The sequence below is a fragment of the Vulpes lagopus genome, chromosome 24 (genome assembly GCF_018345385.1).
Source record: "Vulpes lagopus strain Blue_001 chromosome 24, ASM1834538v1, whole genome shotgun sequence".
NCBI classification, from domain to species: Eukaryota; Metazoa; Chordata; class Mammalia; order Carnivora; family Canidae; genus Vulpes; species Vulpes lagopus.
In genome coordinates, this window is record NC_054847.1 from 37,840,935 (window position 1) to 37,913,023 (window position 72,089).

Here is a 72,089-nt window from a genome sequence, read left to right on the forward strand (position 1 = left end):
TCTAGAAAAAGGAACAGGTTTGCCATCAAAGCAATTGGGTGCGAGGGTGTTGTAGGCAGAAGGTGTGACGCGCAGAGCCCAGAGTGGAGAATGGTGCGACTTGGGGTTCCCGGGCCAGGGCGGTCGTGTGTGTCACATCGTAGCAGGGGGAACCGCACCGCGAAACTGGGCCTTGCCTGAGTCGTCTTGGTTTTCCCGCCCATTTGTCGTTACAGCTATTGTGTGGTTTGAGGATGAAGAGGTCACATGCACGGCCACGAGACTCGGCGGCTCCTGGCCGTGTGTGGGGCATCTGGGGGGACGTGCCAGCGGGGGACGCACATGTGCTGCTCCCCTGGACTGCCCTATTCTATCCTGCAGACTCCTGCAAGACACGTCTGCGATGGGCCTGTCCTCAGAATTTCCGGGCTTCCCACCTCAGGGTCAGTGTGAGGCCTCGGCCGCAGCCCAGGGATCCTAGGTGGGTGCGACGCTTGTCCCTTCACCCCCAAACCAGAATCCAGCCCGTGCCCTCGCTGTTCTCCAACAACCACAGATCCGCCTCCGGCCCCAGGCTTTGACCTGTGTCCCTCATTGGCAACCCTTTCCTCAGGTAACCGGTGAGGAAACCGTTTCCTCCGGTGTCTGTCCAAACGTCCCTTCATCAGGAAGGCCTAACCCCCCCACCAGTCCCCACCTGGCGTTACTCCTACTTTATTTTTCTTCAAGTTGAGAGCAGAGACTTTTTTTTTTTTTAATTCACTCTTTTCTTCCCAACAACTAGAATTGTGCCTAGCATTAATTTGGAGTGAAACATAAATATGTGTTCTCTGAATGAATGAGGCGGAGAAAGCAGCCTGGGGGCCCATTTAAGACCCTTGAAAATCCAGCTAAGAATTCTGGATTTCATCCTGTAGGCAAAAGGAAGGGAACTGATGTTTCCGGTGCAGTCTACAGTGAATGTTAATCTTTTGTGTTAGTCCCTACATTAGTTGGTGGTTGCGGTCAAATTGAACTTTTTTCCAAATACTAAAACCAACCTTTTGCCTTCTTTCCAGTAGTTACTAGTCCTTAAAACCTGGTACCATGGCAAAAATGCATTGTGTTAGCAATGTCGTTAGGGAGTAAAATTAGAATGCAGGCTTTATTTAGTTTTTGTTCAGAGACACAGAGCTACTTTTACTGAGGCTCCTGTGGTGTTTTAGTGTAAAGTTCTCAGAATGTAAGTTTTATTTTTTATAATATTTGGAGGGCTGTTGACTTGTGTTAGCTTGCAGTAGTAGATGCTGTGTGATTTATTGAATAATTTACTTGGGTTTCTGGACAAGCGTATAAGATGGAAAGAGAAATGAGCATAAAGTGTTCTGGAAGGGAATTCAGAAGCTCTGGTGATAGAGGAGAGTATTGTGCAGAACTTGGCTCACCCAGGGGTTAGAAGGAACATGATGATGCCCCTGACAAACTAATGATTCAGCACCCCTCGTATCATTTAAATCTTTAATATTTTGAGAGAGACTTAGGGGAAATATGAAGAATTTTATTCATAAACACATTTGCTTATTTCATTATTGCAAGTTAGAACAGAATCAGTATGTATTAAAAATGAGCAAATTGTAGCAAAGTTTTTCCAAATTTCTGTATTCTTGGCCTTTAGTGTGTGAGCATTTCTTAGGACAGTTTCAAATTTAAAGATCATGGGCAGCCCTGGTGGCTCAGCGGTTTAGTGCCGCCTTCAGCCCAGGGCGTGATCCTGAGGTCCCGGGGTCCTGGGATCGAGTCCCGAATTGGGCTCCCTGCATGGGGCCTGCTCCTCCCTCTGCCTGTGCCTCTGCCTCTCTCTGTGTGTCTGTATCTCTCATGAATAAATAAAATCTTTAAAAAAAAATTTAAAGAGCATTTCCTTCCCCCTGCCCCCACCGCAGCCCTTACTAGCTGGGGAACTTGGGCAAATTGCAGCTCTAAGATCAATTTATAAAGCAGAGTTAATGGTACCTGCCTCACACGGTGTTAAACGAGATAGTACTCGTGAAAAGCTTGCTTAGCACAGTGCCTTGCACGTATTGAGTATCTGGCATCAGATATCGCCGGTAAATACAATTATTTCAGAATTTCAGCTGATCATAATTGCTCTGTAGCTGCCTATTTTGTAGAAATAGGGCTGTTGGTAAGGACTGCTTAAAACCTTTTTCTCACTAGAGGGCACTATCTTCTTTGAAAATAACAAAATTAAGACACTGCTTTGATTGGTTTATTGCCCCTAATCTGGCTCCCTCCCCCGCCCCCCCACAAGTCTGGTTTTGAGCTCAACCCCTGCCATTCATTCTCCAGTTACAACTCTTCAAGACTGTGCAGGAGTAGGTTAAGACAGGGTCTTTCTCCCTCTTCCTTCCCACTATAAGGTATAATTTTTTTTTTTTTTTTTTTTTTTTTTAGGAGAAGCATCCTTCTCCATTCTGTAAACTGGATCTATCTTTAGATGTAAGACTTTATGATTAAGACCCTGACTCTCTTCAGCACACTTGAGCCCCAGGATTCCTGTTGGAGCACCGTCGACGTGCGTCGTTCCAGGTCTCTGGCTCGCCAGCCACCCTAGAATTGCGTAACGGGGAAGTGTGTGAGCTTCGGCACATGCTTTGGCCTTTGGCCGTTGTAAAGGGTCGTCACAAGACATAGGCTTGCCGTCGTGCACTGGGAGGGGAGGTCCAAGGGAAGTGCCCTTGTTACTGATCATCCTTGCAGCCTCTTCCCCACTCAGAGGGTTAAAGCACATTCATCTGGTTCCCTGAGCCAGTGACCACAGCTTCCCCAATATCTCTTCATTCTAAGTCAGGGAGAAACGAGGTGGAAAGGGACGACAAAGTGTAATACAAAGTTTGGTAACATCACTATTTGGAACTAACAGATGCTGCTTAGGGTAGGCTTTTCAAGGATTAGTAGAAATTTTGGATTGCTACCTGGAGCCTGTGCACATGAAGTGACTTTGCAGGGGGGCGAAATGACATCCACATCCTAGCCTGCATGTGACTTAGTTCCTCCCTCGTTTTCATCTGTATACAGTGGGATGTCAATGTGAAGGGGCTCCACCTGGCGATGGCAATGAAAAGGAACCCCCAAACATGAAGGGGTGAGTTAGTTATAGAGATAAAGGACAAGAAGGAGAGGGGAGGATCTTTCAGGATGACTGGAATGCTAGGGATTTCTCTAATGCCCACTGGGAATAGTGCTGGGGAAGCTCCCCATTGAGCCATCTTTGTACAGTTCTGAAATATAAAACTAGGAGCTGGAATCCTTATAGCCCAGTTTTAGGTACTAGAAATGCTTAGATTTCGTAGCATATATTTTTCATAGCATTCTCTGTGACCCATAATGTCAGATTCAAATAAAAAAGTCCAAATTTAGCATTACCTGCATAACGGGGGCTTCTCAGGCTTTTGGAAGGCCTCACTGGTCAAGAATGACCCAAACCTGAACTTTGGTTCAATAATTCTAACAGTATCTCACCCAAGGGCCACACATTCTGTCCTCAACTGAAAAGGGCAAGTTGAAATAAGGGGTAAAATCAGACACAACGATGGAGTTTCCTGAAAGCTACGGACTCACTTAAAACTGAGCAGCCAGTAGTTATGCAGGATCTAGATTATAAACAATCTAGTAGAAATAATTATCCTTTTAATGAACCAGGATCTACCCTTCTTGGAGAAGAAACCAATAAATGGTGACTTTTTTTTTTTTTTTTTAAGAAAGGGAGAGATTGTTTCTTTTTAGTTTTTAGGGGTTTTCTTTCTTTTTTTATTTTTTTAAAATTTTTTTGAGAGAGAGTACGGGGAGGGGGAGAGAGAGGAGAATCTTAAGCAGGCTCCATGCCCAGCACACCTGTGGTAGCCTCAGTCTCACAACCCTGAGATCATGACCTGAGCTGAAATCAAGAGTCAATGCTTAACTGACTGAGCCACCCCAGCGCCCCCAATAAATGGTAGTTAACGGATTCTTATCACATACCTTTCTAGACCATGGGGAGAAATAATTGTGTTCTAGAGCAGAAGTAGGCAAACCTTGACTCACAGGTCAAACTTTAGCCTGCTGCTAGCCTTTGTACAGTCCACAAGCTAAGAATGTTTGGGGGCTTTTTTTTTTTTTTACATTTTTAAATGATTGAATAAAATCTAAAAGAATATTTTATGACACAGAAGTAAGATAATACAATCTACATCAACATTACTAGACTAAGTACTCTTCGCAGTATTTCTAATTCACAGAAAAGCAACAGTCAAATTAGAAAAAAAAATTGTGATAATCACAGCAGTATTCACAAAAAAAAAAATAAAAATGAGGTTGAAGCTGCACTGTTTTGAGTGGCTTTGTTAGCCAAATAAAGAAAACTTATTTATTGATGGTGGGTTAATTAAATTGTAATTGATTCCAACAACTGAAGGGATGTGTCTGGAGATAATAAGCTTTTTTTTTTTTTTTTTAAGATTTTATTTATTTATTCATGAGAGACGCAGGGAGAGAGGCAGAGACACAGGCAGAGGGGGAAGCGGGCTCCATGCAGGGAGCCCGATGTAGGGACTCGATCTTGGGTCTGCCAGGGTCACATCCTGGGCCAAAGGCAGATGCTCAACCGCTGAGCCACCCAGGGATCCCAATAAACTTGTTTAAGACGATTAGCTTTTTGGGGAGAATAGTTGACCAAAGAGTTGATGACTTTAGAAGCAATATCAATAGTAAATTAAAAATCAGGGCAAATGAGGGGCACCTGGGCAGCTCAGTCGGTTAAGCATCTGATTCTTGGTTTCTGCTCAGGTCATGAGCTCAGGGTCATGAAATGGAGCCCGTGTTGGCTCCAGTGTGGGCGTGGAGCCTGCTGAAGATTCTCTCTCTCCCTTGTGCCCCCACCCTGTGCCCCCCCCTTGGTTCTTTTTTTTTTTTTTTTTTTTTTTTTTTTTTAATTTTTTTCCCCCCTTGGTTCTTGATGAGTACAAAAGACGTAACATACTAACTTGCTTTTTTTTTTTATTTATTTTTATTTATTTTTTTTTATTTTTATTTTTTTTAGTTTTTTATTATTTTTTATTTATTTTTTTTTAACTAACTTGCTTTTTATTCCAGAAGTCAGTGCTGTGTTTGAAGTGACAAAAGAATTAGCCTCTATGCATAGTCTTCGTGTGTTACATAAAGGAGGACTATTTCAGAGAATTAGAATAATCAGTCATGAAAGTTAAACATGAAGTGGAATCTGCTAAGATGTATAACAACTTCCAGTAATTGAAAGATGCATGAAGCAGGAAGAAAAAGCTTAATAGTACAAGTCTTGTGAAAATGTAAGATACCTGAAGCTTATTTTTGGTTATTATTCATTAGCAGGTGCTTTGCAGAAAGTATTTGGGTCTACGCGTGTTGCTGGACAAGTAATGTTAATGGTGCCCTTCACTTGCTCTTGTGGACTTAACCTTCAGCAGTTCTGTGAATTTTTGTAAATCGAAGCTAGGGCAGCCTGGGTGGCTCAGCGGTTTAGTGCTGCCTTCAGCCAGGGTCGTGATCCTGGGGTCACAGGATCGAGTCCTACATTGGGCTCCCCGCACGGAACCTGCTTCTCCCTCTGCCTGTGTCTCTGTACCTCTCTGTGTTCTCATGAATAAATAAAATCTTAAAAAAAAAGAGAGAGAGAGAGAAATCTAAATCTCTCTTGCTCCATCACACATGAGTTTGATGGCTCTGCAGTAGTAAAGTTTTCTTACGATTTTTTTTTTTTGCCTTAGGGCCAAAATTGTAATTTTTCTTAATGAGAAGAACCAGCCTCAAACATAATGGAGCACCAAATGGCTTTGGAAGTTAGCTTTTAAAGCAGATTTCATAGTGTTTCTTAATGAATTCCACCTAAAACTGCACGGTGAAACATCAGTTATGTGCACATCTTATACCATGGTGAAGGAATTTTGATTAACTCATGTTTGAATCTTGTAATGTCAAACACTTCCTGTACTTTCAAATGTTAAAATAAGAAGCAAGATCTCAACTCCTACACACGTTTTCAGGGGATGTATTTTGGAGCTCAAACTAAACTAGTTTCAGCAACGTTCTTTCTTTTTCTTTTCTTCTTTTCTTTTCTTTTCTTTTCTTTCTTTTCTTTTTTTTTCGTCCTAGCAAATGCTAAAGAGATTTCCATATTTTAAAAAAATCTATTCACCTTACTTTCAGTTGGAGGTAATAAATGTAATGGCAAGCTAAAAAGGGCAAATATCAAGTGAAGACTCTAATGGAACTCCATAAATGCTTCCCAAATGATATATGCTCAACTAAAATAATATCCTTGTGGATTGGTATCAGTGTTTGTTAGTAACTATCTGTGTGAAAAGATGTTTTCAAAGATGAAATATGTAAAATTTCATATGGGTCAGCATTAATAGATGAACATGTATAATTTTTTCGATGATGAGGGGCATTAATTTTGAATCCCAATAAACAAAATGTTATCTCCCTCCAAAGAATCCAGTTTTCTTCATTGATTGATTTGATCATAAAAAATTGTACTCATTATATTTTGAATTTCAACAAAAAATTGTTTGAAATTTATTTTCTTTCTTGGCATACAGGCACTTACACAATATCTTTGATTTTGCTTCTTGGACCACAAGGACTAAAATATTTACTATCTGGCCCCTTACAGAAGAGTTAGGAATGTTTCTGGAATATAGGTTGAGGAGTAACCCTCTGTGTGTATGGAATACCTATAGCCCTGTGGGACTCAGTTGCAGCCTAAGGCCTGGAGTGCCTGAGCCATTGTCCTGTTATTATACTTGATTGACCTAGTGTGTTGGCATTTTTCAAAATGTACCCATTCTGTGGTGTCTAAATGGGGTGTCTGCTCAGAGGGGGGCCCCCAAGTGCGGAGCAACAGTCGGGTGGAGGCCTGTGGTGCTGCAGTGAAAGGATTCACCTGAGGCAGAGCAAAGGGGATAGAAGTTTCCTGAATAAGGGAGCAGTGGGCAGGATGGCAGAGGAGAGGCTGTTTTCAAGGCAGTGGATGGGGGCTGTTCTTAAAGGAGGAAGATGAGGAGGTATGGTGACATATGGAATCCCCCCTTTTCTGGCAACACTTCCGGATTGTAAGAGGCCCATTGGTCAGTTAAGGCCTATGGATATTTTGGGATGGGTTGCCTGACGGGCCTGAGTGTGTTCCAGCCAAGCCTGTTTGCCTAAAAGCAGCTTCTACAGATTCCGTAAAGAATCTTATTATAATTAGTAGGACCATCTTAGAAGGTTTTTTTCCTCCTGGGAGATGAGGATTGGCTCTATAATTATGGCTTCTTCTTAGAAATGTATCCTTTTGGAAGACACAGGTGAACCCTTCTTTTACTGGGTAATTGTGTGTAAGCACAGGGGCTGAGTAGCTGTTGAGACGCTCTTCCTTCCAGTTTTACATGTGACCCCTGGTGCCCTCAGTCCTTCCTGGTTTGAGTATAGTATCTACTTTCCCTACTATCCCTCAGGTCACTCACTGTTCCCTTCCCTGTGTTTGCTGTGGTGTCTACATAGAAATACACATATGTCTGTAGTTTATGAATAGAAATATTATTAATAGAAGAACCAGTTCCCTGTATATTAATACTTTTCTACTAAAATATAGAATATATTCTATTAATCCTTTCATATTATAACTACTTTATCCACCCTTTTTACCTTTAATCCTTTGAGTATCATTGTGGACTTAGAGTATCATTGAACATTTTACAGGTACGCTATGTCCCAATTGGCCACGATAGAATTTACTCGACACCCAAATTATCACAATCTGGCTTGTGAAAGTCTCCTTTGTGTTGATATTATTGAAAACATCATTGCTTTCTGGAAACAAAGGGATATTTCAGATCCCTTTTTTTTTTCCTGCCATGAGACATAGTTATAGCCTCCTTTCAAGGAATGAGGGGTTCTTGTTCCTCGTAGCAGAGAATTGTATTACAGACTAAGGTCTGGACTGATGAAGTTCTGGAATATAGGTGAGGTCTGGAGCCAATGATCAAGAAAGAATTTTTGAGATGTCTTCAGTGCAAAATGCTGGTTTTATTAAAGCCCAGGGACAGGACCCGTGGGCAGGAAGAGCTGCTGCCCTGGGCCTGTGAGGGGCGGCTGATTATACACCTGGGAGTTGGGAGGGGTTTGGGGATAGCGAACCCTCTGAGGAATTTTGGGAGCAAGGTTTCCAGGACCTTGAGGGGGCTGGTTATTATTGGGAAAAGGTCACTTATTATCGTCTAATAAAACCTGAGTCCTGAGACCCTTCAGATGTGTATCAGTGGGCCGTGTGCTTGGGGGGTGATCGCCAACATGTATCTTGGGGGGCTAGAGATAAAGGGAAATTTCTAGAGGAATTTTTATATGTTAAAGTAGACTCACAGGCTACTGGGGGTCGGACTAGGATTGCCTCCTGCCCTTAGCAAAGTGTGAACATCGAGGCAGTTGAGTCCGCAGAGGAAGTTCCCTCTGCCTGTTTCAAGGACTTGTCACTGTGCTACCCAGGCTCATGCCTTGTCCTCAGGTGGCCCTCTGTTCCCCATCATGGACTCTAGGAAAGAAAAGAGTGGATGGAGGGCAAAACTCCAGCTGCTGCAGATGCAATGGGCTGTTTTCAGTAGTGACAGAACTTGGACTGTATACACCAGTTTACACGAATGTTTCTTACTAAGCTCATCATATCACTAAGCCATACCTGTTTTGTTATGTTGTGTTTTTAAAAACTATTCTGTGTACAATTTCATTGACTACTTCGATTGTCTTCTATTTAACAGCATTCTAGAAGGGTAGGACAGGGAGACTGATGACGGCTGGGCACATTGGTTACTAGTAGATAATGGTTTTGGGGAAGAAGTATGATCGCATGGAATGTGAAGAGCATGTAAGAATGAATCATTTATTCACGCCTGCCTACTAAATGTCCCAGGTCTTATGCGAGGCTTGGGTGATGATGTCCCTGCTCTACGTGGTCTATAATCTGGCAGTGGAGGCATGGATGTAACAAACAATTTTACAATTAACTGAAATGGGAGCTTCAAATGAGACCCACGGAGTGTTCTGAGAATGCATTATAGGAGCACTTACCTAGTTCTAGGGGGGTTAGATTGGACAGAAGGGAGCAAGTAAATGGCACTTGGCAGGTGAGGGGTCAAGAACAGGGAACCACGCACGTTCAGACGGAGCTTGCTGTATTTAGGGGCATTATGGGCCCACACAGACGGGAGATGAAACTGTAGCTATTAAAAGCTTGTTGTTTTTAAAGAAATAATTTATACTTTTGCTTCCAAAGCCTTGTGAATTTAAAAAAAAAAAAAAAGTATCATAGGATCAAAGTTTACAGGCTGTGTTACAAAGGAAAACACAGGCCCAAAATGGTATCGCTTCCGTTAAGGCCCTAACTCAGTAAACCAAGACCTAGTACCTAACTTAACTGTAGTTTCAACCCCCCACCCCCACCCCAGGAATATAACCTATAACCAATCAATCACCATGGAATTACCTGGTCACTACTAGGAAATGTACTGATAGGCTCTTCAGCTCCCCGTAGGAGGGCAGCCCGGCCTAAACAATGTATTCCATGCTAATTCCTTCTTTTCTTATACCCTCTCTCTGCCTTTAAAAACCTTTCTTTTGTTTACCTCAGTGGAGCTCTCCTCTCCATTTGCCAGATGGGGTGCCGCCCATTCATAAATTATTTAATGAAGCCAATTAGATCTTCAAATGGACTCGGTTGAATGTTTTTTAACATTCATCTAGCCTAAGAGTTAGAAAGACGCAATTTATATTCCTTTCCTATAGGCACATAGCTTGTCACCAATAAAGCTGAGCCTTTCTTTTCTAGGAAATTTTGATCACTTTAAAGTTGCTCCCTTCCACACCACACACTTCTGCTTTGCCCCATAGGATGAAAACTACCACTTAAAAAAATAATAATAATAATCTATTGGTTCTGATTCTTCTACTAGAATGTAACCTGCATATGGGCAGGGAACTTTGGTCTTTTTCATTTACTGTTATATCCCAAGCAACTAGAATGACGCTTGGCACATATGGGGCATTAAGTTAATATTTTTGGGGGAGAAAAAATTTTCCTCTGCCCTTCAAGATTATTCTGGCTGTTCTAAGAAGTAATGAGATAGATTAACAAGAGAAAATCAAACAAAAGTTGATAATTACACGCATACCTCCAGCAAAGATGGGGAGAGACCCAGGAAAACTGAGTAGCTCCCCGTAATGACTGAAACCATTACCTTAAAGACCATCTTCTGCTAAAGAAAAAAGGTGTTGGTTGCGGGTGGGGAATCAGCGATGGGAGGTTACCGGGGGAAAAACCCGGTAAATAGAGTAAGATTGTTATGCAGATTAATTCTGCGCCTTCTTCTTGATAAGAGTTTCTAAAGCCTGAGTCACCTCCGCCCTACCTGGCCTAGCAAGGAGGAAACACCCTTACAAATGAGATTTGCCCTTACAAAGGCAAATCTCTTACAGAAAGGTAACTTCTCCTTGGTTTTCAGAGTTTCTCTCATTTCTGCTGTTTATGAAAAATAACTAGTTTAAAATAATCAATATGCCAAAGAGGCATATCTTAGGCTGGCAAAATCTGCTCCCCTTAAGCTATAACAAGAATTCTGGAGTTGGACTCAGCTGACTTTGTTGTTTATATAGCCACTCAGCGGCCTTCCTGGAGTTCTCTTTCTCTGCTAATATTCTGTTAGATTGACACTATAAATTATATATGAAGCAACTTATTTTGCAGAAAAATAATTGGAATGTTGAATATCTTGAATCATTATGTCAACAGAATCTTGAAAAACTAGGAGTGTTGGGAAGCTAGCAATTTAATGCTTTCTTAAAATAACTACATCCTTAACCCAAGTGAGTAGAGCTAGACTGTCATACAGCCATTTAATCCAGCTTTACTTTTATACACACGAGGAAACTGATTTATAGCAAGGTTAGTCCAAGATCAGACTGTCTCGTGGACTTGAACGAATAGAATATTTTCATTTTCTTAACTTCGTGAGTTTGAGCTCATTCCTACTGTTGTCTAACCTAAGCTCCTAACCACATAACACCTGTAATGTTAGAGTTCTTCCTGAGAACATTCTGGAACGGATAATGGTGTAGGAGCAGGGAGGGTCTGTATTGAGCCTTTTTCCACTAAGACCTGGAATTTAAATATATGGCATTGATTTTGAAGATATAAAATACTTAAATTGTTTAGGTTTTATCTGTGGGGCTAGTAAGGTGATTCCCTCATCTTATCAGGGTGCCATAAAACAGCACATTTTCTCTGTTCGATTTTCCTTGTGCATCTGCTGGCTGGAATGAGTCATTACGTTGTAGAGTCTTTGAGGCAAGGGTCTGTGGCATCTAGGATTTTGGCCATGTCCATAGTGTCTGGTCCATCCTCATGTATCTCATATCCAGTGGTCATCTGGAAGTTGCAAAGCAGATAAGAAACATTTGCATAATGAGAGCATTGACCTATCTTGTTGTTTTTTTTTTTTTTTTTTGACCTATCTTGTTACTGGTAGAGATTTCAAAGGAAGTAATCAGAAAGAATTGCCCAACACTGGCTTATCAGCCTTTCCCACCTGAATTATTATAGGAGGCAGATAACTTAGAGCTGGGGGAATCTGGGGAAATGTTCCTATTGGAACATGAAGCACTGCCTTTTCCTCCTCATCGGCCTGGCATACAAGATCGTGTAGGCCCCATTTATCCAAGGAAAACAGTATTTTTTTGTGACTGGATGTGTTCCAGCAAAATAAACTCCAGTCGTTTAATGAAGAGTTCTATCTTAATTACATTCAGTTAGCCCCTTTGTAGATTTTTTGAGAGAGAGAGAGAGAGAGAGAGAGAGAGGAGAGGGGCCGAGGGGAGGGAGAGAGAGAGGCTCCCAGGCTTACTCCTACCCAGCATAGAGCCTGACGCAGGGCAAGGTCTCACGGCAGAGAAACCATGACCTGATCTGAAGTCAAGAGTTGAACACCCAACTGACTGAGCCACCCAGGCACCCCTGTTTGATAGATATTGCAATCAGCATCACTTAGCACTTTTGCCAGATTTATTGTTAGTATGCTCCTAGTGCTTGTGATGGAGAGAAACGTCAAAAAAAAAAAAAAAATCTGGCAGCAAACCTTAGTAAAAAATAAGGGCTTGAGAGGGTATAAATGTATTTGTCTTCGTTTGTGGTAAAAAATAAACTGCCCAGATGTATCCTGGTATAACAGAAAAAAACTTGATCTTTTGTTTATGCAGGAGTTTAAAATGGGAGTTCTTGGTTGGCAGCTGGTTTTGTCTACCCAGTGAACTGGGGACTTAGACTCCTTTCGTCTGGTGGCTGTGCCATCCCACGGGGCATCTCTGCATCTGGCTGTGAAAGGCAGAGGGGCAAGGTGGGGGCTCACCCTCTTTTTTTTTTAAGTCTTAGCTCGGAAATGGCACAGAGCACTTCTGCTCGTAGGTCATTGACTACAACTCAGTTATGTGGCCACATCTAGCTGTTAAGGATGTTGGGACATAGAAATTATTCATGTGCCCCAGAAGGGGGTAATGGTTATTGATGAAGTTTTGGAATATAGGTGAGGTCTGGAGCTGACGACCAAGAAGTCCTAGAGATGGCTTTGGTGCAAAATGGTGGTTTTATTAAAGCAGGGGGACAGGACCTGTGGGCAGGAAGAGCCCACAGGTCCCAGGGTCCGGGTGGGGGGTGGGGGGGATGGCTATATGCCCAGGAGTTGAGGGAGGTGAGCAAAAGGAATATTTCTTTTTTTTTTTTTTTTTAAGATTTCATTTATTTATTCATGAGAGATGGGGGGGGGGGCGGGAGGCAAAGAGGAAAAGGAAGATTTCAAAAGGATTTTAATATGCTAAGGAGGACCTACAAGATACTGGAGGCCTTGCCCGTTGTCAAGGTAAAGATTGCTTTTCCCTCTAGGCCCCAACATTAAGACAATTGGAAACTTCCTGAAGAATGTCACACCTATCCCACCCTGGGGGGGAACAGGGTTGTCTGTGGGATATCAGCTGTGCTTTTCCCTCAGCTAGCCCTGTTCCCCCATCAGTTATTTTTCAGGATTTTCCTTCTTTCCCTCTCTCTTCCTTCTTCCCTCCTCCTTCTTCTTTCCCCTCTTCTGCTCACCCTCCCTCTTTTCTTCCTTCCTTCCTTCATTTCTGCTCTTCTTTTTTACTTTTTATTTTAAGATAATCATAGACTTTAGACCTCGGAGTTGCAGATACTCCGGGTGGCTTTCTCCCAGCTTCTTCTTATATTAACGTCTATATAACCATAGAACAATTTTCAAAATCTGGCACAATACGAGTAACTAAACTACAGATCTTATTCAGATTTCACTTGTTTCTCCCCATAGTGTCATTTTTCTGTTCCAGGATCCAACCCCTTTAGTTGTCATGTTTCCTTAGTCTCTTGTAATTTGTGACAGTTCTTGTCTTTTCATTGCCTTTTATGACCTTCCCACTTTTGAAAGTGTTACTCAGTCTGGGTTTATTTCATGTTTTGTCATGATTAGACGGAGAGTCCTGCCTTGTTGGAAGGCTCCAGAGACAGAGGTCATCTGCCCTCTGTACATCATAGCAGAGGTCGCGTGATGTCAGGATGTGTCACACGTGATGCTGACTCTATTCACTTGGCTAGGATGGCACTTTCCAGGATCCTGCACTTGGAACCACCCCCCCTTGACCTTTGTGTAATTATCAAATGTTTGAGAGTGACCTTTTAAGAATATACATGCTGTTTTCAGCGTTTTTGACCCATAATTTTAGTACTTTTGAGGGATCTTGCCTGCAGCAGTTATTACTGTGGTATTCTAATGATGATTTCTATTTCTTACATTTAAAAAATAGATTTTGGGGGATCCCTGCGTGGCTTAGTGATTTAGCGTCTGCCTTCAGCTCAGGGCGTGATCCTGGGGTCCCAGGGTCGAGTCCCACGTCAGGCTCCCTGCATGGAGCCTGCTTCTCCCTCTGCCTGTGTGTCTCTGCCTCTCTCTCTCTCTCTGTGTCTCTCATGAATGGATGAATAAAATCTTAAAAAAACAAAACAAAACAGATTTTTGTCAGATATCTGATGGTTACTGATAGATATTAAAGATTCCCACTCTCTTCCCAGCACTTTGTATTTTGGGGATTAAAGCGACCATGGTTTAAATAATATTAAAAAATAATAATAATATCAAATGTGGGAAGGTAGATTAGAAGAAGATGAAGGGATTAAAAGAGAAAGATTAGGGGATCCCTGGGTGGCTCAGTGGTTTAGCACCGCCTTCAGCCCAGGGTGTGATGATGGAGTCCTGGGATCGAGTCCCATATTGGGCTCCCTGCATGGGGCCTGCTTTTCCCTCGGCCTGTGTCTCTCTGCCTCTCTCTCTCTCTCTCTGTGTGACTCTCATGAATAAATAAATAAAATCTTAAAAAAAAAAAAAGGTAACAGATAAGGATGTAGTACTTTGAATTATTGTGGAAGGTCATAGAGGGTTCATGAACTCAAGGGTCCTTATACTGTATTAAAATAAAGGTATTATGTTTGAAACTAATGATATAATGTATGTTGGCTAATTGAATTTTTTTTAAAAAGCTAAAAACAATATGTAGATATTATAGCAAGTCTACTTGCATTTATTAAAAAGGAGCCAGAGGGGGAGACTTGATGGGATGAACACTGGGTGTTGTACTGTATGTTGGCAAATCGAACTCTGATAAAAACATATATATATATATATATATATATATATATATATATATATATACACACACACACAAAATAAATAAATAAATAAATAAATAAATAAATAAATAAATAAATAATAGTAACAATAATAAACAAATAAAAAGGAGCCAGGCAAACATTAATTGGGCATTTACTGTGTACAGGCACTATGCTAAATGCCTTATTTATTTGATTTTTTTATGTATTTATTCATGAGAGACCCAGAGAGAGAGAGAGAGACACAGGCAGAGGGAGAAGCAGGCTCCCTGCAGGGAAGCCTGACGTGGGACTCGAACCCGGAACCCCAGGATCACACCCCGGGCGGAAGGTGGCGGTAAACTGCTTGGCCACCTGGTCTGCCCAGCTACATGCGTTATATATGTTAACTAGTTCAATCCTGTCAGGCTTCTATGAAGGCAACTGCGTTAGTCCCATCGTATAATTAAAGAACTTGAAGCCAAGGGAGGGTGGATAGCTTGCCCCTAGTCACACAGCTAATAAGTGCAGAGTTAGGGTTCAAACCTCTGTGGTCTGGCTCCAGAATTTGCACCTTAACCACTTGACTCTAAAATGGTGCCCTGGTTGTACTCTGGGCAGGACTGATGTTCATCTAGTTCGCGTTCATCTAGCGGCCACGCCAACTAGCTACTTCTGTTCTGACTACTCAGTGTTGTGCCCTATGGCGGTTGAATATTTTGGGGTCACTGGTGAATAACAAATGTTCGTATCTCCTAATTATGTTTCAATTGTGCAGTTATTCCATTTGACAGTGTAAGTGAACTTTAGGGGATATTTTCAGGTGTTTCTGTTTGAAGGTGCAGTAGCTTGAACATTCTGACATCCAAACCAAAGTGTTTGGCATGCATTTGTTAATTGTTCTTCCCAATTTTGTGGCATTAACCCATGTTTGTCTCTGGCCGCAAAGTAGAAGTAGTATGGCTCTTGTTTAAAAGTGATAATTAGGGGCCCCTGGGTGGCTCAGGGGTTGAGCGTCTGCCTTCAGCCCAGGGTGTGACCCTGGAGACCCAGGATCGAGTCCCATGTCAGGCTCCCTGCTTCTCCCTCTGCCTGTGTCTCTACCTCGCTCTCTGTGTCTCTCACGAATAAATAAATAAACTCTTTAAAAAGAGTGATTAAAAAGTGTGATTAGGGGATCCCTGGGTGGCGCAGCGGTTTGGCGCCTGCCTTTGGCCCAGGGCGCGATCCTGGAGACCCGGGATCGAATCCCACGTCAGGCTCCCGGTGCATGGAGCCTGCTTCTCTCTCTGCCTGTGTCTCTGCCCCTCTCTCTCTCTCTCTCTCTCTCTCTCTGTGACTATCATAAATAAAATAAAAAAAAAAAAAATTTAAAAAAAAAAAAGTGTGATTAGGTGTGTTACGAAAATGGGGTGCTTGAAAAATGGGGTTACCAGTGTTCTACTCTCTATATGTGCCTGGCACTGACTTGGTGATTTGGCTACTGCTTGTAGACTCTGGTTCAGTGAGCAGCCCCACCTACTTCCTTCCCAGCCTGCCACGCATTTCTGGTCTAGTAGAAACTACTGGACTCCTGAGGGTGATGGGAATGGCTAGCTACCCCCTACTGAGTGGCCATTGGGCTGCACCTCAGTTACATTCATATGTCTTAAAATTATTTTGATAATATTCCTTTCAGCTGTTTTTGCTTCAATTCACCTTGAACTATTTACACGTACATCAGAGACATGAAGTTTTCTGGCAGCTAATGGAAATGGGAAAATCTCTGGCAGAAAGTGAAAGAGCTGGACATTTGTTTGGCTCTGCCAGGGACTTACTGTGTTACTTTGGGAAAAATACTTAGCCTCTTTGGGCTCTGTTTTCTTTCTTTTTTTTTTTTTCCTGTTTTCTTTCTTTTTTCTTTTCTTTTCTTTTTCTTTCTTTCTTTCTTTCTTTCTTTCTTTCTTTCTTTCTTTCTTTCTTTCTTTCTTTCTTTTCTTTTCTTTTTCTTTCTTGATGTATTCATTTATTTTAGAGAGACTGCAAGCATGAGCAGGAAGGAGAGGGGGAGAGAACCCCAAGCCAGCCTGACGCAAGGCTTGATCCCATGACCCTGAGATTATAACTCTGAGATCACAACCTGAGTCAAAACCCAGAGTCTGACGCTTAACTGACTATACCACCCAGGGCCCGCCCTCTGTTTTCTTATCCACAAAGGTCGAAAGGACCTCATCTGGCTGCAGCATGCTTTGATTTAGTGCTGAAGTGAGTTTTCATATAGTCTGGATGATGATTTGCTTGTCTTGCCATTTAAATAAATGCTAAATGTAGCTCCCAGATAATGCTGGTGACAGGATTACGTTTCGTACTTCTGAGAAAGAAAAATGGCAAAATACAAAATTGTGTAAAACTTGCGTTGGAGATTCATATAGCACCATTAGCTGATAAGACCAAGGAAAAATAGCATGCTTTCATTCAGTCTTAGAGACCCTTCATTATAAAACATGTCCCATTTTCAGAAATGTTAAGGTGTGGAATTCATTCCAGTTAACAAATGCACAGGGAAAATCAAACAGGAAAAACATCGTATTTTATGGTACCCTGATAACAAGATGATGTCACTTTACTGGCCCCACAGATAAACAATTTAAATATTTTATGACCTCAAAATCAGTAACATTAATTGAAATTCCAGGTCTTGGTGAGAAAGGCTACACTGGTGTGACACACTGCTGCATCTTAGACTTGATGAAATATGATAGGAAGGCCACAGTGTCAGCTCTTCCTCACTTCAGCATAGTGATAACCTGCATCTTTGTTGGCACCTGAGCTGCCCAACCCAGATAGGGTGTACATCTCTATCATTATGTTCCGGAACTGCTTATAGACAAGCCAGAGATGGGAAATAGAACGCAACTGACTAACCGTGCCTACCTCCTGAAGCTGTGTTGGGACTCAAAGACTCAGCTCAAAAAAATGATTTCAGAGAAGTCTCATCTCCGACGCAATCCCTGTCTTCTCTGTCCTCACAGGGCACCATGCATGCTTGTGTCATTACACAGCACAGTCTTTGATAGTGGTTTCCTTTCCATTTCTCCTACTAGAAGCTATTCAGAGGCCTCATGAGATTGCACAGGAGTAGCAGACAGTCTGGAGTATAGTTCGCATTCACCTATGTTCACTGAAGGAAGACAGATAAGAAGATAGAAAGCAGAGAAGGATGGATGACTGCTTTATAGATTATAGGAGTGGTTTTTAGATGACTCAGGCCACCATATGTCACCAAGAAATATGATGGAAGGGAATTTTGAATGAAGATTTAAATTTCAGGGAACATAATTGTTCAAGAAAGCACATGGAAAATCAGTCCATTGTTTAGCGGCAGGACCGATTTGGTGAAAATAGATTGTACTAGACTAAGCACCCACCATGAAACTCTGCAGAGAACCAGTGTCATGAAAAATCTTCTGATAGGCAGCACTTTGCTCTGATGCTAATATCAGCTGGGCAGCTACTGTACCTCCGTCTCGGTTTCCTCATCCACAAAATGGCAAGACTCAGGGTACGTGATAGGATTGCTGTAAGCAATCAGTCACATATGTATGTGATTAGTACCATGCCTGGCATACAGTGGAGAAGGAAATCAGTATCAGTTATTATCTGTGTATTCGTCATCAGTTGGCAAAGAGTTGAGGACCAACAGAAGTGTTTTATTGGCTTCTAATTTGGCAATTCTTTCTAGGGGTTTTTTTTTTTTTAAACCAAGGTTGTAGCTTCCTTATTTTGTTTCCTTAACTTTCAGCTCTATATAAGTACTCCGTTACTTAGGGGTTATCATTCTTCACTTCTCCAGGGATCTCCTCATCAGCTAAAGCTACGCTTTCCCCCCTTTTTTATTTTCAGTGAATTGATTGCTTCTTTTTGCAAATGGACAACTCAGCATTTGAAATGCAAGAAGATTCTGCCCAGAATGCTTCATCTATGGGGAAGGTGAACACCACCTACAGAATGGTAAGGTGGAGGTTTACTTCTTGAGATGAGCTCCCCCTAACCCTTTATGCAGAGCTCAGGGAAGGAGCCCTTTTAGACCAGCTTTCCATAGGTGATTCTCTTTAGAAAGGTAGCATCTCCTGCTCTGAGCATTTCTTTTTATTTTTTTAAGTTTTTAATTTTTTTTATTTATTTATGATAGTCACAGAGAGAGAGAGAGAGAGAGAGGCAGAGACATAGGCAGAGGGAGAAGCAGGCTCCATGCACCGGGAGCCCGACGTGGGATTCGATCCTGGGTCTCCGGGATTGCGTCCTGAGCCAAAGGCAGGTGCCAAACCGCTGCGCCACCCAGGGATCCCCGCTCTGAGCATTTCTTGATTTGCTTTCTGTCTCATAAACTCTTAGCTCATGTATTTGTAATGTGAAACCAAGAAATAGTAACAAAAAAATACGTGGACCTGTCATGCTAGTTACGTTACTTTCCCCATGCTTATTACCTATATATGTAAGTGCTTATGTACATTCTGGAACTAAGAAGTTCTTAGAATATAGTCTTTATAACTTCTTTAATTTTCAGGCGAAGAGGTTGGTAAATAGGGACTAATTAGCTGCACTGGAATGTATTTTATAATCAAACTGAACTGGCTACATCATTTTCTAGTAATTTATTCTGTGCTTCAGCGTTTCATAGGTTCATTTTTTTCCTTATTTATTTGGGTGTCAGCGAAGTGTATGGGATATGTTTGTGTGTATGTTTGTATTTATTATACTCATACTTACACATGTATTATCTTACTGAGTATATTTATTCGACAAATGCATTTTTTAAGTAAAAGAAAATATAAGCCAAATTGAGAAAGGAGGCCATATTTTTTAACGCATCAAGAATAGAAAATAATGGTTTCATAATTTCTCTTAGGAGAAGAAGAGGCAGTGGTCACTCATGCGCATTTTCCTGGTGTGTCTCTTGGCGTGCACCGTCACCACAGCAGTAGGAGTGCTGATACTTTCCTTGGTTTATCTTCAGAACTCTCAGCCACATTCACAAGTCCATCTAGAACTCCAAGCCGGGCCTCTGCAAACAACGGTTCCCCTAGTGCAAAAGGCTGTTGATCCAAAATTCCAGTTTCTTAATCATTTGCCTAAATCCAAGGTATGAATCACACATTTAGGAAAAAGAATCATCTATTGTAAGAGTGATTTCAAAACAAAGTTTCCATCGCGTGTGTACTAAGCTTTGTTCTCTCCTCATGACAAGGAGCCAACTGTTGGCCATCTAGAGAAAGGGAGGTGAGCCATCGGGAGAAGGAAGGGCTGGATTCCTGTTGGCCCAGGCAGAGATTGTGTCTCATAGCCAGCTCTGTGTCCAGTTAAAGGGGAGGACTGTGGATAGACAAATGCAAAGCTCTCTATTCTCTTGTCAGGACAGGTGTTCCTTTCACATCTGTCATGGGCTGGACTGAAAGCCCGGGGGCTACTACTACTGTCATTCCTGGAGTCTCACAGACCCATCCTTCCTCTTCTGGGATGCTAGTCTTCACTCCTCACCACAGCCTTTTCTGTCTTGCCTCCCACTTACTCTGCAGGCCCCAGTGGCCTCATGTCCTTCAGGTGGCTTGCATATGTTGATGGTTGCTTGCCTGTGACTTTTCAGGTGTTTGAATTCCCCGGTGGTGCAATCCAGTGGGCCCGGTACAGGAATGACGTCAAAGAGTATCTCAGCGTTGAAGAAGAGGCCTTTGGCAGCAGCTTGAACAGTCAGAGATCACAGATGACTCTGGGGACCCTGAGAATAAAAAGCAATGGCCTCCGGGCCCCTCACTGGCACTTCAATGCTAATGAGCATGGCTACCTTGTACAGGTATAACCAGTTGGCCTGTGTTCTGCGCCTCAGTGTTTATGCTGTGTGTCCTCCAGCTATTATTTTAGTTGTTGCAAAACCTACTCAAATAAGTGACGGGCAACACCCAGGCTTTGGCGGTGTGTTCAATTAGATTAGTTAGCAGTGCCCTGAAGCGGTAACCTATTTGTTGTAATTAATCTTGGCATCACTTTGAACTTCTTTCTTCAGTATGAAATCATTTTTCACTCGCTATTGTTAAAATAAGATTAATGTTCCATCCTTTGAGCCAAAGCTGAAACTCGTAGCTCTGATCCAGTGATCAAAGAAATGGCAGCTTTCTTCTAAGGAAAAAAAGCAATTTGCTGGTGTTCAGCCTGTGGAGTCCCTAAGATCAGGGCAATTGGATGCCCTTTTGTGGTTCAGACTTTTTAGAATTTCTGGGAGTCACGTGAAAGAGAGCTGGAGGTGATATGAGCATTTTCCACTTGAATTTCAAATAATTCATTAATTCTAAAAAGTATTTGTTGTTACCTTCTGTATTCCACATACTGGGGGAGGAGCAGTGACTAAGCGCTCATGGCACTTTCAGAGTTTGGTCTTGCCCCCGTGATCTTGTTAAGAGATCAGTCAGTGTCATGTGACATATTTCTGTTGTGTTATTAAAACTCCTTTTTTTAAAGCAATTCATTCAGTTTTAGAATTTTCAATAGGAAGAGAGATTAGTTTCATCTATCTGAGACCAAAAACTTCTTATTCTTAGGAGAGAATGGAGGCTCAGAAAGATTCACTTTTCTAAAGGTAAACTGTAGTTGTTGGCTGGACTGGGACAAAGTCAATGTTTTCTGACATTTTGTCTTTTACCACGTATATAAAATATGTAAAAGAGGATAGTCTCAGGGCATCTGGGTGGCACAGTCGTTTAAGTCTCTGACTCTTGGTTTCAGCTGACATCATGATCTCGGGGTTGTGAGATTGAGGCCTGTGTCAGACTCCACGCTCAGTGTCTGCTTGAGATTCTTTGTCTCTCTTCCTGGGCCCCTCCCCGTCTCCTAAAATAAATAAATAAATAAATCTTTTTTTGGGGAAAAAAAAAAGTCTCTAAAAGGTTAATTTCCATGGCTCTGGATGAGTAGTGGCAGGGTAGTAGGAGGAAAGAAAGGCAGGTAAGGAGAAGGGGACCCTTAAAAACAGACCCCAAGGTTGGGAAATTAGTCTGGAGCGTGTTCCAGTAGATAAAAGGCCAGGAATACAGCTCAGTCTGGGGAGCTGTTCTGGATGTCCAGTTTATAATCTGAACTTCAAAGTGTGGGCTAGAAGATGGTCAAAAGTTACGACTTCCAGTTCCAAACTCATATTCCAAAATGAATATATCATGCAATATAATATACAGCATGGTGACTTTAGTTAATAATACTGTATTATAAATTTGAAAATTGCTAAGAGAGTAGATCTTAAAAGTTCCCGTCATAAGACAAAATTCTAATGAGGCAAGTGGATGTTAAAACTAGACTGGTGGTGATCATTTCATGATATGTACAAGGATCATATCTCTATGTTGTACACCTGAAACTAATGTGAGTCAATTATATCTTAATTACAAAAATATAAAAAAATTCAACTGTAAAGGAAATACATGTGGGCTAGAATATTGTTTAGATCCCAGGAAAATTGTAGGATCTCTCACTCACATGGTAAGGAACCAGCCAATAGAATGTGAAGAAAGCCCCTCTCCTGCATATTCACCCATGGAGGGCGCTTTTGTTTCTGAGTGTCTTCAGGAAAGCCTTGGAAGGAGTGGCCTCAAGAGGAGTGGGCATCTGGGGTGGCCAGTGTGCATGGCCCTGCAGTGCCTACCCCACTGGCTACTGTGCTGTCTCTGCTGGGCATTTGGGAGTAGTTGGTCCCCTGAGATGAATAGATACACACTTTATTGCTGTTCTCTGCCTGTGGACTTGGAGAGAGCTCTTTAGAAGTTTACCTTTCCCTGGATTTTTTTTTTTTTAGATTTTATTTATTTATTCATGAGAGACACACACACACACACACACACAGAGAGAGAGAGAGAGAGAGAGAGAGAGATGCAGAGACACAGGCAGAGGGAGAAGCAGGCTCCACTCAGGGAGCCCGATGTGGGACTCGATCCCAGGACTCCAGGATCAGGCCCTGGGCTGAAAGTGGCGCTAAACCACTAAGCCACCAGGGCTGCCCTTCCCTGGATCTTTAATACCCATCTGGAACTGAGTTGTACATGCCTGTGTAGACACAACAAAGACTTCTTTTTTTAAAAATATTTTATGTATTTATTCATGAGAGAGAGAGAGAGAGAGGCAGAGACACAGGCAGAGGGAGAAGCAGGCTCCATGCAGGGAGCCCGATGCAGGATTCAATCCCAGGACTCCGGAATCACGCCCCAGGGGGAAAGCAGACGCTTAAACTGCTGAGCCACCCAGGGATCCCCACATTGTAGTGTTAAAATTTCATAGGGTGGTGATTAGTGAAAAAAAAAAAAAAAGACTAAAATGGTACCTTATAAGAGAAGTAGTGAAAAAAGTTTGAGAAACGTTAAAGTGGCGTAAAATATGTTTTCTGTTTATGTTTCAGGGCACAGCATGGATTGGGGTGGTGGCTAATGGTGGTGAAGTTACCACGTACAATGTAACAGCCGGCCAAGTGATCTTCTTCCCTAAAAATACTCTACACTGGATAAAGAATGTGGGAAATGAAGACTGCTTTTTCTTGCTCTTCTTTTCCACACATGATGAACTTCAGACCCTGGACGTTGATGATGTATTTTTTTCTGTACCTGAAGACATTGCTTCCAGGTCACTTAAGGTCTGTACCACTGCTGAAAACAAATCCCTCCTTGAGGGTGTGCATTACATAGGCACAAAGAAAGCATGAGTATTTGTGTTTCTAGGGTAGCAATTAGTAGGGTAAGAGTTGGGTAATGAACTCAAGAACATAACCTGTATTCCTGCTAAAGATATAAAACTTGTTGAAATTGACTTAGCTTTTACTTTCCTTTATGAAGGATTTCCACAGGAAACTATAGTGAATTGGTCAAAAAGTTTTGATAGAGTTAATAACAATTACTATAATTTACGTCTCTGAAAAGCCTTAAGCTCATTCAGGGAGAAGGTTGCTACAGATGATGTAATTCTGTTTCCCTAATCTAATGTAGAGAAGCTCATTGTTTTCCTGAAGGAAAGCTACTCTTGTTCTCTAAATACTTCTGTTATCTTGGAGGGACTGACTGCTCATAGGGCCGGGCGCGATCGGAGAGGGCCAGATACGGATGCTGACAATACAAATGGGTGATCAGAAGAATTGGTGATGGCCCGTGTGTGGCAACTGGAAGGAGTTCTGTGATAAATTTAGAAACTTATTTGGGGGGGGGGGGGTGAGATTTATGTTGCAGCAGATCCTGGTCTAATGTTAAAGGGAGAAGAGGAAAAAAATGAGTCATTAGGAGAATATTGGTAAATATGAGAACCAGTGTATCCTTTTGTAGGAGTTATGATGATTATAAAACATCAACATATTTATTTATTTTTTTTTAAAGATTTTTTTGTATTTTTTTTTAATTTTATTTATTTATGATAGTCATACAGAGAGAAAGAGAGAGGCAGAGACACAGGCAGAGGGAGAAGCAGGCTCCATGCGCCAGGAGCCTGATGTGGGATTCGATCCCGGGTCTCCAGGATCGCGCCCTGGGCCAAAGGCAGGCGCCAAACCCCTGCGCCACCCAGGGATCCCGACATCAACATATTTAAAGCCAAAATGCACTGAGAACTTGGAGGATTGTCATAAATATCACAAGCCTTAGGCTGATTGAGGTCAGTCAGCCCTTTGACTAGACCACTGAAAAGCACACTGGTTCAACACTATCCTGTCCTCAGCCACCTATCCTTCTATTACGAAAATTTGCAGAATGTCTCACAAACACTTTATACAATGTTTTTAAAAAGATTTATTTATTCATGAGAATACACAGAGAGGAGAGAGAGAGCCAGAGGCACAGGTAGAGGGAGAAGCAGGCCCCATGCAGGGAGCCCGATGTGGGACTCAATCCAGGGTCTCCAGGATCATGCCCTGGGCTGTAGGCGGCGCTAAACCGCTGAGCCACCGGGGTGCCCCTACATTATACAATTTCTTCTGTGTTTCAGCCTGAAGGTGGAATTAATTTCATTAGAACGTTCCAGAAGCAACAAGAGGATCAGGGGGTCAACCTTCCTCCCAACTTGGCAGAACTGGTTATAAATCCCAGTTATGTACAGTCTCCAGACAGTCTTGTGTGGAGATATTTTTATGACCTTAAAGGTATAGTATGTTATTCTATGAAACCTTTTTAGTTAAGTGTTTATATATATGATTATATAGGTGTATTGGATTGGGATGTAAGTTTTTTTAATTTTTGATTTTAAAAATTTTATTTATTTATTCATGAGAGACAGAGAGAGAGGCAGAGATGCAGGCAGAGGGAGAAGCAGGCTCCATGCAGGGAGCCTGATGTGGGACTTGATCCCAGGTTCCCAGGATCACACCCTGGGCTGAAGGCAGGCACTAAACCGCTGAGCCACCGGGGCTGCCCTCTTTTTTTTTTTTTTTTTTTTTTGATAGCGGTCACAATCAGGAGGAGTTTGAAAAAATACATTTCTCTACAGAGTAGGAAATGAGAGGAAAGCAAGAGAAGCAAAAGAGAATGTTGCAGAGGATTTCAAAGGGTGACGGGTGTGCGTTGGGGCTAGAGGTGCCTTGGGAAAAAAGGCTGATGAGAGAGAGGGGTCTAGGAATGCAGGTATTGGAAGCTGTGCTAATGAATTTATACTTTACTTTGATGGGAAGGAAGAGCAATTAAGGGATTTTAAATCGATTTTAAATTAAGTTTGAAAAACTTTTTAAAAGATTTTATTTATTTATTCATGAGAAACACACACACATACAGAGAGAGAGAGAGAGAGAGAGAGGGAGAGGGAGAGACACAGCAGAAGGAGAAGCAGGCTCCATGCAGGGAGCCAGACGTGGACTCAATCCCGGGCCTGGCCTGAAGGTGGCGCTAAACCGCTGAGCTGCCCAAGTTTGAAATTTTAAATTAGGTTTTGTATTTATTTTTAAAAATTATTTTATTTTGAAGTTAATTGACAAGAAAACATTAATTTTAGGCGTTCAACATAATGATCCATTATTATTGTGAAATGATCCACTACACTAAGTCTAGTTAATGTCCATCGCCACACACAGTTACATAATTTTTTTTCTTGTAATGAGAACTTTTAAGATCTTAGCAACTTTCAACTATGCAATACAGTATTATTAACTATAACGGCCATATGAAGTACATCCCCATGACTTACCTATCTTATAACTAGAAGTTTGTACCTTTTGACTTCTTTCACCCACTCTGCAGCTACCTTACTCTCTCTCTGGCAGCCACCAATCTGTTGTATCTATGACCTTGTTTTTTGTTTGTAGATTCCACAAATAAGTGAGATCATATGGTATTTGACTTTCTCTGACTTATTTCCATTAGCATAATGCCTTAAGGTTCATCCGTGTTGTCCCAAATGGCAAGACCTCATTCTTTCCTCTGGCTAGATAATACTCCACTCTACGTATATGCCACATTCTCTTTATCCATTCATCCACTGATGGACGCTCAGGTTGTTTCCATATCTTGGCCGTTGTAAATAATGCTGTGGTGAATATGGGGGTGCAGATATCTTTTCGTGTTAGTGTTAGTTTTTTGAAGTGATGGCTAATCTAGCTGAATTGTGGATTGGAAGAGGACAGATGAGAGGCAAGGAGATGAGTTAGGGGCTCCTGAAGTCCCTCAAGTGAGTGATGGTGGTGGTGGCCTGCAACGTGGCAGTTTTGAGAGGGAGAGAATTATTATGAAGCAGGAGAATTTAAGAGGTAGGACTGATGGGACTTAGTGGACTGGCTTGAGGGTGAGGTACAGATTGGCCTGTAGGATGACTCTCAGGTCTGTCTGAAAGAGGTCACTCTATGTTAGAAATTGCAGGAGAGCTTGGAAGGTAGGACATTGATCTGACCGTCTCAGATCAGTGTCTTAGGGGCACATAGGATGTGGTGGCAGTGGTTCCTACACACGTTTCCTGTAACTGCAGAAGAGCTTATGTACCTTAGTGGGGCTACATTTGGCTCTCCTTTTGTACTACCATTTTGAAGTATTTTATCTTGTTTTTTAAACTTTCTCTGACTCAGGTTCAAAAGAATATCAATTTCCAGGAGGAGTAATACAACTGGCACAATATTGGAAAAATGCAAGTGAACTAAGCAACCTTGAAAAAATTTTTAGTGAATTCCTGAATCAGGTAATTAAGAAAAAAAATTTGTAAATATTTTATTTATTTGAGACAGAGTGCTCAAGAGAGTGCATGAGAGGAGGTGGGGGGGGCAGGGAGGGGCTAAAGGAGAGGGGGAAGCAGACTCCCCACTCAGCAGAGAGCCCACCTCGGGGCTCCATCCCAGGATCCCAGGATCATGACTTGACCCAAATACGGATGCTTAGCTGAGCCACCAGGAGCCCTGAGAAAAAAAATTAACAATTAAGATGGATGAAATATGAGATTTAGATCGGATTCAGCTTTCTTTTGGAAAAAAGGAAAAGGAAAAATCTAGTCAAATGTTACTTGATTAATGGAAACTATTGATTGAGGCCTCTGTGGATGTGGGAGCTTTACTTCTTGGCATGGGTAGTTACATTAATGAGAAGACTGGATGCTTGTGAGACTTCTCTTTCATTTGTTTTTAAATGTTCAACTGGCTGCATTGCAACAGAGTACAACGGTGGCATCAAAATCCCTGAGTCAAGTCCTAGGGCTACTACCACTGTCCGACCCTAAGTAAATCACTCAGCCAGTCTACATTTCAATTTCATCCCCTGCAAAAAAGAGAGGGAATAATAGTACCAACCCTACAAGATTGTTGTAAGGAAAAAGAGACATCATAAAAATAAGGGATATAAAAAATTACATGTTCTCAGTGAGGGCTGCAGAAAAGTTATAATTAGGATTATATAAATGGTTAAATTGCTGAGTCGAGTGTTTGCTGAATAACTGGATATACTTTTTCACCCCCTTTTCAAGCATCAAAATGCCCTCACTTTGAGTACACTCAGAATTTATAACAATGGACTACGACAGCCACATTTTCATTTTAATGCAAATGAAATGGGATACGTAATAAGTGGATGCGCAAAGGTAATTTCTCCAGGAACAGCTTTTTGAACTTTCCTTTTTATTGTTTTAAGGATTTATTTATTTCTGAGACACAGAGAGAGGCAGAGACACAGGCAGAGGGAGAGGCAGGCTCCCTGTGGTGAGCCCAATGTGGGACTAGACCCCAGGACCCGGGGATCACGCCCTGAGGCAAAGGCAGATGCTCAACCACAGAGCCACCCAGGTGTCCCTTGAATGTTCTTTTTTAATGTAGAAAGAAGGAAACAGGAGGTTTTTCTTTGTTTTGGTTCAGATGTTGGTAACATTTAAAGATTTGGTGCTAATGGCTTTGGGGGTACAGGATCCACAGAAGACAGGCCATGCTAGATAGCTTCTCACTTTGATGTTAGCATCAAAGAAGAGGCTAAGAACGCATCAGAAATGATAAAGAAGTGATCACTTACAGTGAAGGGTTTGAAACATTTTACAGTTTCAGAGTTTCACATGTTTAGGTATTGCAAGGTTTACTGTGCTGCCCTTTGGGGAATATGAAGTAGCCCTTTGCCTCTCAGAGTAATGTGAGTGGGATGGCTGGGGAAGTGTGGAGTGGCAGCAGTAGGAAGGCCACGTATCCCTGTTTCTGCAGGAACCTTCTGATGTACGCTGGTCTTGATAAAACTGGTGACTCTTCAGAGAGTCTTGGTTTGGATGATCAGTTATATGGTTACCATAAAAAAAGCCAAACTGAAGAAAAGCCATATTATGGTAGTGACTTGACCATAGTTCTTCTGGACTTTCCTGGGACTCCCTGGGGAACTCTCCAATGGCCTACACAGGTCAAATGGATGTCTAGCTTGTATTTGTACCTTTCCAACAGGAAGAACCAAACCAGACTGAATTGCGCTGGTTATGTCATACATAGCAAAAGTCTTGTTTTATGTTTTGAGAGGTGAAGGCTTTAATACAATGGAAAAGGGCATTATGATCTCTCACAAATTATATTTCAAGAATCAGATTTTATTTTTGGTTTGCTTGTGTGTTCATGAGTGTGCATTTGTGCACGTTTCATCTCTGAGCCTTTTAAGGAAGACTGTTAGGATGCTGCAGTCCTGGAAGGCTGAATTTTCCTGAGTAAGTAGAAAGGAGGGCACGAGGACAGTAAAACATCGAAATGTAGGCTTTCTGCCTAATTGTAGAATTTATAACCCTTAATTAGAACATAGTGATTGATGGTTTTTTTGCAATATATTTCACAGTATTGAACTCACTAATGCATTTTGAGGAATGTTTAGAGTATTTTTTGACTTCTGTGGGGCTATCTCACAGAAGGAGATTTTATATGAAAGATGGCCTCTTATTTCTGCTATTTACCCTCACTAAAAAAGTCCTTTTATAACTGTATGTTTTTATTCATCTGTTCTTCATTAATACTTCTCCTTAATGAATATTTGGTTTTATTTGCTTAACTTCACCATTGTTCCCCTCCCCCCCTTTAGGTGGGCATTATCAATACTCAGGGTACCATGGAGTTTAACGTTTACATTGGAGATGTGGTATTTTTCCCCGTCGGAACCCAACATTACATTAGGAGCGCATGTGATGAGGATTTGCTTTTCCTTCTTGCCTTCAGCACTGGAGACCAGGTGAATGAATATAAGCCAGTTGTAGAGGTTGCTGAGTGCCCATGGTGTATGGAATATCCTGTGAAGCAAACGTGCCTGGACCACAGGAGGCCCTAGAAAACATGAGCTGAATGAATGCATGAATGAACTAGCAGAACCTATGTGTGAAGAGAAGAATCAAATAATAATCTCATTTGGTTATAAAGGGATCTAATAGGTCACATTTTCTCCCGACTCCCGAGTTGCCAACCAGTTGGGAAAAACACACACGTAGACACAGAGACAGACAGAAACACACAGTGAGACGGATCCAGAGGGACCAATTGAGAGAGGCTGACTGAGAAAGAGAGGAAGGAGAGTGAGAGAGACAGGGAACAAGGACAGGGTCAGCCCCAGCCGCCTGGACGGCCAGTCAGACAAGCGGAGAGCGGCCTGTGTCTGGCTGTGGAGTAGGACGACGAGTTACCTGGCAGGCAACGAGGTTTGCTCTGCTGGGTATGGAGCTAGGAGAAGCCCTTTTGTTACTAGTCCCCACTCACAGGAAGACGGAGGGTCTTCCCTCATCAAAGAGAACTACCCTTCAGTAGGATAGATGCCCTTCCAAAGAGTTTCAGGTGCCTCAGCACCTCTAGTGGTCAATTGCATGAGAAGGTGAGCTTGAGGGAAGGCAGGCATACAAGGTGACCATTCACAGGAATTCAGAAGGCTGTCAAGTCACACAGACAAGTACCCTGCTGTCTGACAAGTGCCTTGACGGCTGTAGGATCTTTGTAGGGATCTGAGGACTTTGGTGCTGATACATCTTGTTTTCATTTCCCCTGCCAGTTGCAAACCCTTGACATGGATGATTATCTCCAGGCCACAGCCAACCACATCCTGGCCCAACTTTTCTTCAAGAAGCAAAGCGAGTTTAAGAAGATCCCCAAATTCAAGGAGGACCAGGCAATCAACCTGCCTTAGATTTGCCTGATGAGTTCACATTTACTCTTCCTTCCTCATCTGTTATTATTTTTAAAGAAGGATCACTTTGCTAATGAACCTGGAGCTCTTTACAGAGTAGAGGTGGGAAAGCAGGTACAAAAGAGCCGTGTGAGCTCATTTAGCTGATGGTGATTACAGGCAGTGCATGCTAAGGGAGCATTTCAATATATTCTGTGTCGATTAGTAAATCTATGGAGGAGACCCGATAAATCAATATGTTTTTGTATGGATTTTAGTGTATTTGTATATATTTATTTATTTTCCTTTTGTTACCTCAGATTTTATTACTTTCAGTGAAAAATAATTCCTTTTATGCAGATCAGTAAATCTTACTACTATGCATATATTTTTGTCGTCCTTCGCCGTGAAAGAAAGTCAGCCTATGTACGTACTTACTAAGGCGCCAGAACCCACAAACCTCAAATCTCGTCTGGAGAGTACAGTATAGAACCCTTTGGCTGCTGATTCCTGACGCTTTTGTTGGAATGGAGATACTTTATACAATGGCAGAATTTTCAAGGACTCCTCATTTAACTGGTTTTATATTTACTGTGTATTAGCTGAGAAAATATTCAGTGAAACTAATTATGAATTCAGTACCTTCTTTGAATGTATTGAATTTCGTTAATCACATCGGCAACTATTTACATTTGAGGAGTAGTCATCCCTGTATTTGAGAAGCATGTGGTTTACTTAGTCCATTGGCAATGCTGGCTCTTTATGTGGATGCACACACACCACTTGTTATCAGTTGAAAACTGGTAGGGGCTGGTGGTCTCCAAGTTGGGGGCATTATCTTAGTGGAAAAGTTTGTTCAGATCTACTCTTTGCTGGGTTTTGTTTACAATTCATTTTAACAAGTGTCTGGTACCCCTTCATTGTGCCTGGGTACTGCTGTTAGTTCTGGTTTATACAGGACCATTTATATAGGCCGTTAATCCTATATAAAATTCTCAAGTCGGATCCCTTCTAACATGAGGAAGTAGCCATCTCCCTTATATACCTAATCAGATAACAGAAGGCCTGTTATCGCTTGGAACTACTGTGTATTACCTTATTACCTTTTCTGGAAGAGCCAGTCAAGATGAGACATGATAGCAATGGGAGTTTTATGATGGCAGTGTTGTTTTGAAGAGACTTTATAGGGAATAGGTCACCATCCAGGAGGAGGAACATCATTGAGAAGATGTAGGGAACAGCACAAGGCAATAGGTATATGGAAAGAGGACGTCCAGATAGAGGGGAAAATAGTCATCAAAGGTAAAGGGCAATGTGTGTAGACAGAGTTTAAGTTTTGTTTTACTTTAGGAACTTTTTTGTGTACTATAAGCTAGTTCATAATCCATTTCCTTATATTAGCAAGTACTGTATCAGGTTTTATTTAGTAAAGATTTTAAGTATCTTTGTATATTATTTTGCCATTGTAATTTTCAATGAAATCTGTTCTTGTGGTTTTATGTATTTGAAGCATTATTGGTTTCCCTATATGCATCCGTGAAATATGACTTAGGAATCCAATCTACTATGTATTTAAAAAAGAAAAATCTTAAAAATAAAAATCTAATGAAGACAATTCAATTTGAATACTGTTGGTATGTTATTCTATGGCGGGATGTGTTCTACTTCGTTACTCTAATTTTAGTCCTTTCTTTATCCCTTTTTGGGATGCTGATTTCTAGTTTCATACCATTTTATTCTCAAGGGTCACTTAGTCCACTTATACTCAAGTGCTTTAAGCTTTTTGGTTTATCAACTTTATTAATTACCAAATCCACAGATTAAAGAGTGAATTGCTCAATCAGACTGATTATTTGGCATCATTCAAGCAAAACCCAGACATTTGAAAACCTCCTTTAAAACTGCACCCACCGGAACCATTTTATACACACAGTTTATAATACAGACACAGCTGATTCTTTTGAAATGGTGTGAATTGTTCTTAACTGTTTTAAGAAATCTTATAAAAGAACTCTTTAAACAGTGCTTTGAATAAATGAATGGAATGAATTAATTTGAATAGAGGAACTACAGGTTAGGTAAACAATCCTGAATGTTCCTTATTGCTTCTAAATAGTGGAGGTTGGTTATAAAACGTGTCTTGGTTCATAGCCTCATCCTTCCCTGTTGAGAAGTAATCAGGCTGCTTTTTATCACCCAACTGATTATGGAAAAGGAGAATAGTTAAATGTTACTATATAACTTGATTTCCAATGAGTGTATTTTTTCAACATTCAAAAATGACTCAGCAGTATAATTGCTTTAAAAAACTAAAAAAGATCTTTATATATTTTGGATACTCACCCTTTATCAATTGTGTCATTTGCAAATACCCTCTCCCATTCAGTTGCTTGACTTTTAGTTTTGTTGACTGTTTACTTCACTGTGCAGCAGCTTTTTATTTTGAGGTAGTCCTGATATTTTTGCTTTTATTTCCTTTGCCTTAGGAAACCTGTCTAGAAATACTGTATGTTGCTACAGATGGTGTCAGAGACAGGACTACCTGTGCTCTCCACTAAGATTTTTATTGTCTTTTCAGGTCTTATATTTAGGTCTTTAATCCATTTTGAATTTATTTTTTGGTATGGTGTTAAAAAGGAAGTAAGTGATGGGGACTAAGGAGTGTACTTGTGATGAGCAGTGGGGTTCTTATGGAATTCTTGAATCACTACACTGTACACCTGAAACTAATATAACACTGTATGTTAACTATACTGAAATTAAAACACTGAAAAAGAAAGCCCTTTCAAAAAAAAAGTCATAGTGATTCTGTGGTATAATTAGAAGTTGTAAGTGGTGTCTCCTCCACAGTCTACACTCACATTAGCTTTATGAAACTGGCATGTTCATCTTTGGAACAAGGAACAATGTTTCTTTGAAAAGACGACAACACTTAAATGTTCAGAACAGTGTTAGCTAACCAGTGTTTTCTTCATTGAACTTATGTTGGAACTGTTTGAGAAAAAGAAGTTAAAGGATAACTTAGAACTATGAAATCATATAGCTGGTAGAGGCCATGTGTCACTTAGTCTCATTACTTTAGTTTGCAGAAATGGACACTAAGTCCTGAGAAGGGTACTTTACCCAGATTGCAACATTACTCCACATGAAACAAGTCTATACTAGAAAATGCACCGTCTTCAAGTGGGAGAGGCGGCTGCTACCATCTACAGAGAGGCAGCTCCCCCCCCCCCCCCACCATGCCAGCACTTCTCCTTTGTGGGCCTCCCACACACCAGAGGCCCAGGATCCAGCTGCTTTTATAAAAAGGTGGCCACAAAGATCACAGCTGAGATCACAGCTCACAATCCTGAGATCACAGCTCACAATCCTTATCTAGCAAATTCTCACTGCTTGTGTTTTATTTTAAAATTTTTATTCATTTAAAAATTTTAAAAACTGTGATAGAATATATAAAATGTAAAATTTACCATTTAATCATTGTTTAAATGGTTTTTACGTGTTTAACCTTGTATAATTCAGTTGCATTAAGTACATTCACATTTTTGTGCAGCCATTATTACCATCCATCCCCAGAACTTTTTCATCATCCCAAACTGTTCCCCTTAAACCCTAACTCCCCATTCCTGTCTTCCTCCAGGTCCTGGTACTTTGTCTCCATGAATTTGTCTGGTCTCAGGCACCTCACATAGGTAGCATCATAAAATAGTGCTCATTTTGGTGACATTCTTACTCATTTTAAGAAATTGTGCCTTTACTACGTGGTTTGCATTGTGATAAGATAAGCAAGAGACCCAAGATGTGTAATTTAAGTGTTTCTTATTCAATTATGTGCTTCTCTTCCCTTCCCAACACTTCCCTGAATGAACTCAGTCCTTATCATGAATAACCAAAGAATGTTTATTTGTTCACTTATGTTAAGAAATCCATGGTAATAGATATGAAAAAAGTTAGAGAGGTGAGTCTATCTTAGCTCTCATATTTCCAGAGAAGGCAACATATAACTCCTTTGGTGATTTTCACGACTCTTATAAAGTTTCTTTTCCCCTACTTTTTTTTGGGGGGGGTGGGGGGTGGGGGAGGGAGGGTTGGAGGCTTCATTCTAGTCTTTGAAGTTTAAACATCCAGATAAGACTGTTTTGATTTTTTTAAATTAAATTTTAACAAGAAACCTTACGCGGCCTCAACAGGTGTCTTTCATATCTCTTATCTTGGCTCAGTAATGCTCAATTTCATCCTACTGGCAATAAATCTATCACTATTATTTTAGCCTGATGCATTCAGACTTTTCCTTGGTTCAGAGGGTGGAGTAGCTCACCATGAAAAGAAGCAAGCTGTGACGTGCAGGCTAACTGGGATGTTGTGTCACACTGGTAGTAGTGAGGGGCCCTGGACTCACTCAATGTCTGACAATGCCCTTAGCACACATCCAAAGCCCACGTTGGATATCAGGGCGATAAGAAGATTCAAAACATTTAAATTATCACCTGAAAAAATCTGGAAAGGATTAGTAATTATCGTTGTTTTGTTTTGTCTCTCTTTTCAAGAAACTGAGCAGCCAGGAGGCAAGGTTTCCTTCCTTCTTCCTTTCCTCTGTCTTTCTTTTATGTCTTTTTATTTTTTAAAAGGTATTCTATTTATTTATTGAGAGAGAGTGTGTTTGCGTGTGCAGGAGCAGTGGGGAGGGGGAAAGGGAGAGGGAGGAGGAGGAGCAGATTCCTTGCTCAGCAGGGAGACCAATGCGGGGCTTGATCCCAGGACCCTGAGATCCAGAGAGTTATCTGAGTTGGAAGCAGAGGCGCAACCAACTGAGCCACCGAGGAGCCCCAAGAGGCAGGGTTTTAAATTGTTTCTGTTTTGGTATTAAGAATGCAGTGTGCTACAGGTGTTAATACACTAAGGAATAAATTAAGTGAAAATAGACAATTATTAGTATCACTGAGTATTAGCACTGTTCAGATGATATTGTCCTTAGAGATGATTTCTCTCTGTTCATAAGGAGTTACAGATGGTAAAAGCTGAGAAGAAAAAAATCCCTGTTAGCCAAGAAGAATTGTCCTTTCAAATATACCTTCTATCTTTAAAGTGAGCCGTGGAGTTGGGTATACAGGTTTAGAGTACAGAGCTCCCACCTGGCCTAGGTGAGGGAAAAAATTCTTAACATACAGACAGCTATAGGACAGACAGAAGCAGGAATACACAAAAGGGAAAAGTTAGAGTTAAGTGTTTTTTAAAAAAATGTCCTGATTTGATCAAGGGCTGGAGCAAAAAGAAAGTCTTGAGCTTCCAATGAGCGTAAGTCTTGAATGTTCCACATAAAGTATTTGCTTTCAGATGGGATACTTTTCTAATCGGCCGCTTTACTTCACCTCATATTTTTAGCTGCCACCCGTTTAGGTTTTTAACTTTTAACTTCATAAGTTTACAGCTTGATGGGTTTCTGCAAACTGAGCATGCTCATCCAAACAGCAGCTCAGTCAGGTGCTCTAGTCGTGTCAACTCCTGTCATTGCTCCCAGTATGATAAAATTAGTCGTTCCTGTTTTTGAACTTTATGTAAATGGAATCATACCAAATGTGCCTTTGGTACCTGACTTCTTTTGTTCAATTTTGTATTTTGTGAAACTCACTCATGTTGTGGCTCCTTTCCTTAGTATTTATGCTTCTTAATTCTTTCTTTCCTTTCTCTTCAGATAAACCCTTGGCTTTTATGTGTCACCTTCTTGATTCAGTGTTGACAGCCATGGCACGTACATAGAGTGATCTAACTCTGATCCTCATGGCGGCTTTTGATGGCTGAGGCTGTCCCTGCTCTTTCAGCTCTACATGGTTATCTGGAAGGTAACTGTGTTCCAAGCAGTGGAAAGTCTGTATACTTCTAATTCATTAATCTGTGCCTGCTGGCTTATAGTTTAATTGTAGCCTCTTGGAAATTTCAAAAGAACACTGGCCCTGGGGAAACAAGGAACCAACTGTTCCCAGAAGATCAAACTTGACTAGCCAGAAAATAGCCAGCCCTGATATCAGCAAGTGTGCTTGAGATTATGTCGAGAATGCTTCCCATGCACACTGACCCTTACCACTTCCTGTGCCTCCCCCTGAAAAAACTCCTACTTGGTCCAGGACCTTGGAGATGACGTTTGGGCTGCAGTCTGCTATCTTCCCAGGTCACCTGCTTCCTGAATAAAGCAACCTTTCCTTTCCAACCAACACTTGTCTCTTGAGTATTGCCTTTTGAGCCAAGAGCAGAGGAACTTGGGCTTCAGAACTAAGAAGAAAGGAGGTCAAGGTCAGCTTGCCCTGCAGCATCTTTTCCTTTAACACTCTCCTCCTCTTTCCAATCCATTCCAGCCCAGTTCCCAGGTAGCGGGAGTGTGGTGCATTATACCAGCCAGGTTAGATAACATGGCAATGCTTTTCCAAACAGGATTCACTTTCCTCTGTAATTAGGGACGGAGCAGTGGAGGGATGTGGTCTAGGAAGAGATTATCAGCTTTCAAAAAGGGTTAGTCTGTTTGGCTGGTAATTTGTTCATGATTTCTTTCCCCCTCTTCTGGTCAGCTTGCACACGAGAAATGAAATAATACTTTATAAAATATATAAATAACTTTAACTTTTTTTTGGAGAGACATTTAAATTGTATAAGCACATAACTTAGATGAAACAATGCAAGGGCTTTGATCCATTCAACCTTGGGCAATTAATTTTTTAAAGATTTTTTCCATGTCCTTTTGCAACATGAAACTTATAATAGTAGCTCTGTAATTTTGTAGGTCATCTTTTTACTAAGTACTAGTCAAATTCATTCCTCTTCCTGTACAATACAGAGATAAAGCCAATAGTTGTCTGAATTTGTCAACTTCAAAAGCTTCTGCAGTATCAAGAAAATCAACAGGATGTCTCACCCCTCTTGCAACTTATTCTTCTGGCTTCAAAGATAGAGAAATTCCCTGGAATGAAGTCAACTCAAAATTTTAAGTTACAGCTGAAGAGTTTACAAAACAAGGTATTTACAAGATAATTTTGCATTTTTTCTGATACCTCTTTATATATTACAGTCACTATCTGCCACAGTGGGAGAAATTTAGGAGGAAGTAGGAGTGCCTGTGATTTTACATGCTAGGGGAGATACAGACCCTCTTGTAATTCTGCAGTGGCTGCAGGAAGGGGAGGAAGAGTGGTGTAATATGGTGCAAAGAGTAGTGAATCCTTTTGGCAGTTCCCCTCTTAATATTCAGTGACACTTGCTGACTGTTTGGAAAAACCACTCCCGAGATAACAGCTGATTCAGAAGGTCCCTTCCATTAGTCTCTTCTTGGGGCGTGAGAACCATTTTGACTCGCAATAGGGAAATGTTGAAAATTCTGTGTATGCAGACACTATAAATTCCCCAAGTACAACACATAAAGGTCAAATGGATTAGAAAACTCATCTTTTGAAGCTTTAAGAGGTGGAGGAGTATTGGTGGAAAATTTTAATTATTTTGGGACAGACGCTGGTAAGGACAGCTTAATTTGAATGATGGGGTAGACGAAGGGCTGGGGCTCCAACCATCAGTGATGCATCCACAATAGGAAATCCACATGAACTTGAATTACTATCTGAAGCCTTTCCCTAAAGCGTCTTTGTTTAAAGGAGAGAGAAACCTCATTCACTAAATGCCACAAGCCAGATTACTCTGTCACCAGCTATGGCACCTCCATAACAACCTGGAATGCCATATGACTTGTTACTGTGTTTTAGAGAATTCTTGCTTGTGGTGATCCCACATCCTTCACCAAAGGCCCTTTATGTGCTGCTGTACTCCTTGACTTCCAGATCCTCACCAGTGCTCCATCTCCCCTCCCCTGGTATTCAGGAAAGCTGTAGGAGGAAAAAAGACACCCTCAGAGCTGGGAAGGGACCATATCGACCAGTTCCATGAAGTCCAGACGATGCTCTTACAGTACTGTAAGCAGTCCATAAAGTTGGGGCTGGGAGAGGGGCAAGCCAAATTGGGGGTGCTTGGTGCCCCTACTAGCCTTCACACTGCTCCGCTTCAAACAAAAGGGTTTGAAACTCAATGACCTAGTCCAATCATTTTCCTTTCCAGATAAGGAAATTGAGGCCTGAAGAGCTGGTTTTATAGGTCCAAAGTCCGTGGAGATAAAATTGCTCTAGAAAAAGATGATTTCGGGGATCTCTGGGTGGCTCAGCGGTTTGGTGCCTGCCTGAGTCCCAGGATCGAGTCCCGCATCGGCTCCCTGCATGGAGCCTGCTTCTCCCTCTGCCTGTGTCTCTGCCTCTCTCTCTGTCTCTCATAAATAAAGAAAATCTTTAAAGAAAAAAAAAAAAAAGAAAGAAAAAGATTTCTGGGAACCAGGAGCCCAGCTCTCACTCATGGAGGAGAGTGTTGAAGGGAAACATTACTTTGTAAAGCGTTGGTTGCATCGAGAGGTTTTGAGCTTCCCAACGATGTGTTCAATACGTTCTTTTGATTCTCTATGTTTTTGGAAGACAGCTTTGGGGGGTTTCAACTAGTGCTTCTCCTGGCAACGTGGAGCCAAGTGTGGGGTACGATGGTGAGGACCACTCCTCGACTTCAGGCTCACCTTAGTGCAGAGCTGCTGAAGACCATTCCCCGACTTCAGGCTCACCCTTAGCACATAGCTGCCTTCCCATCTCAGAGGGGCCACGGTGAGGCGGTAAGCACGCCTGATTCAGGCCCGGTGGTTCCTGGACGTCCGCTCTCGGCGGACCGGCTGTGGATCATGCACCCCCGGCCCCAGCTGTGGCTGCCGCGGGCCCCTCTGCCTGGCAGTTCCCACGCGCTCGCCTACCCAACGCGGCAGCTCAACAGGACGCAAAGGGAGCTTCGGGTCTCCCCTCCCGACGGGTCACCTGCGTGCCCCGCATCCCGGCTCCGGGCGGCCGTGCCCCTTCACGTCCCCAAGCCCCGACTCTCGGAGCTGCCCCAGCCCTCTGCCCCGGGTGTCAGCACCGCCCCTGCTGACAGCCCGCTCCGAGCCCCCGCTTGGCTGCTCACCTGCTCCTTCTGCCTCCCCACCCGGTGCCCGGCTCGGTGGCGCGGCCGTACCTCCTCCAGCGCCCCGCCCCCCTCCGCAGGGGCCTCCCCGTGGCTCGGCCTCGCTCTGCACTGAGCACCTGGCCCGGCGGTGCGCCGCACACGGCAGCCCGACCGCGGAGCCTTCGGCCTTCCGGACCTTGCGGGTGTCCTCCCGGTACTCACCCCGGCAGACGCGGGACACCGCCGGCCGCTCCCGCTCCCGCCGCCGTAGCCGGAGGCGGCCCGAGCACATGCAGGCGGGAAAGCCGCGCAAGCCTCTGAGCTCTCGCGAGACCGGCGGCAGAAGGGGCCGAATGGGCCGCCGGGAAGGGCCGTGGCGGCCTGGCTTCCGGCGCGGAGGCCGCGCGCTTCCGGTCGGCGCAGGGACGCGAGGCACCTCCCTCGGAGAGTCGGGAGCCCGAGGCCCCCGAGCACAGGGCGCAAAGCGCGGGCTGCGTGACCCGAGGACTGCTAAGGGGTGCGGGCCGCGAGCCCACCCCTGGGGCCCGGCCCCTTGAGCCCCGGCGCCGCGCCCAGGAGACGCCGGAAGTGGGAAGGGACCGAGAGGAGGGCGGCGGACTGAGGCCCGGCGGCAGGGGGAGCCACACGGCGTGCGGGCCACGTGATAGCGACGTCAGAACCGATGACGCGGGTTGGGCATGGGGGGTGGGGGCATGGCTGGGGTCGAAGCGTTCATACTTCACTTTACGCCCGCTGTTGCCGACCCTGCCATCCAGATGGCTTCTGTTAATTTAGATTCTCGCCGCCGGTGTGTTCCTTTCTCCAAACTCTTGAAAACACTGTATGATCAATAATCATCAGCCCGGCGCAGTCCCACAGGCAGAAAATCATATATTGTTTTAGTTTATGTGTCCTTAGTTCCCCGTGAAGTATGAGCATGTTTTACATCTTTAGGGGCGACTTGCGGTCTTCTGTGAATTGTCTTTTGTGTTTTTTAATTGCCAGATTATAAAAAGTCTTTTTTGTTCCTTGGTATTTAACATTGCACCTTATTTACTTTTTGTTTTTGTTTTTGTTTTACGTAAGGTTTTATTTATTCATGAGAGAGACAGGCAGAGGGAGAAGCAGGCTCCCTGCAGGGAGCACAATGCGGGACTCGAGCCCAGGACCGCGGGGTCACCTGAGCCAAAGGCAGATCTTCAACCGGTGAGCCACCAGGGATCCCATCTTCCTATTTTTTTTTTCTTTTTAAAATATTTTATTTATTTATTTGAAAGACAGAGGGAGCAAACAGCAGGCGGGGTGAGGGCGGAGGGACAAGCAGCATCCTGCTGAGTGAGGAGCCTTAGGGCTCAGTCCCAGGACCTGATGACCCGAGCCAAAGTCAAAGTCAGGTAACGGACTGACTACCCAGGTGCCCCAAACTTTTATCTTACTTTGGGGTGTTTTGCTGGTCATGAAGTTTTACATGTTCAGATAGTCACCTGTGTTAGCCTTTTCTTTTTTTTTTTTTTTTTTAAACTTTTTAAAAAATTTTATTTATTTATGATAATCACAGAGAGAGAGAGAGGGAGAGAGAGAGGCAGAGACACAGGCAGAGGGAGAAGCAGGCTCCATGCACCGGGAGCCCGATGTGGGATTCGATCCCGGATCTCCAGGATCGTGCCCTGGGCCAAAGGCAGGCACCAAACTGCTGCGCCACCCAGGGATCCCGTTAGCCTTTTCTTTTATGGGATATAGTTTGTTGTCTTGCTTAGGAAAGTGTCTCTTACCCCTTCTCATATGAATAGTCATCCATAGTCTTAAGTTTTCTGTGGTTTAATCATTACCTTGAAATGCTTTAGGGGCCGGCTGGATGGCTCCATGGTCTTTCCTCCGCCTGGGGCATGACCCCCGGGGTCACAGGATCGAGTCCCCCATCGGGCTCCCTGCAGGGAGCCTGCTTCTCCCTCGGCCTATGTCTCTGTGTGTGTCTCTCTCTCTCTCTCTCTCTCTTTCTGCGTCTCAGGAATAAATAAATAAAATCTTTAAAACAAAACAAAACAAAACAAAACACTGTTTTAGTAACCTGGAGTCTATTCAGGTTGGTTGGTGCAGGAGCTTGGGAGCTGGCTAGTCCTCCCGGGTCTCAGAGCGCGCCCTCGCTGTGGCAGGTGTGCAGGTCATCACCCTGATGGGTGGCAGGGAGTGGCAGTGAGCCTGCCCCCCGGGCTGGGCCAGGAGAGGCCTCCGCCCCCGCCTGCTGCGGGCACCCTGGGAGGTGGGGGGGGGGGCGTGCGCCCCCTTGCTCTCCATCCAGCTCTCGAGGCACAGCCAGCCCCAGTCATGCGGGTGAGGTGGCCTTAGGCCCGCCCCCCCCCACGCCCCGCCGCGGCCCAAGGGCTGCCCTCGGAGTTGGGCGAGCAGCCCGCGGGCAGGCCCACTGCTCGTGCTGTTGTCCTTGTGGAGCCCCAGGGGTTTGGGGCAAAAAGTAAGCGGCCTGTGAAGCAGGGAATCCCATCTGATTTATCCAGGGGTTAGCCTGCCATCTAACTTCATCACCGAATAGTTCATCTTTGCGTCGCTGATTCAAAATGTCACTTTTATTACAAATATATTGTGTTGGTTCCACCTCCGGGTTCTCTGTTCTGCGCTGTCTGTCCTCTGCATAGTAGCCTTGTCGGCTGTTTCACTGTCTTCAAGGGTAGGTCTCCCTTGAATCACTCTTTTCCTGATTTCTAGCTCTTGTATTTTTATTCTTCCAGATGAACTTCATATTATTTTTCCATATTCCAAAAAATTTATATTGGGTTTTTGATTGGAGTAGAATTAAACACATAATTTGAAAGTATTGACAGAAAATGAACTGCTTAATGTAAAAACACAATATTTTGAATCACGTAAGTCATACTTTGTATATTTCAGAAGGGTTTTATAGTTTTTCTCATGTAGCTTTCTTGTTTCTCAGTAAGAGTGGGTCATACTCGATCCTGGGTCTCCAGGATCACCCCTGGGCTAAAGGCAGGCGCTAAACCGCTGAGCCACCCAGGGATCCCCTGAAGCCTATTTCAAATAGGGCCTGAGATACCCCTTTGGCAGGTAGCTAATGGAGTGTAATGACCAGTGAGAGCAGGAATCTCCCCACTTCATGGAATGCAACACTGAAGATCCCAAAGAATGCAGAGCATCTCTGGCTTTTCAAGGCCCCTAGAACATCAGCACAGTGGATGAAGGATTTATCAGCAGCACAGGCTGCAGCGCGTGGCAGTACGAGCAGCAGAATCATTGGTACCAGGCATAACCATGACACCTAGTGACAGTAGCAGTGGTTGGAGGATGCAGAGGTACCTGGAAGAAATGACAGGTGCTTTCCAGAGGAGGCATTTCCTCTTGGGGATGACATGAGCGAAGATGGTGGCTGGGGCTCCTGAGCTTGTTTGTTGGTATACTTGAGGCAGTCCTTGGGGATTCTCAGGAAATGCGCAAGGTAGCTTTGAGGGTTTCAGGGTCCTATCTCGCAGGTAACTGTAGGAGCCAGCAGAACATGGGTAATGAGTTTTCCTATGTTCCTTGGTGTACCTATGAGCTAGAATGTTCTCAAAGCAACACGGGTTGCCAGGTGAAGGAATTATTCTTAAATAGGCGATAGGAGTTCTAGCAGAGCAAGACAGTTTACTGCTGTCTCTGAGATTCTCTGTGCATTCCGTTTTAGTGACACACACATACTTCTAGGTTTAGAGAATCTGGGAAACAGTGGGTTAAACAACATTGAATGGGTGTTATTATTTTTAAAGATTTATTTATTAGAGTGTGTGTGTGTGTGAGAGAGAGAGAGAGAGAGAGAGAGAGAACAAGTGAATGCACGAGTAGGGGGAGGAGCAGAGAAAGAGAATCTCAAGCCAACTCCCCACTGATTGGGAAGCCCAGTGCAGGGCTCCATCTCATGACCCTGAGCTCATGACCTGAGCTGAAACCAAGAGGCGGGCACTCAACTGACTGAGCCACCCAAGGACCCCTGCATGGATGTTCTTAATCGACTCAGGGTCTCCGGTGTCCTGGTCTCTTCCAGTCCTGTTGAACACCTACCAGGTGGCTGGGGTGAGTACCACAGCCGTGATCCTGGCAGCGTAGACAGGGAGATGATGTTAACACAGACTGTGAGTCTGTAGGTAGAAGGGTGTTCAGCATTTCCCAAGTTTACCCCATGGATCTCTTCTAAAGGGATGCCAGTGAACAGCGCTCGTGTTCTGTGGAGTGCAGCTTGGGAGCACCTTGCTGGATCAAAGGAAGAACAGTGGGGAGGAGAGCTGCGTTGCCGTATGGCTGTCTGGTCTCTAAAGACAAAGAAACAGTATACACCATAGAAAGTGCTTATGTGTGTGTGTGTATATATATATATATATATGTATGTATATATATATATATGTATGTATATATATATGTATGTATATATATGTATATATATTTTAAGATTTATTCATGAGAGACACAGAGAGAAAGAGAGGCAGAGACACAGGCAGAGGGAGAAGCAGGCTCCATGCTGGGAGCCCGATGTGGGACTCAATCCCAGGACCCTGGGGTCGCGCCCTGAGCTGAAGTCAGATGCTCAACCACTGAGCCCCCAGGCGTCTCAGAAAGTGCTTATAAATGTAAAATCTCAAATTGGGATTAAGTGACAGGAAGGAGATTCTGAATTGCCCTCATCATCCAGAGTCCTAGGAAGGCCCTGTGTACAAGAGCTGGGTTGTTCACATTTGGTTAAAGACTGAGGGCCCTGTTAATGCATGAAAGTCACATAGTGGCTGGTCCAGGTTCCAGGACTGTGAAAAACGACAACCGGTACTTAGGTAATTTATTTTATTACTTTTTTCATTTTTAAAGATTCCATCCATTCATGAGAAATAGAGAGAGAGAGAAGCAGAGACCCAGGCAGAGGGAGAAGCAGGCTCCATGCAGGGAGCTCGATGTGGGACTCGATCCGGGGTCCTCAGGATCATGCCCTGGGCTGAAGGTGGCACTAACCCGCAGAGCCACCTGGGCTGCCCGACTTAGGTAATATTTACTTTGGTTTGTTAGCACAGTACTTCTTTTTCTCTCTCACTCTTGGTTTTTTGTTTGTTTTTTGCTTACATTATTTCCAAATAATTTGGAAACCTTTATCTCCCCTCTCACATTTATAGTTGATATTTAAAACTTTTTAAGCTTAGTTTTACAGTTATGATGCAGTTACCAGATTATTGCATCATATTTATGTGCTTCAAATATATTTTAGAAGTTGATTTAAATTATCTATTCATAAAATATGCCCATCATGTAATTAATTGAAAAAAATCATTTCTTATTGTCAATCCAAATAACCAAATCACAACTTCCTGACAAATATTTTCTTAAAGTTTTTCAATTCGATTTAACTGCATTCCTATGACAGCCAACCCACTTCTGAATTCTCATCCTAAAGTAGAGGGAGAAAGAGCAAGAGAGAGAAGACAGAAACTTGCCTTCAGTGTGATACTGGATGAATAAGGCCTTACCCTACGATTTCCTGCAGTACTTGCTTTGTCCTCACAGGATTCTGTTTCAGGGGCTGTACTCTCCTAAACTGTGGTTTTTGTGACCTGGCGGTGATTGAAACCCAGGACAGTGCTTCGGGGTAGGTTCGGGAAGGCTGTGTCTTTCCTTTCTGAGGAGGGAAAGGAGGATTGTTGAAGAGGAGGTAGCAGAAGGCCCCTGCCCCCATCAGTGGCCTGTTAGGGTTGTCACTTTTAGGAAACGATGTGGACATTTGGGATCTAGGGTCCATGCCCATGTGTTCCCTGAAAGCCTTTCTGTGCTCCAGCTTACTTGTACCAGTTAAAGGACCGCTGCTGAACTATGGCCCGTGACCAGAAAGCTGTGGAAAGAAGGCATCTCTAGGTTCACAGTCAGTGGAGAGGTAGGGGCCTCTGTTCTTCCTCAGTGAGGCACTCTGACATTCACATCCCAAGTTCACTGTTTGCAGCCCACATGTGGGGATGGATCTGCAGGCTGAGGAACCTAGAGCTGGAGCCCATAGATATTTGCATCATTTCTGGCTTGGGTTTGGAAGGAGGGGGCCCATCACCTGGGTGGGTATCCTGTTACAAAAGGGGGAACTTCTTACTGCGGCTGGGTTGCATTCTTCTGCCTTAGCCTTCTCCTGTGCCTGGGTCTCTCCTGCTTCCCCGGTGCCGGGTTTCAGAGTCGCAGGCCTATCCTTACCTATATAATCCTCCCGTTGCTGAGCCCACCAGTCTCGGGGGAGGACTGCTGTCTCCCTACCCTCAGTCAGGGCAGTAGTTGCCACCTGTGACCTAGTGCCCACATTTATAAAACCTCCATAGTCCTTGAGCTGTCAGAGTGGGCCTCTTTCTAGATAATCTTCTAGCTTCCTGCAGTCCTCTTATAATACTTGCAATGTTGACCTTTCTCCCCTAAGTTGTCAAGATGTTTTATTTCCACTGCCAGGGTGGGAACTCCTTGGGGGCAGGTTTTTGCTTTTTTTCCCCCCCTCCTTATTCATTTTTGTTTCCTCTGTAGTACAGGAAAGGGGTATCACACACAGTAGGTGCTCAACAAATACTGGTTGAATGAATGAAATTGGAGATGACATAATATTAAGTGTATGAGCTATGCCTTCATAAGACTCAGGTCACAACTATAAAATAAAATTCATATAAAGGAAAATATGGGCATCAGATATACATCTGAGGCTGTAATATCCACGTCTTGAGCATGGATATTATTGGCTTATATATTATTGACAAGGAAATTCATGGAATCTGAGCAGGTGGCTCTACATTTTTTTACCTACGTTTTTATTTTAATCCCAGTATAGTTAACACACAGTGTTATATTAGTTTCATTAGTACAATATAATGATTCAACAATATGGTGGCATTTTGTGGTTAGGATGTCAAGCCTGAAACCCCAAGTCTGAAGCTGGACCCACCTTGCCTCTGGGCACCAGATGGCGCTCACACACCATCAGAGAAGGTATTTGCACATTTACAAGTTCTTGTTTACCAAAGGAGATAGCTGTGCCTCTATGTGAAACTCTGCAACAAATTGATTTCTTACAGACTTCTGGGCCATTGTTTTAGTTTCCGAAGAAGGGTTTAATACATACACATGAAAACCTGGTTGTAAAGCACCCAGCTCAGGCTGTGGTGAAGGCCAAATCCTGTTTCTGTGAATGCGGTGACTTGTCTTCTTATGTGGTCTTTGTGCCTTTTAAACGGCTTTTTGGGGATCCCTGGGTGGTGCAGTGGTTTGGCTCCTGCCTTTGGCCCAGCGCGCGATCCTGGAGACCCGGGATTGAGTCCCACGTCGGGCTCCTGGTGCATGGAGCCTGCTTCTCCCTCTGCCTGTGTCTCTGCCTTTCTCTCTCTCTCTCTCTCTGTGTGACTATCATAAATAAACAAAAATTTAAAAAAATATATTAAAAAAAAAAAACGGCTTCTTACTCCTTATGGGGAAAAGGTAGATGCAAGGGGGAGGGTATTCTCAGGAACCACTGTGACCTGGGAAACCCGGGACCCAAGTACTTGGCAGATCACTTGCCCTGAGCGAGCAAACCTGGGTTTCTTCGTACAGGGAATGAGGACACTGCCTCAGTGCTCAGGCCTGTGGGGAGGTGAGTTTTTACTATGTCTTGTCCCCTCTCATCTCCTTAGTTTGCAAAACCCTGGGGCCATAATCTCTCTGCTGTTTTTGCTCCTCCATCATTAGTCGGCAGGGATGAAGTGGTAAAAACAACAAAACAGGCTCTGCCGCTTACCACCTGAGCTGGTGGTGTGGTCTTTGAGCCTCAGTTTACTTGTCTGTAACATGAGATTAACAGTACACACTTGAAAAGGTTGTTTTTATAAGAATCGAACAAAATAACAACTATATGGTCAGTCATGTGCTTTCTCATACCTCTGAATAAACAAATGCAGACTAACCCGAACCAAGAATTTGAGTGAATTTCTCCATTGATTCATTTTCTTTTTTCTTTTTTCTTTTTTTAAATTTTTCTTTATTTATGATAGTCACACAGAGAGAGAAGGAGAGAGGCAGAGACACAGGCAGAGGGAGAAGCAGGCTCCATGCACCGGGAACCCGACGTGGGATTCGATCCCGGGTCTCCAGGATCGCGCCCTGGGCCAAAGGCAGGCGCCAAACCGCTGCGCCACCCAGGGATCCCATTTTTTTTTTATTTTTTATTTTTTAAATTTTTCTTTTTCATTTTCCAATCTTACTACTTCTAAGCATCACGTTTGTTTCTCTTCATTTGGGCTGGCTCTTTATGACATGATGTTTCCCATTCATTCTTTTGTGGGACAGATATTTACTGAGTACCCAGTATGCTCCAGGCACTGTACTAAATACTGCTGAGACGATGACAACAAAAACAAAATCCCTGACCTCATGGAATGTGTGTTTTGTGGCAGAGAGAAATAATAAACAAATAAACACATGTAATTACAAATATGTATATGAAGGAAAAAAACAAGTGCCGTGGTTTTAAAAAAATAACAGTGAGAGGAGGGATGTGTTAGGTTAAGGAGGGAATGGAGACGAGGGGGGAATACTTTCCTGTGGAGTAGGCGAGGAAACAATCCATGAATGCCTGCTGAGGGATTTTTATTTTTATTATCCTTAAATAATAAATGCAGCTATGGTTATGATAATAAAATAATACTATCCTGTAATATGTTGCAATCTTATGTTAATATATTTCTTTGGGAGATTGGATCAGGAGATTGGATCATTGTTTTACCCGGAGCTTTACTGTCAGCCTGGTCTATATAGGTGCCTGCCAAAAGCTTGTTGAATGAATAAATGGTTACATCTGCCACTCAGGGTAGGCAAGGCAGGTATTATTGCTCCATTTCAGGAATGTTAGATGACTTGTCCCTGGCCTTATGGGTCACAAGGGAGTCACAAGAATTAGAATCTTTATCTATCTATCTATCTATCTATCTATCTATCTATCTATCTTTCTTTCTTTCTTTCTTTCTATCTATCTATCTATATATCTATCTAATCTATCTTTTTGACTTTTACTCCAGTGTTCTCAGATTTTCACTCTTTGGAATTAAAGTCTCATCTTTATGTTTATGGAAGATTTCCTCAATAGACCAGAGTGCTTAGGCAAGATACAGCTCATATATTTGACTAAAACCAGTATAATCTTGCAGGGAATGAGTTGTTTCTGGGTAACACGGGTGTTAATCCAAGTAGAATTAGCCATACTACCTACACTCCACCTATAAAATTCTGGACAGGTTTACACCTGCCAATTGCAGATTCTTGGGTGTGTTTCACAAACCAATGATTAGCTCTAAAATTCTAATGCTTCTGTGAGTTATTATTAAAGAAGGATTTCAAAGCTTCAGGAAAGATGGAGTGACACCATTGTATATATTGTAGAATATCAACCAGTATTTTAGGGATGGGAGATGGATTCTTTCACATTCCTGTCTATATTCACCTCTCTTTATAGGCAGTAAAGTTCATATGTATCTCATGTGTTGGTAGATTAAGTAGGTAGCTAAAGAGTTGCCTGAATAGAATGATTTGAAGATCAAATTAGATCGATGGTCCTAAATCTCTCATAGGGATCTGGAGTGCCATCCCAATGGCTTTGTTTCTTTGTTTCAGGTAAAATCCTTGCCTTGTAACCTTTCTTTAAATATAAATATGTTCATCCATCACTATGCTAGGTTAGTTCTGGGAGAGATGCAGAAAACACAAATCATTCCTCCCCCCGCCCCCAATAAATTCATTCATTCATCACTCTCTAAGTATTTCTTGGGCACACATTATATGCCAGATGCTCTGCTAGGCTCTGAAGGAATCAAATAGTTACCATATTTTGAATGTCACTATAGACAGGCATTGACTGTTCAAAGTACTTTTTATATATTAACTCATGGGTTCTGTTGATGAATCAGAAAGTCCAGAGAGGTTAGGTGAATTACTTACGATCATATGGCTAGGGTATAGGAGTGATAGGATTCAATCTTGGGCAGTTTGGCTCTAGAACCTGATCCTTAACAGAGTCCCTGGCCTTGAGGAGCTCACAGACTAGTTGGGGGACAGACATATAAAGAGATGAACTGCAGTCCAGCCGGGCTGTGATGGGAGGGGTAAGCAAGGAGGACTTCTGAAACTGACTCCTGGGAAGAGCTGAGAAACCATCACTAGACAGGAAATAGTAACCCTGGAACCATAGTTTAGTCACAGACAACACAAACATGAAAAAGCACCTCTTTTCTTCTTCATTGACTTTTTTTTTAAAGATTTTATTTATTTATTTATTCATGAGAGACAGAGAGAGAGAGGCAGAGACGCAGGCAGAGGGAGAAGTAGGCTCCATGCAGGGAGCCTAATGCAGGACTCCATCCTGGGATTCCAAGATCACGCCCTGAGCCAATGGCAGGCACTCAACCGCTGAGCCACCCAGGGATCCTCTCACTGACTTCTTCTGTTTAGGTGTATCATGCCTCTGAGCTCACTTTAGTAATGCAATTTAAAATTGAAATGGGAAATGTAAATGAATAAATTACAGATTGAGGCAATGACCAACATTTGAGTTTGTAAGATATGGCTAGAATGCCATACATAAAGAATTTCAGTTTATGTTCTTGCTTTTCTCTCTTAGCTTCTTTTGTGCTCTGGCTTGGGTGTGGGGCCTGACCCAGAGTGGCAATTGCAAGACACTGGTGGCTCTCCCAGGACCACATAGGCTCATTACAATACTAGTAACAACTTCAAGGGGAAAGTGGATGAGATTTTATCTCTTAATCCTCTACTTGCATATTGTTTGTCAAAATCTTTGTCTCCTTTCCCTAAAGTTCAGTGTCATTGCTTTTCCTGCCTAAAGGACATAGTTCATAGCCTGCCTCTTTAAGGAAGGCTTCCCAGGACCTCACCACTGATTCTTCCTTCATGCTAGACTCCGATGGTGCTGCACCATTCATCTTACTATTAAATAGGCAGGGCTTTGAAAAGCTGACATTTTTATATTATGACTACATATTTCATATCTTTTTCTCACATAGAAGCTTCTAGTTAGTTACACATACAGCATTGGGCTTCCTTTTAAAGCCAAGGAAATCTTTAATGTCCACCTTTAAGTTTCTCTCTCTTTAAGCTCATAAGTTAATTTTCCTAATTCTCTTTGGCTTAAAAATTAGTTCATCTTGTGATCGACTGCTAACACTTTTGTACGAACTTCATTTACACTGAAGTTTTAAAAAATTATAGGCATCATCAGTGGTTGTTGCACCTTTTCAGAATATTTGCATTGTTTTGTGTATCCTTAACAAACTTTTAAAATCATAAAATACTTTTAAATACAGTTTATTATCTTAACCATTTGTATATCCTTTTAAATTCTCCAGACTTTTGAGTTAAATAATCTAAATGCATTTCTTTATTTTTCTATTTCTAATGTTCATAAATGTATAGGGCTCCATATATCATTCATTACATGTATCCCGTTGGAGCATGATTGATACATCAGGAGTATATTTACTCAATAAATTATTGCACTTTAACTTTTGTATTCCTAATTAACTCTGGATTGTGAAAGGCTAACTGAGAATACCCAGTTATGGACAACTGCACCAAACTTATCACATTGTGCTTTTCACCTTCACCCCCTCCCTAGGTTTCAGTTGTTATTGAAACTCAGAGCAGAGGGTGGAATTATTTTTGGCATTACATTGAACATTATAACTTAAAATCTAACTAATACTAGTAATATGGGTACTACTAGTAGTAGCTAATCTTTGTCAAATACTTAACTATATCGCCAGGGACTGTTCTAAGTGATTTACATAGATTGACATATATGTGCCAAACAGTCATTCCAGTCCGTTCCTGTGGAGCGTAACAGTTAATAACATCCCATGAAGTTAGACCTACAATGGATGCAGGTGTTTCTTGTCCTTCTGAGTTTGTTCTTGGGATAATAAGGCACAGATATTTAAAACTCACCCAGAAGTAGGTGAGTAGTAAACTACACTAGATTGGAAGTCTCTCGAATTATGTATTTTTGATGCCCCAAGGGTTGCTTAGCACATAAATGTTTGAGAAATTAATGAATGTTACTTGGTTAGAGCCCAACAAAATATAGCACCATGATGGGCTTTGAAATGGCGGGGAAAACAGCTGTGCAGGGAGCTGACTTTGTAGCTAGAACTTACCTGCTGTTGGGGAAGGAACTATTCCTGTCAATGAAAAAATTTAAAGTACATAGCGTTGGCTTCGTTCATGATTGCAAATGTCACGATTCCATTAATTTGATTTTTAAAGTTTAAGGTATTCTTGCCATTTGGTTACTCAGTATATGAATAGAATGACATTTATTCTGCTTGGCTCTCTGTAAGCTACACATGCACATTTGTTTGAAGGGTATCATTTATTCCTTTAATGAGACTTCTGGGAGCACACCGTATTGGGCTAAACAGGATAAGTGATCTAAAGGAAGAGAACATAGTCTGAGGCTTAGACTCTGAAGGAAGACAGAGCTAATATACACGAAAAGTCTTAAGTTCTGTTGAAAAACTGAGGGATTAGGTGGCATCGAGCGATACAGACAAGACAGAGCGTCTATAGAGTTGGGAGAAGGGGAAGAATGAGGCACTAACATCTTTATGAGATGGTGAGATTCTGTTCAGACTTAGCCTGCGCACAAGGGAAGATAGAGGGTCCTTTAGCTGTGGTGGATTGGGACCTGGAGCAGGAATGAATAAGGACTGATTTTTGAGGAAAGGTAATGATTTTTTTCCTGGCTGGAGTAGAGAGTTTTTACATTGTCATTGCTGTTTAATAAAGTTACTTATTGAGCACTTACGTGTCAGGCATTGTGCCAAATGTCAAGGTACATCATTAACTTAATCCTTACTATAGCCCCATAACTAACTTCATTTCCAGATGAGGAAAGTCAGGCTAAAGGAGGCTGAGTCACTTGCTCAGGGTCATACAGCTCGTCAGCAATGGAGTAGACACAAGATCTCAGGTCTCTTCCTCATGAGAGTTTGTGCAGTAACCCATCTTCTCTCAGCCCCATTTGTCCAAACCTATAGGTAGAGCCCATGTTGTCAATTTCTCTCTCCAAGTCTCACCTGCTTTTAGTACAGTTAGGGGAAAGGTGGACTTATCTCATGTGCCCTCTGAGTTTTCCTGTAGCACATATTCTTGCTCACTTCTCTCAGGTTGGCCTTGTGGCTCTGCTTGTTGCATAGGCAGTCAGTGGCCTGGACACTACAGCTGTAGTCCTTGTGATATGATGCTGCTACCATAATACTGGCTGCAGCTGAATGGTGACGTGGAAAAGGACATGGTGTTTTTTATTGCTCTATTTTTTTTAAATTTTTATTTATTTATAATAGGCACACAGTGAGAGAGAGAGAGGCAGAGACACAGGCAGAGGGAGAAGCAGGCTCCATGCACCGGGAGCCCGACGTGGGATTCGATCCCGGGTCTCCAGGATCGCGCCCTGGGCCAAAGGCAGGCGCTAAACTGCTGCGCCACCCAGGGATCCCCTTTATTGCTCTATTACTTAATTTTTTACCATGTCACCAACACAAAAAATTACTGAAGGAATAACTGGAGTTTGGATGTAGGTTTAGTTGTGGAAACAGAGTCCCAACAATAATGGCTTAACTATGATGGTTTGTTTTCCTGCCATATAGAAGTCTAAGTTGCTACATGGCTCTCCTTTATCACAGGGACAGCGGCCCAGACTTATGCCTTACTATGCTGTCATTACAAGGCCACTTCATGTGAGGTCTGAGGTGCTGCACCATCATATCTATATCCTAGTAGAGTCTTTTATTTATTTATTTATTTTCTAGTAGAGTCTTTTAAAAGAAAGCCTGGAAGTTGCACACATCACTTTTACAATCATCCTATTGGCCAAAACATAGTCACATGCTCCTAGCTAGTTGCAAGAGAGACTGAGGAATCTTACCTATGTTCTGAGTGACCATGAGATTCTTTTTTTTTTTTTTAAAGATTTTTATTTACTTATTCATGAAAGACACACACACACACACACACACAGAGGCAGAGACACAGGCAGAGGGAGAAGCAGGCTCCATGTAGGGAGCCTGACGTGGGTCCCGATCCTGGGACTCCAGGATCACGCCCCGGGCCAAAGGCAGGTGCTAAACCACTGACCCACCCAGGGACCAAGAGATTCTATTACTGTGAAAAGAGAAGAATGAATTTTGAGTGATAGTTATCAATCTCTGCCTCAGAATTATAAAGAAGGATACAACTATAGAACTTGGATGATAAATATGGCTATTTCCAGAGCACATTAGAAAAAGACTAAATTATTATTATTATTATTATTATTATTATTATTATTATTATTATTATTTTGAGAGAGAGAGAGAGAGCTGGGAGAGGGGTGGGGGGAAGAGAGAGAGAATCTTAAGCAGGCTCCAGCCCAGCAAGGACACTAACATGGGGCTCGATCTCATGACTCTGAGATCATGACCTGAGCCACAATCAAGAGTCAGACACTTGACTGACTGAAGCCACCCAGGCCACCTGAAAAGACTAAACTATTAAATCTTCTTTGAGAGATGCTGTTGCCTAGTAGACATTGTCCAGTTATAATCTTTGCTTTCCTACTTCAGGTGTGCCTTCTTTTTTCAGAGAGAGAGAGGGAGAGAAAGATCCTAATGTACATCTCCATTCTTTTAAAGGAAACTGTGAACTCCTTTCCACAGAAGTAGTTTCCCCTGTCAGATGTCTCCTCTGCACTATTGATGGGCACAGTAACCCGCAGCCACACCTTTGCCAAATTCTGAGTTGTTGTACGTAGAGTTACAAGCGGAGTGAGCAGAAAACCACAGCCTTGGCTTTTGTGAAGGTGAACTTGTGTTTCCTCATTCTCCGACACACTATTTGGGTAATTAACAGGATATGTGTGTGTACTCAGTCACGCAGACATGCACCATATCTCGCTCACAGGGACAAAAATGCTTCTTAGATCCAATGCAATCTAAATCTAAGTTAACAAAGAGAAATGCTGCTGAAGGGTCACAGACAACGCAGCCCATGGCATTGAGGGAGCCTTGTATTTTAGGTGGAGTAGTGGGAGTTTATCCTCATTCACGGAGAATCATTGCTCTTTTCAAACAGCAGTGCCATCTGTCCCTAATGACTCCTGTTAAGCCATTTTAAGCTTTGAAATTGCACCTTTTCTCCTCTGGGTCCGATGCAAGTATTATTCGACCTATACTCCTGACTCACCAAACTAGTCTGAGGTCGTAATAAAACAAAATATAAATAAATATACTTGCTTGTCTTCAGAGTAAACCATAGTGTCTATGTGGCTGTGGTAGTTAGATTTGTATTTCTAATTATATTTGGTAAAGTGTTCTCTTATGATTTGAGAATTCTCTGAGTTTGTGTATCCTCTGGTGATAGTGGTTCTTTTGGGTTGATGAGGTTTTCTTTGCTGAATTCTTGGATTGCTTCTATCTGCTTTGCCACCTTTCACTCCCAGCTCTGCTCCAGCTGAGGATGCATTGTATCCTTCCTGCCAGCTGCTAAGTAGTAACTTTGAATCAAAACCCTCACTTGCCTTTCTTTCCCCAGCAGCTTTGTTCCTCAAAATCAAAGCATGAATATCTAAGACAGAAATATTATATAGAAATATAGAACCTCTAAGTGACAACCATTAAGGTTAATAGCTCTGTTTTCTCATCTTGCCTCTTCTAAGCAAAAGAGGCATTTAACTACAATGGAGTTTTCAGAACTTATGGATAACTTGGGTCTAAAAGATTATGTTATTAAAATTACAAGTTGAACAGAATAGAAGAGTGTTAACAAATGCATTCAGTGTGGTTTTTGCTTCACATTGTTGTTGGCTTTTTCCTTCTCAGAAGCAAAGTGAAAGTGGACATTTGCTTTGATTGTCCCCCAGCCAGGGATTCTGAGTCTCCACACAGTAGCTTTCAGACTCAGCTGTTAGAATCCCTGGGGAGGCATTTAAGGTGCAAGTGCCTGAGTCTCACTCCCAGGGCTTCTGTTTTCATGGGTCTTGAATGTGGCCTTAGTCTCAGAGATTTAAGAGGTGATTTTAGGACACAGCCACCGTGGGCTCTGCTACTCAGCCTTATGGGGTAAAATTTTAACTGTGAAGGTTTAGATTTACTATGTGCTTAGGATACGTGCACAGGAAAGGAGGAATCTCAGGCCTAGGAATTAATTAAACTTCCCTTTTCCCCCAAGCATTCCTTTCAGAGCTCCTTGGCTGGCTCTGGGTGTCCTGAGGGGCTGGGATAAATCAGGCGGGCCCCACCCTGCCTCTTCCCCTGCCCTCTTCTCTCCGAGCTGCTCCACTGGAGGACCATGGACAGTTCCCCCCCCTTTTTTTTTTTTAATATTTTATTTATTTATTTATGAGAGACACAGAGAGAGAGAGAGGCAGAGACACAGGCAGAGGGAGAAGCAGGCTCCATGCACCGGGAGCCCGACGTGGGATTCGATCCCGGGTCTCCAGGATCACGCCCTGGGCCAAAGGCAGGCGCCAAACCGCTGTGCCACCCAGGGATCCCCATGGACAGTTCCTAAGCAAACCTAGGCGCAGTGAGATTTGCCCTGGACTCTTAAGTCTTCCTACATTGCTTTTTACAGCTTTGCCCCTGATTCAATTAATCACTGCAGTCCAGGAGCTTTAAAGGGGGCTTTTAAAAATGGGACTGTTAGATGTGGAGGAAAATGAGAGAAAATTCAAATTTGCACATTTGAAAATTTGGACATATGGGGCCAGCTGGTGATACCTTGGTGAACGGTATTAGTATTGTTAAGTATACTCCTCAAAGATATTTTTTTGTTCCTAAGAGCATTAATTTTGTGTTTTTCTGCATCTATTTGCTCTTCAGTAATTGGTAAGATCTGACGTATATCTAGATAGAATAATGTTAAATGATTATGTTTGGCTCATATTATATTTCTGCCTTGTAATAGTCTGTTTTAAAAGACCACTCATTTTTCATTCAAGTGCAATATAAACACTGAGTTTGGCCTTTATCCAGTTTTTTTCTGTCATCCATTGAAGGCAATGCTGTGTAAAATTTATATTTGCTTTGGAGCTGTGTAGTTTGAATAGTTACTTAAGATATCTGAACCTCAATTTCTCTTTTGTGAAATGGGGATAATCTCTATCTTAAAGGATTGTCTTTTTAAAACTACTGTACTACGATTATTGATATTTCGTTTTTTAAAAACCCATTTTATAAGACGAACAATTTGGGCAATGCAATAAAGTAATATTGAATTATAATCCAAAACCCAATACATTTTTCAATCTCAGGTCAGTAAAAGTGTCTAATTGTAAACAAAACAAATTACATAAGAGCCAATCGGTCCTAAAGAATTTGTAACACCTAATGATAATGAACTCCACATTGGAGAGGTTTGAGATGTCAGAGGGAGATACACTGTCTTTGAAAAGTTTTAAAACAATGTCTGTAACTTTGTATTTCTGAAAAGAAGAGTCCTTGGGATTTTTCCACCTTTGTTTTAAAATGATTTTTAAGTTTGTAATCCTGTATATAGTGTTTTGGCAGATTCCTTAGAGTCCTTCTATTTTTACTCTCACTTAGAAAAATGAGGCTGGAGTAGTTAGTTCTATTTTGCTGACATCGAGGAGGGTAGGCTTTGATAATGTCATTCCTCCTCCTTCTGTCCTTATTTACCATGCCCCTAAATACTATTTTATAGGTATTCAAAAACTATTCCTTTAGCTAAAGGTCAGATGTTTTTAGAAAAGTGAAAAATGTGTGTTATTCTCCAAAGCCTGTTCTACTTCCCTTTTGGTGATCCCAGGAAAAGATGGATACATTTAAAGGTGTGAAAGGGATCAGGAGAAGATGGGGAGTGGGTGTGTCCAGGCCTTTTGCTCTTGTTCTGCAAGGCCTCAGCCATTATCACCTCTGTACTGCTTCCCTCCCACAAGAGAGATCTTGTTTATCTGGCAACTTTGTGCTGTATCCGCTGTATCCGCAGGGCCTGTTGAGATTTATATTTGCATAATACCTCTTAATGTGTGGTTTCTATTGTGCTCACCTTCATATTTTGAGGATCCAGTCTTGTTAAATCTTGTTTTATATGAAATCGTTTAGCATCTGTGCTTTACTTATTTCCAAGCCCTGGGAGCAAAGTAGTGTAGCAGGATAAATCAGCTGCTTGTTTTCTTTCTTTATTTATTTCTTTTTTTAAAGATTTATTTATTTATTCATGAGAGACCAAAGAGAGAGAGAGAGAGAGAGAGAGAGGCAGAGACACAGGCAGAGGGAGAAGCAGGCTCCATGGAGGGAGCCCAACGTGGGACTTGATCCCTGGACTCCAGGATCATGACCTGGGATGAAGGTGCTAAACCGCTGAGCCACCCAGGCTGCCCAGCTGCTTGTTTTCTTCTGTTATTTCCCCTCCTTCTCTATTTTTTCTAAAAGATATTATTTATTTATTCATGAGAGACACACAGAGAGAGGCAGAGACACAGGCAGAGGGAGAAGCAGGCTCCATGGAGGGAGCCTGATGCAGGACTGGATCCTGGGTCTCCAGGATCAGGCCCTGGGCTGAAGGCGGCGCTAAACTGCTGAGCTACCCAGGCTGCCCCCTCCTTCTCTATTTGAGGAATAATATCTTCTGGTTTTGTTGTTGTTGTTTTGGCTCAGAGATTTTTGTGGGACGGAAAGGAGAAGCAGTGCTTTCTTGCTTGCTTCCTTCCTTCCCTTCCTCCCTCTCTCCCTTTTTCCTACCTGCTTTCCTCCCTCCCTCTTTCTCTTTTTTTTCTCCCTCTTTTTTCCTTCTCTTAGAAAAGAGTTGATTTAAGAACTAGTGGGAATGTCCCATCAGGAAAAGGGAAGGCCTTTAAGGTCCTGGAAAAGTCAAAGTGGAAGCTTCTCCTCAAACTGATGAGAAAGGTTTGAGTTCTCATGCAAGAAGGAGTAAATGCCCTGCTTCAGGGCAATGGCTGAGAAAATGGGAAGACAGAAAAGTGGCACCTAGAGAAAGAGAGACGTTTGGCCTGAGGACAGCCAGTCCAGGAAAAGATCCCTAATGGCCCATTCATGGCAAGGAGGCCAGTGTCCCTGCTCTTGCAGAACTATTCTGGGTTTGGAGAATGAGGATGTTCACTCAAGGCTCTTCCTGCCTTCTCTGCACTTCACCTGACCCCATTGATGCTGGTGCAGCATAGGAAAGGAAGGGGTGCCCATATGACTGGGATGAAAATGCAAGTTTGGTCTCATATTCAGTTGACTAAAAAGCAATAAAACACCAATATTTCTAGAACACCTGAGCTTGTGAACTGAGATTCATATTGGCTACACTAGAATTAATTCACGGCTAATTGATTTGAGGGGAAAATATTGATCTTTCACACCAAAGGGACTCATTGACTTTACTCTCCAGCTGTCCTTTTCCTTCCATATCCAACTCACACACTTTCTCATTTGTAGAAAGAGCATGGGGCTGGGAATCAGGACTTGGGATTCAAAACCGTGGCCTTGGATAAGCTACTTAACTCCTGAATATGTAAACCCGTGATGTGCATGAGAGTCCCTTCATTGTTAGGGGTTGAGAATGGGGAATAGATGGTGGGGAAAGTGTAGTGTGAGGAATACTGGGCTGGCTCTGAAGACTGATACTCAAAGTTTGATTTTTAATACTAATTTTTATGATCTTTGGCAGATTATTTAATTTTTCTCTGCCCCAGTTTCCTAACCTGGAAAATGTTGATAATCTCTTTATGAGGACAAAATGCAATGGTATATATGGAAATGCTTTGTAAATTATAAAATACTACACAAATTTAAGGACTTATTAACAACTAATCAACAAAGATTTTGGGAACCTGATGTATGGTATTTGGGTCTACAAGAAAAATGGAGAGGAGCTCATCATGACTTCAGGTCTCAGTGAATTTGTAGATGAGTTTAGATGAGAACAAGTTTAATATACATGAAATAATTAGAGGACATTTAGCCAAAAGGAACTTAAAAAGATTCATTAGAGCAGGATAAAGAGCTAGGACTAGATTTTTATTTGTTATTAACAATTATGAAATTAAATTAAATAAAAACAACTATTTACCAAGTCTTCTAACATCTACCAAAACAAACCCAGATATATCTTCCCAGATATATTTTTTAATTTTTATTTTTTTCCTGGAATTTTGTATATCATAGAAGCAGACAATTCCCTTCCTAATAAAGAGAATTCAGATAAACTTCTCTGGATGATGATCTTCTTATTGGTTGCAGATCACTAAAGAATCTTCTTTTGATTTCATGGAAGTGGCAAGCAGTGTATGTGTTTTTTAATATTTATTCATAGAAAAGAGGGTAGCAGAGGGAGAGGGAGAATGGACAAGCAGACTCTGCTGAGTGTGGAGCCTCAGGCAAAGCTCCATCTCAGGACCTGAGCCGAAATCAAGAGTCAGATGCTTAGGTGACTGAGCCACCCAGGAGCCCCAGCAGTGTGTGTTTTAAAAAGAAATGATAATAAGTGCTAGGCATCATCATGCTTTACATAAATTAAGCTGTTTACAACTCACAACAGTCTTCTGATACCATTATTGTCATTAGTATCCCTGTTTTATAGAGAGGAAACTGAGGCACAGGGAAATCAAGAACAAGCAGTTGGGCCTGAACCTGAAGCTGTACAGCCTGACTCTAGGGCCTTGCACTTAACCAATATTCTGTGTTGCTGCCAAAACACAGAGTCATCTCTGATTTCTTAACCTTTGCTCACAATGATATTTATATACTGTACAGTGTAGAATACCCAGAGTTCTTAGGGACAATTCTTTTTGAAAACATTGTTTTATTTCATTTCAAGTGAGAATATCTATGACAGTCTGTTCACTGTAGGAATAATCAGTGAAGACGATATCCCAGGAATACCAGTACTTCCTTTGTGCTAAGGATTCTCCAGAGTGATGAAACTGGAATCTTGAGTCCTAAACTCATATATAAATGAAAATTTGAGGAGAGGGGAAAAAAAACTAAAAGAAAAAGGAAACAAAGAAGGAAACAACAGAATGAACTCTTGAAAAGACAGAATGGAAAACAACATATGCCAGATTTATTTTAACACATCTCACTTGAATTCAGTGCATATTGTGAACAGTTTTTACTGAGGTATTTGAATTTCCAGAGATTTTTTTCTTCTTATTCATACATCCTTTCATTTTTTAAAAAAAAATTTATGTCAGGTATTTGCATGTCCAGACCCTTTAGGGCAAAAGTAGCTACTTATGTACTTAAAAACAAATTATTTGTATAGTAAAAATGTTGAATAAAAAAATCCTAGATATTTTTGGGTAGAGGATTCTATCCATGATTAATTTCTATTTGTTAAACTCACATGGAAATATATAGCATTTTGAAAAAACATGGAGAGCTGTAGTAAAGCTATTAGATAAACAATAATAAAATTTTATAGTTGTGATGATGGGGTGTTTTATCTCCCCATTATACCCTATATACACACCTTCAAACATTTAGGGAACATTTTGAAGAATGAGGAAGAAATTATACCTAATGGTAATTATATTAAATTGCCAACACCTATTTGTGATACTGAAAAAAAAAATCACATTAGTGGCAAGTTTAGATGAAGAAACTGGAGCTTGCTTAAGGAGAACTAGACAGATTTTCAGAAAATTTGAGAAGCCTGGCAGTAAAAATTTCCAGCATGTAATTACTTCCCAAACTCACACATGAAAAAGTTTTACGTCCTTTATGTTGTTCTTCTTCCCTCCCTCCTTCCCCTCCCTCCCTCCTCTTCGCTTCCCCTTCCCCTCCTCCCTCCCTTCCCTTCCTCCTTCCTGCTCCTCCCTCCCCCTCCCCTCCTTCCTTCTTTCCTTTCCTTTCCTTTCCTTTCCTTTCCTTTCCTTTCCTTTCCTTTCCTTTCCTTTCCTTTCCCTTCCTTTTCCCCATTGTTTCTTTCTTTAGCACATGTTTATTGTCTATTATATTCCAGTCATTGTTTCAGGCACTCCAAGTACAAGACAGGTGTGGTTCCTTTCCTTTTGGGGCTTACATTCTAATCAGTGTCTCTCCAATGATGTTTCTATTTTCTTCATTTTTATTGCCATCTCTCATGAATAAACATGGCCTATCGAAGGGAGACTCCTGACTGCTTTCCAGGACTTTGACTTTCTGCCTCTATTCTGTTTAGCATATGGCCACCAAATCTTTCTAGCCTGTCACTTAGATGAATTCTCCATACAACGAAGGCTATAATACTACCTATCCCATATGGTTAAAGGGAACTTGCAGGTAAAGACTTAGAACAGTAAATTCCCATTAGATACTGGTCCATTATTGTTATTCCAGAGTCTCCACTGGCTTTTCCTTCTCCCCAGGAAAAGATTAGCCTCTCATGCATCACTTGCACTTCCCCAAGACTTTGGGGCTTGATATACACTATGTTGTGCAGTTCCATTTGAGTTAGCACTTATGGAACAGTTAGGTTCAGGTTGGGTTTTATAACATACACATAAAAATAACTCAGTCCTAAAGTGATGATCCTCCATGAACAATAGGAAGACATGGTCTAGAGTACTTTTCAGTATTTCAGATTCTATTCTGTTGACCTATGCTTAGGGGTCCATACATAGGATATTGTTACTTCTACTAAGTTATGCTGATAACTTTTACATGTCTAAAATAGAACTCATGGTGTTCTGACTTCTGACTTCTGACTTCTCCGTCTTCCACATTGTGCTATCCACAATGGTAAATGGCACAGCCAAGCACCCACTTGCTGAGTCCAGAGACCCTGGAGTCATCCTAGACTTCTTTTCCGACTGCCTGACAGAGTTCTTGAATGAAGCCTAGAAGTTCTGATTTCCAAATGTTTTCCTACCCAACCCCGTTTCTCCTACTCTGGTCCAAAGCATCATCTCTTCTGGCCAAGAGCCTTTTACCTTAGGTCCTTGATTCTACTTTTGCCTTCTCCAGCCTATTCCCACACGGCAGACAGAATGAGTCTTCTGAAACATTAAATTACATTAAAAACCCAAGTCTCCTGCTGCCCCAGTGACTTCTTATCACCCTTAAAAGCAGTGCAGATGGTTTCCAGAAGCCCTCTGTGACTTGGCTCCTGGCCATGCCTTTAGTTTTCTACCTTTCAGCCACACTGGCCTTATTACTGTTCTCTGACTCACAGTGCATGCTTGTCTCCTAAGGGACTTAAACTCCTGAAGCTTCAGTTTCCTTTGTAAAGGGGATATTTGTATAGTTGAGAGTTTCTGTCTCATGATGCTTGGAGAGATTACAGTGGATTAGGCTATTGAAGTGTGAGACACTGTGCTAGCACATACTAATTTCTCAATACATTTTTACCATTGTTCCTCTTTTAATAACTAGCCTCAAATTTCCAGGTGTCCTAGATACTCCACTAGCAAATCAAATTCAGTATTTCCAACCTGAACTCATGAGCACTTCCCCACAAACCAGTTCTTTTTCTTGGCATTCCTATCTAGGTTAAGGCCATCACCATTTTTCTAGATCCCTATCCTCACACTTCTGTCCTCGCCGACTCCTCTCTCAACCTTGCTCACTTCCCACCTGTAACCAGTCACCAGGTTCTGTTGATTCTATTTCTGAAAATTTCCATCCATCTCCATCTTTTCTTTCTCAGTGCTTCCCCCCTAAATATGGTAACTTCCTAACTGACCATCCTGCATCTGGTTTCTTTTTACTCTCCTTTTACTTTATTTTATTTTATTATTTTATTTTATTTCATTTTATTATTTTATTTTATTTATTTTTTTAAAGATTTTATTTATTTATTCATGAGAGACACACACACATAGGCAGAGGGAAAAGCAGACTTCATGCAGGGAGCCCGATGAGGGACTCGATCCCAGGACTGCAGGATCATGCCCTGAGCCGAAGGCAGATGCTCAACCGCTGAGCCCCCCAAGTGTCCCTTACTCTCCCTTTAGTTGTGGAATTTGTTCTGTAAGTCTTCAGGTTGATCTCTAGGGTATTTAGAACGATTTGGTTGTTATCAAATTGTGTTTGCGGAACAAGATGAGCCCAGGGTCCTCCTACTCCTCCACCATCTTCTCTTTGGTCTCTGCTTTCTGTATGATCCTGTACTCCACTCTGAGATTGCTAAGTCTGGGCTTAGCCCTGGCCATGATATTCCTGGGCTTAAAAATCTTCAAAGTCTTCCTGTCACCTAGAAAAGGAAGGTTCTATAATGTGGTCTGTTATTTAAGACCTCTGTATTTGTCAGGGTTCCCCAGAGAAACAGAAGCAATAGGGTGTGTGTGTGTGTGTGTGTGTGTGTGTGTATAGAGATATATTATATGGAATTGGTTCACATAATAACAGAGGCCGGCAAGTCTGAAATTTGCAGAGTGGGCTGGCAGGCTGCTGATGCTGCAGCTCCAGTTGGAAGGCTGGCAGGGTGGAGCCCCAGGAGAGTTGATGTTCCAGTTTAAGTTCAAAGGCATTCTGCTGTAGAACTTGGAAAAACCAATGCTGCATTGTAGATGAAGTCTGAAGTTAGTGTACAGGAGAATTTTCTATTGGTCAGGTGAAGCTGTTTTATTTTGTTGTTTTATTCAGGTCTTCAGTTGATTGGATGAGACCCACCCACATTATGGAGGGCAGTCTGCTTTACTCACAGTCCACCAATTTAAATGTTAATTTCATTCTCAAACACTCTGACTGAAACACCTAGAATAATGTTTGGTCAAATATCTGGGCGCCCCATGGCCCAGCCAAGTTGACTTAAAAATAAAGCCAGTATCAGGGATCCCTGGGTGGTGCAGTGGTTTGCCGCCTGCCTTAGGCCCTGGGCGCCATCTTGGAGACCCGGGATCGAGTCCTACGTCGGGTTCCCTGTGTGGAGCCTGCTTCTCCCTCTCTCTCTCTCTCTCTCTCTCTCTCTCTCTCTCTCTCATGAATAAATAAAATCTTAAAAAAAAAAATAAAGCCAGTATCTTAAGTCCTCTTTGTATAGGCCAGCACACGCTCTTTACTTCTGACTCCTACTTAGCTCATTTTGAAGTTTAAATCAGCAGCCCTCTGTTTGTTTGTTTTTTTCATAAGTAAAATATTATTAAAATGATCCATTGTTCATAGAAGAATTTACAACACCTGTTGGCCTCTGTCTTTTTCATTTCTTCTGTTCCTAGGCAGCCTCTGCTGGATATGAACTCCTCCCCATAGTTCCCAGAGAAACACCAGAAGCCCCAAACCCAGTAGCAATCTAGCAAATGAAAAAAAAAAAAACTATCATTTGTCAAGTTGAACATGAACTTTGTACTACACCAAATAGCCTTGAATGATGGTTTTTATTCTTCCCGTTTTGCAGCTAACAGCATTAAGGCTCAGGGAAACTGAGAGTGTTTAAATAATTTTCCTGAAGATACATTACAAGTGGCTAAACTGGGCTCGTCCTGGGAAATTAAAAAACAAAACAAAAACACAAGAAAACGAAAACAAAAACAAAAACATTTTCTAACACGTTGATCTATTCCTATCCCTGAGAGATTCTAATTTAAGAAGTAGGACCTGGGGCCTGCATTTCTAATGAACTCCGCAGGATATTCTGGTATGTAGACTACTCTTTGAGAAACACTGACCAATAGAAAAGAGCTTGTGAACATGAATAAATGAACTCACAGATACAGCACTGCTGTGGGTCATTGTTCAGTTCTCTTGAACCGGCCATTTGATATTTCAGATAAATTGAAAGGAGGATAATAAAATTTAGTCAGTGGAGCTCACTGAAGAATAGTTCAGTGAAACACAAGGAGCATGCTTCTCAGGTGAGGACATATGGGCTAGCTCACAATAGGAGGGCTTGACATAATTATAATGCAATGCCCTGAGCTAAAGACCAGTTGAGGAGTGGACTTAATTGACTTACCTAGACATGTCAGGATTCCATGTTTCTGCAGATAGATAATCCAGTGTCAGTTCAGACCCCACTGGGAAGAGATCTGGGAGAGATCACTTCCTCTATTCACAGATGAAAATCTAGCACATACAACCAGGACTCGTTATTTTTCAGTTTAGGAGAAAATAGCCCAGCTTGGTCCTGAATAGGTGGTAGGAGATATTTGAGTGTGATTTCTGGAGGATGGAAGCTATCAAAAGCAAAGATGCTGTCTTGGTTACTTCTGACTGGTAACTAAACACTTTGAATCACCTTCATTGTTGTGTGTGTGTGTGTGTGTGTGTATGTGTATGTTGAATATAAATTAACTGCATTACAAATGTACATACACAAATAAATGTATATATACACACACATATATGTACATATACACACATACACATATATAAATGTAACGTTTTAGGCTAGTGTGTATGTGTGTGTGTATGATTTATTTATTTGTTTGTTTACCCATGAGAGACAGAGAGAGGCAGAGACATAGGCAGAGGGAGAAGACGTCTCCCTGTGGGAAGCCTGATATAGGACTCGATGCTCCGATCCCAGGATCATGCCCTGAGCCTAAGGCAAATGCTCAACTGCTGAGCAACCTAGGTGTCCCTAGGATAGTATATTTTTCAGTTATTTCCATATAATACACTTGTAGTCATCATAAAACTCTGAGTTCAAGTCATTCCAGTATTGCAACTGGATTGAATGAGTCTCAATGTTAAAAATATTACAGTACAAAAAATATATATAGTGAAAATGCCTTATTAGTAATTGCTTCATTTCATTTAAAACAGTACAAAGAGAGAAAGAATTGCAGAGAGTAGGAATTGTTTATCTTAAATAATGAAAACAAAAACCTACAAGGGGAATATAAAATACAAAAGCGAATCTCAAAGTTTACCTACAGCAGTGATGTAGATTGCCTCCTAAATAATCATAGTTCCCATTTTAAAAACAGTATATATTTGCAAGTTCTAAAGTGAATGTTACCTATTCCAAGTTACAAAATATGTATTCAGCTTACTTAAAACAAAGACAGGATGACAGAGTCTACACATGAGAATTTTTAGCAATACCATAGAATTCTAACACAGCTTTTTGCATATCAGGGATTTTTTGGCAACAGAGAGCACTATGAAACAGGAACATATTAAGGAATTCATCTATAAACTGACTGCAGTTTTGAAAATGCCAAATGCTTACTTAAGGTATTTGATATTTCACAGAGATGGTAAAAGGATTTTCTTTCTTTCTTTCTCTAGTTTCTTTCATTCTGTTCCTGCACCCGGCCAGCAACTCAGAAATCAAAACTTGCTAGGTCACATCTTTTATTTGTCTTAATTTCTAGAAATGTTCTTCCTAATAGTTAATACTATACAATGTTTTTTTTTTAAATAGAAGGCAGATAAAAAAAATAGTCATCTGAAGAATGCCTCAAAACAATTGCAAAATTATAGTCAAAGATATTTTCTTTTATTCCATGAGTTTATCAAAAGGATTGCAATGATGTTTGTTCTTCTTAAAAGGTGATATATGCATTCTGCTAAGTCCAGGGTCTAGCATAGAGTGGACACTCACTAAATGGCAATGGTTTTTAACAATCCATATTAAGCTTTATTTTTTTAAATAATTTTTTATTATTTATTCATGAGAGACACAGAGAGGCAGAGACACAGGCAGAGGGAGAAGCAGGCTCCATGCAGGGAGCCCGATGTGGGACTCGATCCCAGGTCTTCAGGATCACACCCTGGGCTGAAGGCAGGTGCTCAACTGCTGAGCCACCCAGGCGTCCCGCTGTTTAAGATTTATTGGCAGAAAAAATATTTGTCTCTTCTAAGAAAACTATTTTTTTATAAAATGAATAATTAGAATTATATACTCTTCCTTATTTACCTATTTTTTAGAACTAGTAGAGAACTAACTTCGATAATTTTTTTTTTTTTTACTAACTTCGATAATTATTCTAATACTTAACACATCTATTTCTAGTTATTTTACAATTGTAAAAAATTAACTGTCTCCTGTTATTTGGGTTTTAACATTCTGGTCAGCTTCAGAATTTTTTATGTTTAAAATATTTCAAATGTGTCTCTTCCCTTTGGCGGTGGTGGTGCAGATTGTTCAGAAAAGGTCTTGTTAAGGCTCAACACCTTTGCACCAAGGGGAAGCCTCTTAAACTGCTGGAAGACCTGAGGTGGTGATGTCCCAGTTTTGGGGCGCCAAACTGACAGGGTGTGTGGCTTCAAACTCTCCAGGATGCGAGCTGTTAGCAAACTCATCTCAGTGATCTCACCTTCACCAACCAGACTCAGAAAGAGAACCTCAGGAAATTCTACAGGAGTAGGAAGTACAAGCCCCCAGTCCTGCAGCCCCAGAAGACATAAGTCATGTGCTGCCGACTGAACAAGGGGGAGAAACTGAAGACCAAGAAGCAGCCACCAAAGGAGCAGCTGTACCCATTGGGGGAGTCTGTGGTGAAGGGCTGAGCATCTGCATCAATAAAACACAAACACGCTGAGAAAAAATTCAAGTATCACAGGAAAGATAGTCTGGATAACCCATTTGTGCTCCCACTTAAAAAACAAAACAAAAAGTCAATGTTTTACAAAATTAAGAACTTTAAAAAAAAGAATTCTGAGAGAAGCGAAAATCTTAATTCATGCCATATTTTAACACTTCAAAGCGTCCTGCTGTATACATGGATATGTGAACAGAATCTGATACGTGTGCACCCTGATCCTATTGCTGCTGCTGCTTCCTGCTGGGTGATCTTTGCAGTTAATCAACCACTCTGTGCTGCTTTCCCTATCGGTAAAATTTCAAAAAACAACTCCTGTTATTCATAGTTGTATGGATTTATAATAGTTTATGCAGCAAGCCTAAGACAAAGCCTGATTACATTAAATATTCCATAATTGGTGGCTGTTGAATTAATAATGAAACCAGCAATAAATGCCTTGGTTAGCCTAGGAAGTGTGCTGAATGTGAGCCCCCAAAGGATCTCCAGCAGATTGAATTGAGCAGAGTAGTACTGATGGCAAAACAAGTGCATTCTTCCTTCCAAGGTAATTCTGGCTTGATGAAACTGGATGTGAAAGTGGAGACTTGACCTTATTTTTTATAGCAAGTTATTACATACATATTTATATCAAATATCAGAAGTAAAAACACTAAGAAAATAACACCGTGTTATTTACATAGCTACTTTTTTTTTTTGTAAGGAAGAGAGAAAAATACTTTAATCACTTACAATAATCACGACTGACATGTTTTTCAGGCTGTGGGGTTGTTTCCTATAACACCTTGGAATAATTATTTACTTTTTTGTCAAGTCTGTCCTTGGTTAATTGCATAAAATCTCTGTTAATTACCTAAGAGGTGTGCTAAGATTCCAAAAGGCTGAATTTTGCTCATAACGTAATATATAAATTGAATCTGGAATTGTGCCTATTGGAGAATAGATACTGACTCAGATGGTGGACTACAGCATGACTATATGGAGAGCTGCTTTTTCATCTGTTAAAGTTCCTGGTGTCATAGCTGTAATTGTTTGTTTTGCTTGGAGGAAGGTGACAGGAAGTCTCAGTATGTCAAGGCTGTACATACCTGCTAATATAACAATTAGACTTTGTTCTTCAACATTGTACAACTTCTTGTATGGTAAAAATGAGCTAAGCAAAGAATCATGAGTTCACTGTGTATCAATTTTGACCTCTTTTGCTTTCTGTAGGAAAATATAAAAACAGAAAACTTTACCTGTCAGTTGGTCTTCATCTGTGAAAACAAAAAGAAAGGAACAAAACCCATCATATGTATTACATAGATTTGTACTAGCCAGAAAAGCAGGCATTTTCCTGCAGGGTAGCTATACAGTCTGCACATCATATTTGGACTCTGTCAAGACATCAGGTAATGACTGCGCTTGACCTGCTAGGGGAGGGGTGCCTTGGGGAGGGTAAGGGACTAGCAGGATGATGTCAGTCAAAACTGCATTGGACTGTGTGACTGTGTGAAGTGGTGTGCATACTTCCCAGATGTGAAGCCATGGTTATTTCTTCCAGTGCAGGCTAAAGGCACAGGTTTATTTAATGGATACCAAAAGTACAAATCATCTGAGACAACGCATTGCAAATATTTGTGTTTGTGTGTGTGTATGCAGGGATTGATGGCAGTGCTGCATTAATGCACTTGATTACCAGTTTGTACATTGTGGTAAAATCGACATTGCTAATGAGGAGAACTTCTTTGAACTTCCATGTATGTCATTGAGCACCTCATGTATTTTGATCCAATATCACCAAATATGTATATTTGCATGTGTTTCCAAAAGGTATGATTATCCTATAACTCTCTGATCCCTGAGCAGCACAGTGACCCAGGTGCCCAAACATCCTCATTTGCCTGGGCCTGAGGAATTTCTCAGGATTAGGGCTTATAGTTTTAAAATTAGGAAAGTTCCTGAAAAGCTGGGCCAGTGGGTCACCCTAACAATGACATACCAAGATGTGAAGAAGTTGGTCAATATGTACCACCTTTAATACGAATACAGGAAGTATGAAATCAACCTAATGCTAATTTCTAATGATAATTTGCACAACAGAGTAGTAGCCATGTTCTCCACCTGTGATTGCCTTGGGTCTTGGGACTGTTTTCATAATTATCTCCTGCATTGTGTTTGTAATATGACAATGAGCAATAACTACCAACCAGGGATTCATGGACCCGCTCAGCTATCTACATCAAGTCCCAGCATGCAGCCAGAGAGGTGTCAGCATGTAGCTAGAGAGGTGTGGTAAATGAATAAAATCAGAATTCATCAATTCTGCAAGGATTTTAAAAAAGATTTTATTTATTTATTTGAGACAGAACATGAGGGGTGAGGAGGGGCAGAAGCAGAGGGGAGAAGCAGACCCCCCACTGAGCAAGGAGCCTGACACGGGGCTTGATGTGGGGTTTGATCCCAGGCCCTGAGATCATGACCCAAGCTTAAGGCAGACGCTTAACAACTGAGCCACCCAGGTACCCCTAGTCTGTGAGGATCTGTAAACCTTTTCCTCAGATTTAGGAACCTTTGTAGGAAATATTAAACTGGATGAGCTAGAAGAAAGGTATAATCCACTGCAAAGATTCTTCCTGGCTTTGTGACTACCTCCTATCCCTTTCATGCAGTTGTCTTAGCTCCAGAGAAACATAAGGGAAGGAGCATAGAGCTCTGGAGTTAGGCAGGAAAGGATTTCTTCCTTTATAACTTTTTGGCTATGTGACCTTGATCAGTATGCTGAACTTCTGTGGCCTCATCTCTGGAATGAAGGATCCTTCGTCTAGATCAGCTTCCTTTGTTACATACTCTCAGAGCATTATATCCCTTTTTATTGGAGCACACAGTACTCAATATTTGCTCAGTGTCTATCTCCCTGTGAACTTTGAGAATTGGGGCCATCTCTCTTTGCACATAACTGTATTGCCACAGTGGGCACTCAGATGTAGTTTTTCTGTTGAATGGAGGAATGACAATTTTTGTGTGTGAGGATTGCAAGAGATAACTTACATATAAGGTTCCAGGAAGCTTCTTTTCTTTCTGTCTCCCCAGTAAATCCCACCCAAATGTCTAATATTCCAGTCTTCTTCCATATTTGTAGAAAAAGTTTTAATTAATAGATATTTTGTAAATATGTAGAGAAATGGAAAACCCAAAGATCAGATGACATATCTGTGTGTTTATCAAATCTGCATATGTGGCTGAAATGCCAACTTTTATCCAGTTATTTTGAGGTAATATATATGCAAACTTAGGTTTTGGCCAAGGAATTGTGACCATGAAGAACTGGTGGTTTACTTCATTGTGACTAGTGGTCTCTATTTCTGTGATGAGGGTGAACTGACTACCAGCTATTTAGCTGAATTGCATACATTTTCAAATTATTTGTTTGTGCCAATTTTGAGCCCAGTTATTACATCCTAGACAAGAATTGTGTCTGAGCAAGCAGTGAAAAGTGAGGACTGGCGGGAAGTTTATTTCATTTTATCCAATCAACTCAATATTTCAGCTGTATGTGATTTTCTGTCCAAATGATGTAGTTGATTGCTTCAATTTTTTACTTCCTTCTGCATGTCTAGACACATCATTAGAACTGACAAAGAAGATAGAGAATTTAAGTGGCATGCCCATCTCCACAGCACCGGGCCTTATCAGAAGGATAATCCTAGGGATTTATTCCTTTCTAAAAAAATTCATAGAAAACAGGCCATACTGTTTATTTGTACAAGGAATGCTGTTCAGCTTGCCAAAAAGTTAATTTGGGACAGATAATGCCAAATGCAGTTATATCAGTGGACTTAAGTCCTAATACCCCTTTAAGGAGTTCTTTAATTTTATGTGTGTTTTTAAATAGTTATCTACATATAACAATTCAAAATTTTTAACGTTTTTTTCTAAGTGATTCCCTAGAAACTCACAGTGGATGGTGGACCCTCAGTATTGTTCTCTAGGATAGCTTCTTACTGCATTGCCATTTTCTTGCCTCTCCATGTACTTTGCTCCTCCAGAATATACTGTTCTCAGCTATACTTTCTTAAAGATTGGAAGTAATGATGAAATTGAAAACATCTAAACCAAACAAAAAAACTTTGTGAATACTTATTTTATGCATAAACCTCACAAGAATGCAAAATATAGGTTGTCACTGACACAAAAATACTTGCGGTTTGCCACAAATGCCATTTTAGTTTAGTTTTTTTTTTTTTTAAGATTTTATTTATTTATTCATGAGAGACCAGAGAGAGAGAGAGAGAGGCAGAGACACAGGTAGAGGGAGAAGCAGGATCCTGGTAGGGAACCTGACGTGGGACTCGATCCCAGGACCCCAGGATCACACCCTGGGCTGAAGGCAGGCACC

The 72,089-nt window shown here is 41.8% G+C and overlaps 1 protein-coding gene across 2 annotated transcripts; it reads left to right on the plus strand.

The window, feature by feature from the left end:
• The first annotated feature begins 2,422 nt into the window (after positions 1-2,422).
• On the plus strand, positions 2,423-31,844 carry LOC121482043. Of its 2 annotated transcripts, XM_041739806.1 has the most exons (10): positions 2,423-2,547; positions 18,581-18,688; positions 19,587-19,820; positions 20,322-20,528; positions 23,112-23,342; positions 24,677-24,830; positions 26,736-26,845; positions 27,620-27,733; positions 29,188-29,334; positions 30,139-31,844. In XM_041739806.1, exons 2-10 carry the CDS (start codon positions 18,605-18,607, stop codon positions 30,271-30,273), a joined length of 1,416 nt encoding a protein of 471 aa, XP_041595740.1. In that variant the 5' UTR covers positions 2,423-2,547; positions 18,581-18,604; the 3' UTR covers positions 30,274-31,844. The 2 variants fall into 2 exon arrangements, with proteins under 2 accessions (XP_041595740.1, XP_041595741.1); XM_041739807.1 differs by lacking the exon at positions 2,423-2,547 and having other exon boundaries at positions 18,649-18,688; positions 19,590-19,820.
• The last annotated feature ends 40,245 nt before the right edge of the window (positions 31,845-72,089 follow it).

What these genes read in the sequence shown, in the direction of transcription:
- LOC121482043 (XM_041739806.1), top strand. Translation starts at nt 18,605, where the DNA reads ATGGACAACTCAGCATTTGAAATGCAAGAAGATTCTGCCCAGAATGCT. An exon ending in TTAGTGAATTCCTGAATCAG is followed by an intron (nt 26,846 to 27,619) that starts GTAATTAAGAAA and finishes CCCCTTTTCAAG; the next exon opens with CATCAAAATGCCCTCACTTT. An exon ending in CCTTCAGCACTGGAGACCAG is followed by an intron (nt 29,335 to 30,138) that starts GTGAATGAATAT and finishes TTCCCCTGCCAG; the next exon opens with TTGCAAACCCTTGACATGGA.